The sequence below is a fragment of the Jatropha curcas genome, chromosome 2, assembly GCF_041381405.1.
Source record: "Jatropha curcas cultivar XTBG-Jc1 chromosome 2, XTBG_Jcur_1.0, whole genome shotgun sequence".
Classification (NCBI taxonomy): Eukaryota; Viridiplantae; Streptophyta; class Magnoliopsida; order Malpighiales; family Euphorbiaceae; genus Jatropha; species Jatropha curcas.
In genome coordinates, this window is record NC_143152.1 from 19870610 (window position 1) to 19933855 (window position 63246).

At 32.4% G+C, this 63246-nt stretch overlaps 3 protein-coding genes and 2 long non-coding RNA genes across 6 annotated transcripts; 3 read left to right on the forward strand and 2 right to left on the reverse strand.

Annotated features, from left to right (window-relative positions):
• Positions 1-1344: 1344 nt before the first annotated feature.
• LOC149498354 (uncharacterized) lies at positions 1345-3945 on the reverse strand. Its single transcript, XR_016319804.1, has 3 exons — positions 3405-3945; positions 2483-2548; positions 1345-1597 (listed from the first exon to the last, which is right to left on the reverse strand). It is a non-coding gene; the product is annotated as an uncharacterized LOC149498354 (long non-coding RNA).
• A 10677-nt stretch (positions 3946-14622) lies between these two features.
• On the forward strand, positions 14623-15695 carry LOC149498355 (protein CYSTEINE-RICH TRANSMEMBRANE MODULE 6-like). Its single transcript, XM_089717398.1, has 3 exons — positions 14623-14782; positions 15198-15330; positions 15406-15695. Exons 1-3 carry the CDS (start codon positions 14761-14763, stop codon positions 15449-15451), a joined length of 201 nt encoding a protein of 66 aa, XP_089573524.1. The 5' UTR covers positions 14623-14760; the 3' UTR covers positions 15452-15695.
• Positions 15696-38629: 22934 nt separating this feature from the next.
• On the forward strand, positions 38630-39304 carry LOC105648906 (large ribosomal subunit protein eL27x). The gene has a single exon (XM_012235406.4). The coding sequence runs from the start codon at positions 38712-38714 to the stop codon at positions 39117-39119; it is 408 nt and encodes a 135-aa protein (XP_012090796.1). The 5' UTR covers positions 38630-38711; the 3' UTR covers positions 39120-39304.
• Positions 39305-44239: 4935 nt separating this feature from the next.
• Positions 44240-49516, reverse strand: LOC105648907 (rhodanese-like domain-containing protein / PPIC-type PPIASE domain-containing protein). The gene is made up of 8 exons (XM_012235407.4): positions 49148-49516; positions 48941-49057; positions 48572-48663; positions 48332-48432; positions 48114-48224; positions 47241-47349; positions 45593-45643; positions 44240-44489 (listed from the first exon to the last, which is right to left on the reverse strand). Exons 1-8 carry the CDS (start codon positions 49377-49379, stop codon positions 44409-44411), a joined length of 894 nt encoding a protein of 297 aa, XP_012090797.1. The 5' UTR covers positions 49380-49516; the 3' UTR covers positions 44240-44408.
• A 1080-nt stretch (positions 49517-50596) lies between these two features.
• LOC149498356 (uncharacterized) lies at positions 50597-56440 on the forward strand. Of its 2 annotated transcripts, XR_016319790.1 has the most exons (3): positions 50597-51052; positions 51125-51153; positions 56196-56440. It is a non-coding gene; the product is annotated as an uncharacterized LOC149498356 (long non-coding RNA). The 2 variants fall into 2 exon arrangements; XR_016319791.1 differs by lacking the exon at positions 51125-51153.
• Positions 56441-63246: the final 6806 nt, after the last annotated feature.

Consider the following 63246-nt stretch of genomic DNA (forward strand, 5'->3'; position numbering starts at 1 on the left):
AAAGCTTCAACTTGAACTAAGCCAAGTGAGGTCTAAGGTTCCAAGGAGGATCTAGACCATGGAGGGCTTTAAATGGAGGCCTGGTGAGCCAAGTAAGCTTCAAGTCAAGGGAGGAAAACCTTTAAACTAGGCTAAATGAGATTAGGGAGAAAATAAGCTGGAGGAATATCACGCCGTCCACTTAGAATACTCTAGAGAGTGGAGGAGATAAGAAGAGAGCTAGGAAGCCAAAGGAATGTTTTAACTACGGCTTCTAAAATGTACTTTGCAAGGAGCAAAAGAGATTCGATGTGTTTAGGAGTGAAAGTTAGACTTGTATTTATAAAAATCGGACCTAGTGGTGGTCAACCGCCTAGACTAGGGTGATTGATCGCTCTAGGTCTGGAGGTCCACCGCTCTAAGCCTGGAGCCTGGAGGTCGATTGCTAGTCGTTGGCGGTCAACTTGAGGGTCGACCGCTCTAGGTTTGAGGGTCGACCGCTCTAGGTCTGGCGGTTTGACAACTCTACATCTGGTGACCGATCGAGGCTGACCATTAGTCAGCAGAGGTCAACCGCGTAGCTTAAGTCTAGCGGTTGACCGCCCTAGGCTTGGCAGTCAACGCTATTCTAGTTTTCGGTTTTGACTTGTTCAGACAGATTTGGCCCATTCAAGGCCCATTTGACCTTCAATTTAGACCCGTAAGGTACGGTTGGAAAGCTCTCAGAGTCTAGTTTTCAATGGTGTTGAGTTTATAAGGAAACCTGGCCCGAGAAAAAATTTATTTACAAAAGAGTGGATAAAGGTTACTTTAACTTACAGGTTAACATTTGATTTTTGATCGATTTGCTATCGGTTTGAACCGTATCTTTTGTAAATGCTTTGCCAAGATTTAAGGATGAAAAAACATGTGGTCATAATAACCAATCAAATTAAAGATTTATTGAGAATAATAATTAAATATATTATATTTTTACTATATTTAATATGTAGCTTATATGGTACAATTTCAACCAATTAAAATTAAAATCCTTAAAAATATTACATTTTTACTATATGTTTAATATATATCTTATTTATTATATAATTTAATTTATTAGTTATCCAATAGAATTTACATTTAAATAGGAAATTAATATAACCAATCAAAATTAAATTACTTTTATTTTTTTCAACCAATAAAATTAAAATCCTTAAATATATTATATTCTTACCATATTTAGTGTATACCTCATATACTATATAATATATGTCACGACCCATTTCCGTGGGCCGGACCGGCACTAGGGCCCAGGTAAGCTTAAGGCCCCCGAGGCCCGTAGTAAGCCTAAATCTCAATTAACACATAGTATCTAACCAGGGCCTATTCACAATAAATTATAATCACATTATGGGCTTACTGGCTCACCTGCAGCTAATTACATAATATTTAATTTATAGTGTAGTGCTAACAATAAATCCAATAGTAATACACAACCCTATAACTGCGGAGTTCAATAATAATCTGATAATAGAGTAACTTATACATCCAAAATTAGACAACAGAAATGTAAAGTTTACATTTATAACTCTGCGGAGAAGATTGCAGAGCTTCAGTCGAATCAGCTGCTTCCTAGTACCTGGGAGGTTTGGAGAGAAGGGGGTGAGTTTTACAACTCAGTGAATAATAATAAATAATACACACCACATACAGTCAAGCAAAATGCACCCTAGTATACTGAATGAACACACAACAGTCAATCATATGACATTACATCAGCACCTACAAACAATATCACCTTCAAATAATCACATCACGTGGAAATTAGTCAGTGGAGTCACCGAACCCCCGATGAGCCGTCCTCCCACATGGCTCATCCTCTCACATGTGCACCAGGGAGCCGATCCCCCATACTGGCCGACCGGTCTAATCCTCACTTGACCAGCCCTCTCATTGTTTTTCCATTATCTCTTTTCTTTTCCATACCAACAGGAGGCAACCCGGTCGTCTCCATCAAATCTAGATCATCAGGCGCTCACAACAGGAGGCCACCCTGCGGGCTGCGATCAAATCTAGATTATCCGGTGCGCCCAATAAAGAAGCCAACCTGTGGTTAACAGTAACGGTAACGGTAGGTGCACACGGGGACGCCGATCTCCCATTTACCCGGCTAACAGAAACAGAATCAGGATCCATATAACAGAATCAGAATATAACAGAAATCAGAATCAGGATCCGTATAACAGAAACAGTCTCACAAACCCATGGTGACCCACTTCATCCCAATTCCACACAAACAAGGCACAGTATATGCACAGCACAAGTAATCAAACAATTCTTTCAACGTATTACACCAATTTCATCCAAATGCACAATTATATATAAGTATAATTATAATGATCGTAACATAATATATATGATAAAATACTTGTAATATATTGTAAATATGTAAATAAAAATATAATGTTTATGAATAAATGTTATGCAAATGCAGTGTTGATATACATTATTTATTATTACTCACAGTGATGGAGAGCGAAATTCTAGCTTTGATGTTGTCCTGGAGGAGCACTAGATGGACCCGGGCGATCTAAGCAAAGTAAGAATGACACAAAAAGAATAACTCTATCAGACAAAATATTTCTTTACCCTTCTAATAATTTTATTTTATATTCTAAATTTTTCTACGTAATTTAATCTCGATATTTAATTTCTTTTCTGTAATAAATTTTTATTTCTCTATCTAACTCTATTTCATTTATTTTCTTCTAAAATCTATTTTATTTCCTACCGAAATCTATTTTAATTTCCACCGAAATTTATTTTATTTTTTTACTGAAATTTATTTTATTTTCTACCGAAATTTCGACAGCATCTCCCCTAAAAATTGGACTATCCACCTGTTAAAATATCAACAATTTATTTAATAATTCCAAACCACACAGCCCATCCGTCGGGCATTCAATCAATGCAATTTTTCCCGTCCTCCATCCAAATAGTAATATCAAAATTACATTCAACCTTAACATCAACCTACATCCATAATTTATAAATTAAAATTACATACAATATAATCTACCTTCAATCCACACTTAAATTCCATAAATTTTATTATTACCAAAATTTCCTAATAAATTATTTAATACTGAATTTAATTTTAACTAACTATTATTTTTATTAATCAATAATTACTTCATATTAATTAATCAATAACTATTTTGAATTCATTTTAAACTAACTAAACAACTAAAATTACTAACTAAATATTTTATTTATCAATAAATTAATACTATTTAAATTAATTTCTCAAGATTACTAAAATCAATTACTAAAATCAAGTTAATCAACTAAAATTGTTAGAATTAAACTAACTAAAGTGACTAAATTTAATTAACTATCATTAATAAAAATTAAATTAACGAAAATGTAGTTAAATTAATTTATACCCCAAATATAATTTTTTTTTTGTCGAATTTTTGCTAGATCGGAAATTTGCTCGTGTTGGATCGGAGCTACGCACGCCAGAAGTGGTCCGATCCGACTGACAGTGGCAAGGGAAGGCGAAGGTGGCACGATCTGGTGGTGTTTCTGCGACAGGGAGCTGCAGCGGTGGCTGGGTGATCTGGCAGAGGGCGGAGGTGCGGCTGGCGGTGAGGCTTGAAGCTGGTGCTGCTGCTGTAGGCGCGACAGACCTGGCAGAGGGCCGACTGTGGCGCGCGGAGGAGCTACGGGACGTGCTGGCGCGCGATGGAGGCGGTGCGACTGCAACTGGCGCGCGGTGGTGATCGGCCGACGTTGCTGGAGTTGCTGGCAGTGACGCAGACACAGTTGCAGGGAAGAAGAAAGGGAAAGAAAGAAAGAAAAAGGAAAGAAAGAAAGAAAGAAAGAAGAAGAAGAAGAAGAAGAAGAAGAAGAGAGGGAGGAGGAGGGGCGGTGGCTGTGTTGGTGGAGTGGAGGTGGGGCGCTGGTGAGGATGAGAAGTAGAGGTGCAGCGCTGGAGATAAAAAGAAAAGAAATAGATGTTTCTAGATGGTTTGGGTCGAACCGGTTCGATTCGGTTCGATTCGACCCAAATCTTTTGATTTTCAATTGGTTTTCGGCTTTTTCAATCGGTTTTCGATTCGATTTCTCACAGTGTTCGCAATAAAATATTAAAATAAATTTCCAAGCTGTCGGTTTATTAAATTTAATTGGAAAATCTTTGAAAATAAAAATTCGGGTTGTTTCAATATAATTTTTTATTTTATTCAATAGAATTTAAATTTAAATAGAAAATTAATATGACCATCAAAACTAAATTACCTTTATTTTGATGCCAATAAATTTAATCTTTAATGATATTTTTGTCAATCCATAAACTTAATAGCGAAACAATTATTAAAATATTCATAAATCTAAAAACTAATAAAATAATTCATCAAAATTTATAAAATTTAATTTTATTATAAAATAAGAAAATATTAACTCAAAAATAAAAATAAAAATGATGATTTTCTATTAAAAATAAAAAATAGTAATTAACAAAAAAAAGGTTAAACCAATTTATGCAAGTGGCAAAAGTTAATAATTAATTATATGAAACAATTATTAAATTTAAGGTTATAATATTTTATGCATAAACACAAAGAATTTGAAAATTCAATTACAAATAATATTGATAATACGTAGAATAATGTTGGATATCGAATTAAAATTAATAAAATTGAAATTAATGCATAAATAATCGACAATAATATAATCAATTGTAGGATGAACAAATGGTTCGGCCAATTTGGTTAAATTGGCCAATTCAATTAAAATTGATCAATTTTGGTCAATGAATTGATGATGGTCAATTTTTTTGTTCGATTAATAAATTTGGATTTATTTTATATAAGTTATTGTTCAATTAAAACTAAATTTTAATCATCAAAGAATAAAATGTGTTTAGAATTAGAAGGTAAATATTAGGATTAATTTATTTAAAATATATGAATTAATTTGTTTAATAACATATTTTGGCCAAATTGGTTGATTAATTTAGTTTTCATTTTCTTTTACTTTCGCGAGATTAACAAAAAAATTAATTCAACCAATTTGCTTCAGTTAAATATATAATTCGGTTAAATTTAGTAATTTAAACAACAATTCGATTAAAAATTTAACATAAATGGACCGAATCAATCAAATGGTCACCATAATAGAATGATGATTATTCCATGTACCCTTGATAACTAATTAAAGCGGTCTTTGATAATGAAAATAAATAAAACTTGCACAAACAAAAATAAATATAGTAGTGATATATAATATATAATTCTTAATTAAAATATAAAAAAACTATTTTAATAAAGTTACAGTTTATAATTAACATAATAAAGTTACGATTTATAATATTAAGATAAGACGAAACTTTTACAATATGGTAATTCTTAATTAAGATATAACAAAACTAAGAATTAAGATATAACAAAACTTTGTTCATTAGGGTTATAATAATCCTAAATTAGGATATGACTAAACTTCAACACCTAGTTGGATACAACTTTGAGTCAGGATAAAATCACACCTAGTTGGCTTTGATCAAAATTCTTCACTGACGTGGCTCGTATAGTGTAAACTCACTACGTCAAAAATATCTAGCTCTACCTACGTTACACTACCGTGACAAAAAGGTTTTGCCACGTGTCTCAAATAATTTGATATTGGCCGGAGGCTTTGGTCAAACTTCAAGGTTCTGTTTTAGTCCCAATCAACACGGTTTTCTAATTTTTAAAAAAACAAGTTGTATGAAATAAATATAAAAAATAAGCAATAAGACCGGTGGGCCACGTGTCGACATAATATTAGGTTGATGGACAACGACCGTTTGCCACTTGCATTTGACATTTTTAGGAGAAAGCCGCGTGTACATTGCGGCCCAGGACTTCAGGGAGAACATGTTAAGCAAACTAAGTTTAGCACGGCATAGATTATATTTGTCTAGATAGAATTTATGTCTCCAATTTTTTTAAAGGATAATTTATGTCTCTATTTAAGAATTAAGTTAATAAAAATAAAAATTATTAAAAATTATTTTTATTTTATTTTCTTTTTCTGATGTATGGTAAAATAATATATTTATTTTAATACAAAATTATTTTTTATAAAATTGATCTATGAATGAATTCATAAATTGATCTTAAGCAAATCAATTGATGCAACAAAAAATTGCATGAGGTGTAAGCTTGCTTCTATTGAAGTATTTATCTGCTTTTCATATATAAGTTAATTAGTAATGGAGCTAGAAATTAAAGTTAGAGATTAAAAAAATTTCATGAGTTTAAGGATGAAATTGAAAAAGTTTACTATTTTAAAAGATAAAAATAAAAATTTTAATATTTCATGGGTGTTTATTTAAAAAAATTTTGTTGGGGCGAATGCTCCTAGCCTCGTCATGGGTTAATTCATACACTAATGTAATAAAAATATCTAGTACAAATAAGAATATTATCGCCTTCTCATTATAGCAATTAATTATTGTTTAATTCCTATGAGGTGAAATGAGATGATAGAGATTTCTTCTCCTATAAGGTATGAAATCCTTTTAAATACTTGAAAAGAAATGCTTTCAACTTTTTGGGAATTTAGCCCGTGCAGATTCAAAATAGTCAGACCAATGGACCTTAGACACCATATGGTTATAAAAAAATTAATTATTGTTTAATGTATAAGTTAAGTATATTCCCTGTCTGCAGTGCATTCCACAAGTCCGTTGTGATCCCTCGTTATCACATTCACAAATTTTTGGATAACTCTAGTTTGAAGCACGGATCCTATATAAAACATTTAAACTTAGGCTAATTACTCTCAAATTTGAATCTCTTTTGCCACAAAATTTTCACAAATTTATAAGAGTAATTATCTTTAAAAAAAAAAAAGAGTGATTACAAAATAAATACCCTTTCTGTCTTGAAAAAAAAATTCATTATTTATCGTTTTACGTCTTAAAATACATGCACAGTTCTATAAAATCAAAAATTTTTCTGAGTATTTTTTTTATTTTGCAACTTATTACAATTCTTCAATTTAAATGGTGTATTTATTATGGTATGAAAAAAAAATTATAAGAAACATAAAAACAAAAACAAAAGTGATATACAAAATATGAATTAATATAATATGTAATGCCCCTCTTCTCATTTATATAGGCTAAATTTCTGTTTTGGACATTTCATTTACATAAATAAACTTATTAAAATGGATTTTGCCTAAAGTACAAAGTCCATTTTGCCATTTTTTTATTTTGTGAAATGCATTAATTGTATGCACGTTGAAGGCAAACTCATTTATTGTTATGTTGAGGATAAATAAAGAAAAAATAGAAAAAAATCTACTTCCTTAATCCTTGTGAAAAACAACTTCACCTGTATGAATGAAACTAGGTGGTCTCACGTGCTTTGTATGACTATATAGTGTTTCTTCTTTTTAGGTGTAAAAGATAAATGTATCAAGTAAATTGCTAAAAAAAATGAGGTGCATAAAATTATGATTTAAATGTCATGTAGAATTAAATTTTTTTTTATTCTAATTAAAGTAAAAAGTTAAACCATAAGAGAATATCAAGAGGCATTATGTTTAAAAGTTATAAACTAGAGAATAATTTTTTAAATAAAATCCATAAAAATTTCTCCCTCCGATTCATTTAAATAGACACAACTAATTTTGCATAAGAATTTATGAATTAGTGAAACTGTAATTTTGGTCAATTCTTTCCTATTTTGCCCCCAATATTGCATTAATTAAATGCTTATTTTGAAAGTCAAATATATCATGCCAATATATTTCCATAAAACACAATTAATGATCTTATCTATAATTAAATGATGAATTATACTTCCTCTGTCGCAAAATATAAGTCGTTTAAAGTTTTACACAAGAATTAAGAAAGAATTAATTTTCCTATATTAGAACAAATTTTAGGGTAATTTCACTAAATTATTATTTATCTCAAAACCAATACTTACTTGTGAAAGTATTTATTGTATCTAATATAAACAAGGGTAACATTGAAAAAACATCATTTATTAGTCCTTAAAATACTCAATAATGACTTATATTTTAGACAAAATAATCACCCAAAAATGACTTATATTTTGGAACGGAGGGAGTAGTAAAAATCCCACTCATTTCTCCTAATTAACACCAACCTTTACATCCTAATCAAAATTTTAAATTTGGGCCTCCCATTTTTAGTGTAACAATTTTGGTGGGAAATGAAAGTTTAATTTTTGTTTAAAAAATGTGGACACTTAGTAAAGAAAGTGTGTGCAAATTTGATTTTGGAGCCAAAATTTTTGATAGCATCAATTAATTATCTCTTCAAATTCTTTTCAAATACCCACTTATAAATAATGTCAGTTAATATTTAAGAACTTGCACACAAACTACAAGCAAAACATTCAAAAATTCACTTCCACAACCATGTCACATCCCTTTGATCTGAACATGCAATCTCCTTATTCTTGCATAACTTTAGAAATATGCTCACTCCGATTGTTGGTCCCTTAGACTTGACCGAGTTAAATGCAGAAGAAAGCACACATTCATCAAATCATGATACAAAGCTTGAATTTACACAACGCCCTTCTGGCACGATTGCTGGTATGAAGAAGGGAGCAAAAGAAAAAAGAATATGACAGAAGAAATAAAAAATTTAGTGAAAATATGTTTCTTTCAGATTGCAAGAAGGATTGTTAAGTTCACGCTCTATAGACAAAAGTTGCGCACGAAGAGAGAAAAATATGCTCTCCGAACATCAAAACAACATGCAATTTGGCACGAAGAGAGAAAAATAATACAATTATGTATTGGTAACTCAATCATATTTAATTCAATAGTTGAACTTTGTCTGCCACTTTCTTGTTTTTCTAAAAGGTTGATGCTCTGAACAAAGCAAATCAAGGATAATTTAGACTTTGTACTTTGGTCATAGTCCAAATTAAGTAACTTTGTCTATATAAATAGAACACCGAAAATAGAAACTTTGTCTATATAAATAAATCGGAAGAAGCATTAAATTAGAGAGAGAGAGGTAAGAGAGACATATTCCTGTCCAAAATCTTCAATTTTTTTAGTGAGGTTAAAATCAAATTTTCAATGTTTTTAGAGAGTTTCACCCTCCAAAGAGAGCGCCACATCAGCATCCATGATTCTCCTTCATATATATATATTATATAATGATGGAGGGAATAATATATTAAGAATTTCTCAAAACCAACCTTTTATTTTTATACATATAATATATGATATTGTTAATTGCAAAGCATTACATATCATATAAAAAGGATTTTGTTTCCACTCACTATGTGTCCATGTGTACACTAAATTAATCGACCAAAGATATATAAGATAATGGAGATTTTTTTTTTTCAAAGGAAGAAAAATAAGGGTATTACTAACTGATAGACTAACAAATAAATCAAAAGTATTAAATATAATTAATATAGACAATTATATCAAGCATTACAAATTAATAAAGAATTTATATACGCTCAGTCAAAGAAAGCATTTATGAGATACTCATTCAATATATAATAACTTTGTCTCCCACTCAGAATGGGACAGCGACTATTTTGTCTGCCTTATAAATATATGCCTTTATACTATTGAAATGGGAGAAAAAAATTCTATCAATACATTCTAATTATCTTCTCATTTATTTTTACTTCTATCAATTTGGTGTGGTGAGTGTGAAATACATCATCCACAACAAAAATTTAATAGAGTCATGCGCCAATTTTATAATGAAATTCATTAATTGGCATCATTATCGGGAAATGCAAGTTATTTTTCACCCATTAAGAGTTTACAAGGACATAAAAGAAAAAGTATCTAATCACCTCGCGAATAAAAGATTGCCATTAGCATCCCAAAATATGAAGAGATGATGACATCCAGAGAAGGAAAAAAAGATAAGTTTTTTCTCCTAGTGTTATATATATATTAATTTGTTCACATATACCTCTTTTGAAGATGAACTATGTTTAATTTAACATGTATATTAATTATTTTGTAATTAATAATTTATTCCTGATTATTGTCTAGATTGTCTTATAATAATTATATTATTTATGAAATAAATATTTATTTATTTGAGTCATATAACTATATTATTTATTAGAGAACCATTTAGCAACTCACTATTACAGAACTATATATATTTTATCTCTTTATCTCCAACAACTTATGTGTTTAGTATGGATTTAAATCATAAAATTGATTACGCATAACCAAGCCCAAAAAGAGTTAAGAGGTGATAAGCCAAATAAAAAGTATTCTAGATAAAAAAATAAGCAAAAATAATTCGTCATATCGAGCCCTAGAGGGGAAAAGTTTCATGCTGAAATAGTTCATCAATGATCGAGCTTAAGCAATTTCGAGCCTGAGTGTTCACCATTTATTAAGCTTAAATAGCTTCGAGCCCTAGCGCTTATTATTCAACTAACCCTGACTTTCATCATTTAAACCAAGTCTAAGCACACTCTCCATAATATTCTGAGCCTAAGAAGCTTATAATTAACTATTGAGGCTTAAGAAACTCAAAGTTAAAAATTCTAAAAGAAAAATTTCAAGCTCATAATATTTTGAGCCTAAGAAGCTCAGAATTAACTATTGTGGCTTAAGAAACTCAAAGTTAAAAATAATTCGGAGCTCATAATATCTAAGCCTAAGAATTTCAGCATTAACTATTAAGGCTTAAGAAGCTCAAAATTAAAAATTCAGGAAGAAAATTCTGAACTCATAATATTTGAGCCTAAAAAGCTCAAAATTAGCTATTGAGACTTAAGAAGCCTAAAGTTAAAAATTCAGAACGACTAAAAGAGCTCGAACATAAAGTATCAGAACTTATCGAGGAGCTTTTGATAGACTAACAAATAAAACAAAGGTATCAAATATTTTTAATATAGACAATTATGTCGGTCAAAGAAAGCATTTATGAGATACTTATTCAATAGTTAATAGTTTTGTCTCCCACTCGGAATGAGACAATAACTATTTTGTCTAACTTATAAATATATAACTTTATACTGTTAGAAAAGGGAAAAAAAAATTTATCAATACATTATAATTATCTTTTCATTCATTTTTACTTCTATCACTAACCATTCATTAAAAAAAAAAAAAAAAGAATGACAAAAGAGTCTTAAATGGTAAAAAAATTTTGAGCAGTTAACTATCGATTTGATATATGAATGATCCATACACAAAGGGTAGGGATGTAATTTCTTCATATGCAAAGATGGTTTGTCTACATAGTTAATCTTATATATATATATATATATATATATTTTTTGTCATAGATAAAAGAGAGGTGCTAAATGGCACAAGTTGTGCTAGAATAAAAGTAAATTATCCATAATGCCCTTAATACATTTAATTATTTCTTAGGTGGAGAGAAGTGAGAAAAATCCCCATTGGTCAAATTAAATTATCAAATCAAGATGTATCGTTATCGTTGTCGATGCCACTGCTTGTCGGACTGACGTCAGCCACCTTCCATGATAGTTGAAAAATCGAACCAACCCAACAACTTGCCCACTATATATCAAAATGATGAAAATTTCACGAGGGCCTTAATTTTGCTATCAATTTTTATGAATTTTATCAATTTCATCAAAAGCCCTAAACTCAAACTCAAATTTCAATTCACATAATCTTTCACCAAATCCTTAAGTGAATACAAAATCAAGTTTACTTTATAAAAAACTATGAATTCAAGGTTCTCTCAATAAGAAATGTAGCCAGAATTGCAAAACTCAACCGGAAAACTCAAAAATAATAAAAATTGAATTTCTTAGTCCACAAAAATAGAAACTTTATCAAACAAATGATGACTGAAAATGGACTTACTGTAACTAGAGGAGTACTTTGGAACCTTATTTGACAGGAGAAGGAGATACAGTAAGCTATCTAGCTATCTAGCCGATGTAGTTTTGATGTAGTAAGTTTAAATCAGTCCTTTACCAAACTTTGTCATGTTAACTATATTAATTATCATTCTCATTCTAATTGTATCACAATTACAGACATTCTAATTATAACTAGCATTATAATCAAACTTGATATTAACTTCTATTATATGATTATAACTATTATAATTATAGATTTTCTAATTATTACTAATTTATAATCAAACCTATTCATATTCTAATAATATTTTATACTAGTATAATTATAATTATAGTATTATAATCAAACTCAATACTAATTTTTACTATATGATTATAATTATTATAATTACCATTATCATTCTAATAGTACTATAATTATAAAATTTGTAAGTATTAATAATTTATAATCAAACTTATTCATATTCTAACAATATTGTATACTAGGATAATTATAACTATAGTATTCTAATCAAAATTTAATACTAACATATTATATGATTATAACTACTATAATTACCATTATCATTCTAATAATACTATAATCACAAAATTTCCAATTATTGCTAATTTATAATCAAACATATTCATATTCTGCAATATCATATACTCGTATAATTATTAATTGTGATTATAATTATAATTATAGCCAAATAAACTAAGTTAAAATAATTCTCTTTGATAATACTAGGCATTATATCTACTAGGTATTATAATGCTAAGTATAATTACAATGCTAAGAGCACTAATAACCTTATAGACAAATGAATCATCTAATCATACTAATATGTAATATTGTTAAATTACGAATAGATTTAATTATAAACTAGTAATTAGAAATTTTATAACTATAGCACTATTAGAATGATAATTATAATTAGAATGATAGTTATAGCACCATAGCATTAATAGATTTTATAATCGTATTAAGTTTGACCATAATACTAGTTATAATTAGAATGTTTATAATTATGATATACTTAGAATTTAAATGATAATTAACTTTTCCTTGTTGGTTTATTTAAACTTTCTACATCAGAACTATGTCGTTTTGATGATAAAATGATAATGATGATTACTATTACTATTACTATTACTATTACTATTGTTGCTATTATTATTGTTATTATTACTATTACTATTATTATTACTATTATTATAGAATAAGGCTAGTTTGTAATTAAAAAGACTATAATTATATTTTAATAATTTGAAATATCATGATATTAATTAATTACATATGCTAATTATTAATTAAGACATCAAATCTCAATTCCTAGAATTATGCCTTATGTTTAGATCATCATCATTCCAATGGATCTAGAAAGTTTTCTAACGATTGAGGAAAGTATGCAAAAAATAATCAATGCATTTATTTCTCAATTTAATCTAATTAATACTACAAGTTAAACCACTAGAAAATAAAAGAAACCAAGGCTTTTATCATTCAAATTGAACCACATTTAAATAGGATCAAATCGAACCATAAAAAGTTTGAGAGGGGAAAGAAAATTCTACTTTCTTCCCCCTCTCCTCCTTTGTTTGCATCTTACGATAGATGTTGGCTTACTGTTTCTCCTTCTCCAATCGAACTTCGGCGATTGTTTAACGAGAATAAAATGGCAAAGTACTCCTCCGGTTACGGGAAGCCTATATCATGTCAGTGTTTGGTCTATCAAATTTCTATTTTTAGGATTAAGAATTTTAAGTTTTATTGTTTTTGAGTTTTCCGATTGGATTTTATGATTTCGGCCACATAATCCTTGTTGAGATAAGCTTGAATGAATAGTTTTCTATGAATTAAATTTGATTTGTGTTAACTTGATTTGGTGGAAGGGTTTTATGAATTGAAATTTGGGTTTAAGTTTGGTAAATTTGGGGCTTTATTAAAATTGATAAAATTTCTAAGAAATTGATTGTCCAAAATTCTGATCATTTTAACATATAAAGAGCAAGTTTCTTAACTGGTTTCATTTCTGGCCACCATGTACAGTTGTCAGTAATGACCGTCCTCACAAAATCCGATCAGTTGAAATCCATAATATTCATCATACGAACAAAACAAACCGCTTAAATTCTCCAAGGACCTTATTGTCCTTTTACCACAGTTGCACTGTGGCTATACCAAGCACAACTTGTGTGAAAACGATTTATCGTGGATAAAATTAGCTAAAACAAAAAAAAGATATAAAACTTCTAAAAACTAAAAAGAAAACAAGAAAGTGGATATAAATTAGGTGAAGTGAAAATGACTCGTGCATAATATATTAGAAATTAAATTTTTATATTAGGAGTTTAGGATAATAATAGAAAGATGGTAATAGTTTCTTGTAAGTTATATCCTCTTTCTTTAAGCTAGATTATGTGAATAAATAAATTGTTTTTCAGATATTAAATATATATATAAAGAAATTAACCGTTTGACAGACATATAACCATGATTAATTCTTTATTATAAGTCATCAAATTGTTTGATCAAATTTATTAATTAAATACCAGGAAAAAAAATATTAATTAATTTAATTTTTAATTTCAATTACGTATAATAATGGAGCTTTAAATTCAAAAACATTATAAACACCATGTTTTTGTCGTGGTTAATTGTTAGAATTTAAACTCCTGGTCTTCGCAGCCTTAGTTTTTTTTTTTTAATAATAAACAAAACGATAAATCAAACCCTTTCCACGCGTTGTGACCGACTTTGATTAGACACCCTGCGAAGGAAACAACACCTCCACCTTCAACTCCCATATTATAAATATTGAAGGGTGTAGTCTTTAAATTTTATCTTTCTTATTTCTCATTTGCTAGAGCATATATACTTTTCCATAGCTCTCAACTCAAAAAGTTCTTCTTCTAAGTTTTCTGGTGACGAAGAGCAATTTATCCAAAGATGAGTCAGAATCAAGCTACAGGTAACTAATACTCCTTGCCATATATATGTTATTTCTTTGTTCGATGTCTACTCTCTGTTTTGGAGATGGGTATAAGATGAGATATTAGAATTTTTTTTTTTCTCCCTCACCTTTGATCGTTGGAATCTTTGGTTTTAATTGAACGAACAGATGGTTTTGGTTTTAATTTTGAATCGATGGGTTTTCAGTTGGGTTCTGTATTTGAAAAGAAAAGAATCGGAATATATTCCCTTCATTTTTGGCCTGGTGTGAAGTCAGAAAACCTGAGCTGATTCCAGTTTTAACTTTACTGAACTAAAACTGATATATCTATGAAAGCTAATTTCAATTTCAACTTCTCTTCTTTTTACGGAAAGAACAAAATGGAATATTACATAAAAGCTAATTAACCGGAAATGTTTTGAATTTGGAACAGCATATCCTCCACCGCCACCCTCAAATGCATACGTAGCGCCACCGCCAGCTGGCTACCCAACCAAAGACGGTGACACTCAAAATCAAGTTCCCGTGGAGACCAAATCCAGAGGTGATGGCTTCTGGAAAGGATGGTAAGCAAAATCCTGCTGCTCTTTTCGTTTCATTTTCCCCATTTTTGCTAATGTTCTCTTTTCCTTTTGGTACAGTTGTGCTGCCCTCTGTTGCTGCTGCGTATTGGATGCTTGCTTTTGAGGATTTGTTGAAAGAGTCATATTTGATTTGGATTTATGAGCATATTCTATTATATCATTTGTGTCTTTATTTGATTTTTGTGTAATTTTGTTTTTTTCCCCCTACAAGTTCCGTGTTTTAGTGGACAATGGGACCCGTAGGGCTAGATTATCATCCTTGATGTACTGTAATGAATTCTTTAATATTATAGTGATGTAATATATTATTTTCTATTCAATAATGATGGTTTTCTTTTATACAGTAATTCCATTTCTAGAATACCTAATTTTTCTTGATATTGTATTTTTTACGTATATATATTCGAACACTGAGATTGTACGCAGAGATGTTTATGTACATATTTAAATTTTGCTATTTTATTTTATATATTTTTATTTTTACTATTGGATTTAACCTATATTCATGGTTGGTACTCTTCTTTAGAGTTATAAGAGAGCGGATTAAAGTGTGTATTAATTTTTAGAATTTAAAAGAGCATATAAAGAAATGTTAACTCTTTAAAGGCTAGTAAAAGTCAATATCACAACTGTTCTGTAATATTTGTTTCATAATATTTATCATAATTATATTACGTCCGTTAAATAAATTATTAAATTTATTTAAGTTATAATAAATTATTGAGTAAATTGATTATATTATCTTTAATTTAATATTAATTTTAAAAAAAATATTAAATTGAAGTAATAATTATTGATTATATAGAAAGAGAATAAAGAAAAAAGAGATTTATTACTCCTTAAAATTAAAAATTTGACAAGTATTTTAAAATAAAATATTTTCTAAAATGTGATGATGATTATGAATCGGAGATAGTAATACTAATATATCTAATGTTAGATGTGTTTTTCTCATCTGAGAATGCTCCAACATATGTAGACCGATAGTTTTTTGTTTTTTTTCTTGATTTGTCTTTACTCATAAATTATTCAATCAGAGTGTGACTATTTTGTTTATTCAGCACATTACTATTCAACCAAGGAACCTTTAAGTGAATTCGATAAATTAAAGTGGGTCTAACAAATAATAATATTTAATTGTTTGATTTTGACCAAAATGAAATTGGGTATAATTTTAATAAAAAAAATGTAATTAGGTGTCTGATTTAAGTTCCTGTGTGTAATTATTACTGATAATATACAATAATAAAATATATAAAAGAATAACATAAAAAGATATTAGACTTCTCAATAAACTCTAACTAACAAATAATATATGATTCTTATAATCCTTATCCTAGTACAATTATATTACTCCAATATATATATTCTAAATTTACTCTAAAAAGGGACAAATTCATAATCCCAACTTTTTTCACCCTAAATACATTGACTAACAGGTCGGTCGAACCCCATAATCTGGAGGGTTAGGATGACAACCATACTGAAGCGGCTGGATAGGCCGTGATGCCTCTTCTACAAACAATCGACCCTCACGTGGCGGGCATCCTAGCTCAAGCATACTCGCAATTCACCATAGTGCTAAAACATCTTCTTAAAACCCCCCATCCATGTGGCCAACTAATGCCCCCAGGTGAACCAACGAACCTAAGCCATAAGGAACATGGAGCGTCTCTGCCATCACCTAAGCGACAAAGCCACCCAGTATCTAAACAACTCCATGAGGCGGGGTCAGAGGCGAACCTCGGTATAGCTGCTCCCTATAGTCCACAGCCGAGTCACACACGGCCAGTTATGGATAATGCCAATCTCCGAAATATTGTCAAAGAACTGGTCAGGGAGTGTAGAGAAACAGGAGAAGTGGGTAACTATAGCCTCAGGGAGGACTCTCCCTGTTGACCAATATCCTGGGTGTGACTTTTCGCCCAAAGTTCAAGATTTCGAACTTCCAACCCAATGATAGATCCACTAATCCCCGAAGTCACCTGTCAACTTTTCAAACCATGATGTACTTTTAAACTAATTCTGAAGATCTTATGTGCAAGGTCTTTCCAATCACACTCAAGGGGGCAGTCCAAGAACGGTATCAGACTCTCAAAACAGGATCCATCCAATCGGTCTCCCACCTGGCTACCGCATTCCAAGCTCTGTTCATCACAAGTGTGCCATCCAAGAAAATATCATATGATCTAATAGACCTAAAGAGAGAAGATGGCAAGACATTGAGACAGTATGTCTCCAGATTCCAAAGAACGACAATGCATATTGAGAACCTGAATGATGAAGTGGCCATTAGTGCCATGGCGAAGAATTGTAAATATAACAAGCTATTCAAGAGTTAGAGTATAAACCTTCTTTAACTTTTGCTGCACTCATGGCACGAGCATACAAATATACAAGCCTATGAAGCTCAACACCGAAGATCACATAAGGAAGAAAATCCCAAGTATAGAAGACACCCTTCTAAAATCAAGAGACGTTCACCTAGGAGAAGATTGCCTCTTCGGCATCCACGAGGGAACTACATTGTCAAAGCACCCTACTCAAAAGAAGATAGATCACAATAAGACCAATAGTTCACCCCCTTGAACGAGTAATGCTCGAAAGTATTATCCTGGGTCAGGGATCACTGAAATAAGGTTCAACTCATCAGGTACCTAACTCTAAAATTTACTTTGATAACAATAAGGTTGTTGTAGTAAGGGGAGATCAAAAGATGGCTCAGGTAGCATACACAGTTGCACTCAAAGGGATACCCCTCACCCCACCTATAATGTGGATGTCAGATGACAACAAGTATACAATGTCAGAAGAGCATCAACCTTTTGACATACCCAAAGAAAGCTCAGAGCTAAACCCAATGCCTGAGGGTGAACTCACCAAATGGGAGGTGGAGCTGGAAAGATATCTAACCTTGGGTGCCGAACTACCCTTAGAAGTACATACAAGGTGGAGCTAGAAAGATATCTGACCTTGGGTGCCGAACTACCCTTAGAAGTACATACAAGCTCAAGAAAATTCATGGAGCCGAACTACCCCGGACATGAAATTCAGACAATCTGAAGAAGCTTTATTGTATTTCTACTCAATAAGATATAAAAAATTAAGATAATAAAGAGACCTCTGGTTTTTTTACTTGATACACCATGCCTTATAAAGGTAAGAGAGGCATGATGTGTTAAGTTTTTTCCTTAAGGATCTTAGAAATTTTTTTTACTATTTTTTTACTTATGTTATAACCTAGTCCATAGGTTCGAACATACGCAGTTCTCCAGTTCGGACCTAAGTGGTCCATAACCAAGTCCATCAGCTCGGACATGCATAGTTCTCCAGTTCAGACCTAAGCGGTCCTTTAGTTAAGTCTATTAGTTCGGACATGCATAGTTCTCCCGTTCGGACCTAAGCAGTCCTTTAACTAAGTCCATCCTTTCAAACACACATAGTTCTCCAGTTCAGACTTAAATGGTCAATCACCAAGTTCATCAGTTCGGACATACTCAACCCTCCAGTTCGAACTTAAGCAGTCTATCAGTTCGAACTTAAGCAGTCCACTAGTTCAGACTTAAGCAGTCCATCAGTTCGAACTTAAGCAGTCCTCTAGATCGACTCGGACTTAAATAGTCCTCCAGTTCGACTTGGACTTAAGCAGTCCTCTGGCTTGGACTTAAGCGGTCCTTCAGTTAAAACGCTGCTCTTAGCCCACAAAATTTCAAGTTAAGGCAACTGAAATAAGTTTACGCTTAGGGATGATAAGGAGAACCTCGCTTTGACAATTTACATACACCACTCCGGTCCCAAAGGAAAACACTTTATTAAAAACATTTAGAAATTAAAATTATGCCAACATTCAAAATCATACAAAGAGGATAAATAAAAGAGTCCTTCATTAAATAAGCTGAAAGGAAGTGACTCTTGAGGTTCTTCTTAGGCAAACGAACCATCACCCCATTTCTCCTAAACAAAACCACTACTAAACTAATAAGAACAAGCAAGGAACTCCATGCTCAAAAATTAGCTATAATAATTAGTAATCACAGTATAAAAATAAAGTATACACATAATATAACACATGACAACATCTTTTGGACATAAATGACCAAATAACTAAGGGGGACTACTGATAATATACAATAATAAAATATATAAAAGAATAATATAAAAAGATATTAGACTTCAAAATAAACTCTAACTAACAGATAACATAGGATTCTTATAATCCTTATCGTAATACAATTAACTTTACTCCAGTATATATACTCCAAATTTACTCCAAAAAGGGAGGAATTTACAATTTACTCACTACTCAATTTTTGAGAGCTTAACAATTACAACCCACAAATTTAGGATAATATTTGATGGCAAGACCTAGATTCTCCATTGGCTTCTATGTTTCAATTTCCAAATGAGACATACATTGAATTGGCTATAAATTGTTTTCAGCGTAAGCTACTTTATTGTTTTTTCTTTTCCAAAACTGGATTTGATGTCAAATGATCAAATATGGAGTTGAAATTGGTTTGCTTTTTGGCATATCTCTTGGGCCTTTCAAATGTGTTCTTTTGGTTCAAAAATATAAATAATCTCACAATTGAAGATTTGTTAAGTAACTAGTCAATAATAAGTGTAACTTTCAGTAATTGGAAGAAAATGTTTAAACTTTCAATAATTGGATGAAAATGAGTTCTTCGGCCTTGTGAAGAGATTGATAAAAAGGGCAATTTTGTCTAAATAAAAATATTTCTTCTGAAAATATCGTCACCCTTAAATAATTTCATTTTGCTAAAAATTATTCAAAATATAACTAAAATATTTATATAAATTTACTAGAAAATTAAGAGCCAAAAATGGGTTGGGCTTAAAAGTGATACCATCTAATGTTTTTAACAATCCACTCCAAAGCTTTATTGGACAAGAGCGCTTTAGGAAGCATTTGGAGTTTTGTATGTTAAAACACTAATTTTATAGATTATGTCGTTTCGTGAGGTAGTATAAAAAATAGCTTTAATTGGATAAGATATTGTTTATTAAAGGTCTGTTCAACATTTTAGCTGTTCCAATAGCTGTTAGTTGTTTTAATAACTGTTAGCTTTTTTATTAGTGATTAGCTATTAGTGGTTAGCTGTTTATGTAGCGGTTTAGAATAAAAGTGTTCAGTACAAATAACTGTTTGATATAAAACGACAAAAAATGATATGAAAGCAGGGAACAAGGCAAAGACAAGTGATGTGTACAAATGTCATAAAAAAAATTATAGAATACTAAACGTTAATGAAGATTCCGTTTCATGAAACACTGTTTCAAATTATAAATGCTATGATAGATATTGTATTACCGAACACTATAATTAATTAAGAAAGTGTTTTAACCTAATCAAAACACTAAATACTAGTTCAAACGATGCTGCTGAACAGGGCCTAAAACGTCAACCTAGTAGCATTTAGCATTTCTATTCTTTGATTGAAAATTTTTTTACAATCCTGCCCTTAATTAACTAATATTAACAATTTAACATGAATTTAAAGTCTTCCTTTCTAATTATTGTTATGTTACTGCAAGTTTGCAATGATGTTAAAAAATTATGTTATTTTACACAAAAAATTAAACAAAAATAATCTAATAACGAATAAAAAGACAGACATGTGAGGAAATTGTATTATCATTTTAGAAATGATAATAATTTCAATTTATATAGTTTAACTACACACTAGAGATTGACAGAAAAACAATAACAAATTATATAAATCATCTGTTTTTTTATATGATGAGTTCTCTATAGTCATAAGTAAAAATTCTAATACAATATTCAAATGTCCTTTTTTGTCATTTTAAATTCAACAGCTAATCAAACAGCTATTTTTATCAAACACTCTTATTTTGAACAACTATATGAACAACTAAGAGCTAACAACTAATATTTAACCGCTAACAACTAATATTTAACCGCTAATAACTATTAAAATAGCTAACAGCTACTAAAACAACTAACAGCTACTAAAACAGTTAATATTGTTAAACAGACCCTAATTCATGAGATTACATTTATAGTGGGTTTGGTTTTGTTCTAAAATAATAAAATAATTCAAATCATATAATTAAAAATGTAAATGAAATATATAAAATAGATACAAAATAACAATATTCTAAAATAAATTAAAGTTGTTCAAATATAAAATTATTTAAAAAAATTTGGGTCTAATATATTAGAATACTCCGAACTTTAGGAGTTTTTGCAATTTCACTTCAATTTCGACCTTTTATAGCAATAGTACCACCCTCAACTATAATTAAGGATGAGATTGCAAATAAAAAAGTACTTCCATAGACTTTTAGACATCATATCACATTGAAAAGAGTTTGAAAAAAAAAAAAAAAAATTCGTTAGTGTACCCAATTGATTGCACAAATTAAATTTTTAATTTTTAAAATAAAAAATTACAAACTAATAATTTAATAAATAAATTTTTATAACTTGCTAAAAATTCCAAAGCATAGCATAATGTGGTCTCACCAAATGCTTCAAAACTTTTCTTTTTCTAGTCACTCGAGTGCGTTTGAGCGTCGGAATTAAATTATTAAAATATATATTTTTTTTCAATTCTATAATTTTGTTTTCATATTATTTTATATTAAGAATAAAAAATTCCTAATTGTTGTAACTTTTTGCATTGATAATATAGTCAAATTATTATTTATTTATTAAAATTAATAAATTCTTAATTATTTTATTTGCATATTTCAAATATCATATTTCTATTGCACGAGTATCTACAGGACCTAAATCATCAACAGGTTCTCTAAGCATGTTGAAAATGTTTTACGCTCTTGAAGATGGGAAGTCATTTTCCTTAAAAATGACCTAATTTTCCTTTGACAAGAAAAAATATTTTCAGTTGACTTATTTTTCTGAACATTTCCAAACAATGAAAAATTTTTAAAAATATTTTCCTGCAAATTATTTTACAAAACAAACAGAGCGAAAAGTAAATATTAAATTGTTGCTAATTTAATTACAAAGTGAAGAAATAAAAAGTCAGGGTTATGTGTTGTAGAATTTTAGGAAAATAATAATATAGGTGATGAAAAATATAATTTAAAGAAAACATGTGGTGAATATTTAAGAAAGAATAATAAATTAATTTAGAAAAATAAGTAATTATTTTTAGGCAAGACATTTTCAAGAATCTATCTTTAGGATAATAACTTTCCCGCTATATTTATACGCAGATAGTTAATTAGAAAACCATCCCTAGAGTACAATGTCTAAACAAGAAATTAAAAATTACATTTTTTTTTTTATTTATTCTACTTCAAGAACTCAACTCAAAAGGTAGAAAAATATGAAAAATTACAATTTTATCCCTAAAAATTATCAACATATCCTTATATTTAGAGAATATATTAATATATCCATAATTTTTATTTCTTTCAGACTATTTCATCCTTTTAAGCTCTGTTTATTTTTTGTGAATTTTATTGTCCATTAAATTACAAAAATTAAGTGAAAGATGAAAGATAGAAAGTTTATACATAAAATACCCTTGAAAACTTTATTCCTTCTTTGGATATAATCTCTTTTCTACTCCCATCGCAACTCTCAATCTCCACCAACTCCTATCACAATCTCTCTATACCCAACAAGAACTAAATTCTAGAGAAAAAACTGTCATTGATGACTCTATCAAATACCCATCTCTATTCAATTGATTAAAAGCAAGTTAAATTTGTATTACACACAAGTTCTTGTCCCACAACCGCGGGCACATTTAATATGGGCCTGCGCTCTATCTTATTTTAGTAAATACTCTACATTTTGACCATTAAATCCATAGAAAGCAGCCTCTAAATTTATACTTGCATGTGCAGTCTCATGAAGAATGTACATAACCGCTTTATCACTCCACTTTATGCATTAACATTTCTTGGATAATTCTTAATTGAATTTTTCTTGAACTCTTAATATTATATATATATATATATATATAGCAACCATTTTTACATGCGGCATAATCTTTTTATAAGGTTTACACTTGATATGTTTTTCCAAGAAATGTGAAATGATCAGAAATTTTATTTTCGAAATCGATCAAACTAAATTTAATTTTAAAAGCCACGTAAATATTGTTCCTCAAATCAAAATCATTTTAATCAGATTAATTCACATAAACCAAATGAAATCCAAGTGACCCAAACCCATTCTAGAAGAACCTAAACCAATTTCCTAAGCAAGTTCACAAAAACAAAGGAAATTATTTAAATAATAATAACAACAATAAAAAAGGGGCCTAAATCTACCCAAGATCCACAATAAACCCTTCCCCATTTCATTTATTCTTTCTTTCTTTCTTTAGTTGTTTTTCTTTATTTTTTTCCTTTTCATTTTATTTTATTTTCATGACCTCTCTCTCCCTTCTCTTTCAAATTCATTGCCTCTCATCGACCAACACCAAACACTCAATTCCGGCTAGCAAAACTAACCCTCTCTCCCACTTTGTCAACTTTAATTAGTAGTTCATTGAGCCTTTGCTTGCTTGAGTGGTGGTGTGTGACTATGGTCGCCTCTCCAGCCACCTCTAGCATTTCTAACTAATCCTTCCATCTATGTAGACTAATATTCCTCTCCTTGATGATTATTTAAAGGCCACTCCATTTGATTTGTGAATTAATTACGAGTTTAAGAAAGATTAAACTTAGGTTCTAAAGTAATTATAATTTGGGGTTTTAGGAATACTAATGTAAGCATAATTGAATTAGAAGATATGCTTGTTGTGAACGAATTTCTTGATGTCTTTACAGAAGAATTACTTGGATTACCTCCTGATAGAGAATCGAATTATTTGTCGATGTTGCTCTTAGAACAGAACCTATCTCCATGCCTCCTTATAGGATGACACTTGCAGAATTGATAGAACTCAAAACCCAATTGCAAAGAATTGCTCAATAAAGGTTTCATTAGGCCAAGAACATCACCTTGGGGTGCTTCAGTTCTTTTTGTAAAGAAAGACGACGGAACTTTGCATTTATGCATCGATTACAGACAACTCAATAAGGTGACTGTGAAGAAAAAGTATGCACTCCCCAGAATTGATGATCTATTTAATCAACTTTGAGGAGCCACTTGCTTCTCCAAGATTGATATGAGATCAGGCTATCATTAATTGAAGATTTGAGAGCAAGATATTCCTAAGACAGCTTTTAGAACTAGATACGACCATTGCGGGTTTCTACATGTCCTTTGGACTTACCAATGCTCCTGCAGCTTTCATGGATTTAATGAATCGAATATTCAAGCCATACTTAGATTGGTTCGTGATTGTCTTTATCCATGACATATTGATTTATTCTAAGGATAAAGTAGGAATTCTCAACATTTGAGACTGGTGTTGTGGACTTTACGAGAACATAAGCTTTATGCAAAGCTCTCCAAATGTGAATTTTGGTTAGAAAGTGTGAACTTTTTGGACACGTAGTTTCCAAGGATGGTTTAATGGTTGATCCCAAGAAGATCGAAGCGGCTACCAACTAGCATAGACTTACTACAGTTATAAAAATATGTAATTTTCTAGGTCTAGTAAGATATTATCGTCGGTTAATGCAAAACTTCTCTAGAATCACAGCTCCTCTGACCAAGTTAACACAGAAGAATGCAAAGTTCATTTGGATTGAAGCATATGAAGCAAGCTTTCAAAACCTTAAGGAATGCCTAACCACTACTCCAGTATTAGCCTTACCTTCAGGTTCAGAAGGCTATGTTGTATTTTATGATGCTTCCAGAATAGGATTAGGTCGCGTACTAATGCAATATGGTAGGGTAATTGCCTATTCTTTGAGGAAATTGAAGAAACATGAACAAAATTACCCTACTCGATTTGGAAATGGCAGCAATCATTTTTGCTCTTAAGATATGGAGGTATTATTTATATGGTGTCACTTGTAAGATTTCCACAGATCACAAGAGCTTAAAGTACATATTTGCCAATAAGATTTAAACTTGAGGCAAAGACGTTTGGATGCAGTATCTTAAAGATTATAATTACAAGATTCAGTATCATTCAGGGAAGGCCAATGTAGTGGCAGGTGCTTTGAGCTGAAAGTCTATGGGAAGTTTGAATAGTGTTGTAGAAAGAAGGCCATTAGTACGTGAGCTCGATGAAATATTTGATGAGGGCCTTAGGTTAGAGGTTTCCCTTTCTAATAATACTTATTTAGCTCATTTCAAAATTAAACCATTGTTGCTAGACAAGATCAAGGTTACACAGCCATGTGATCCTCAATTGCAAAAGATTATGCAAGAAGTGGCCATAGGTGGATTTAGTGACTTTATGATTGATAGTGATGGAATTCTTAGAAAGGGACTTAGATTATGTATACCAGATGTAGAAGAATTTAGGAAGGATATTATAAATGAAGCTCATTATGCCGCTTATAATGTACATCCAGGAACCAACTAAATGTATCAAGGATTAAAGAACAACTATTGGTGGCATGGAATGAAGAAGGATGTGACTGAATTTGTATCTAAATGTCTTACTTGTCAGCAAGTAAAGACCGAACATTAGAGACCCCTGGATCAACACAAGAATTGCCTTTGCCGGAATGAAAGTGGGAAAGGATCACTATGGATTTTATTATAGGTCTACCCAAAACCATGAAAGGATATGACTCTATATAGGTTATAGCATATCGATTCACTAAATTAGCTCACTTCCTACCAATTAAGACCAAGTACACGGCTAACAAATTAGCAAAACTCTATGTGTCGGAGATCGTAAAATCACAGGGTATTCCTGTCTCCATTTTCTCTAATAAAGGGACACATACTTGATTTTAGCACGATTTTTTATCCTCAAATGGATGGCAATCTGAATGAATTATATAGATCTTAGAAGACATGCTTAGGATGTGCACTTTAGACTTTGAGGAAAACTGGGATTCACATTTGTCACTAATTGAATTCGCTTACAATAATAGTTATCAAGCCAATATACGAATGGCACCTTATGAAGCACTATATGGCAGAAAATGTCAATCTCTTATATGTTAGGATGAAGTAGGAGACAAATAACTAGTAGGACTCGATTTAATTCAGATTACATCGGAAAGAGTACCAATCATTAGGGTGAGGATTAAAGCTACCCTTGATAGGAAAAAGAGCTACATCGATCTCAAATGCAGAGATGTGACTTTCCAAGTGGGTGATCAAGTATTTTTAAAGGTGTCACCTATAAAGGGCATTTTATGATTTGGCAAAAAGGGAAAGCTAGCCCCATGCTACATTGGTCCTTTCACTATTGTCAAACGAATTGGAAAAGTAGCGTATTAGTTAGATCTACCAAATGAATTCTCACACATGCATCTAGTTTTCCACGTGTCTATGTTGAGAAGATACATTTTCAATCCTTCTCACGTGATAGTGCCACAAGATATCCAAGTCTGCGAGGATCTAACTTATGAAGAGATACCAGTTGAGATTTTAGATTTTCAAACGCCTAAGCTTTGATCTAAGGAGATCCCTATGGTTAAAGTTCTTTGGGGAAATCATTCGATTGAGGAATGCACTTGGGAGGTAGAGGCAGAGATGAGACAGAAATACCCACATCTCTTTTCTATATTCGAATCCTAATCATGCTCTCATTGTTGATGTAATCAATTCTGTATTTGTTTCCTATTCATGGAGATGTTCTTTAACTTAACTTTGCTTTTAAGAGTATTAGGAGTTATCTCTATTCCTTGATTTAACCAAAATTCGAGGACGAATTTTTCTAGGGGGAAGATTGAAATGACCAAAAATTTTATTTTTGAAATCAATCAAAGTTAATTTAATTTTAAAAGCCACGTAATATTGTCCCTCGAATCAAAACCATTTTAACTGGGTCGATTCATACAAACCAAATGAAACCCAAGTGACCCAAACCCATTATAGAAGGACCTAAACCAACTTCCTAAGGAACTTCACAAAAATCAATGAAAATTTAAGCCTCAAGGCATAAATATTTTATCACGCTTAACATCTGTTTAACTAATACACGAAGGCTATATTTGGTTTGATGTAATGCTATAAAAAATATAATGTAATGGAATGTAATCAAGATTCCATTACTATGTTTGGTAATATAATTGAGAAAATTTATGGAATATAATCACCATTCCTTTTTTATGTTTATTTGTAAATATGCAATGTAATTAGTATACCCCCACCACCACTACCACCACCACCACCACCACTACAACCCCTACTCTACTACCATCACCACCACCATAACCACCACTCCACCACCACCACCTCAAACACCACTCCACCACCACCACATCATTGTTAATACAAAAGAAATATTTGAACTAGAGGTATAAATGAGCTGAGCTGGCTTGCGAGCTATTCGAGCTCGGCTTGAAAATAGTTCGAAAAGGTTCGGCTTGAATGGAGCTCGAGCTCAAGCTTGAATCGAGCTCAAGCTCAAGCTCGTGTCGACTCGATTAGCAAACGAGCCGAGCTCAAGCATAATGGTATTCAACTCGGAAGCTCAACGAGCTTGGTCGAACTTTTATATTTAAGACAAATTTATAGGGTTATTAAATTTTGTAACCCTTTTTTTTAGCCGCTCTGTATTTTCTTGTCCTATGTTGCTCTCTCTCTCTCTCTCTTGTCTCTATTCTCTACGCCTCTCTCTCCCTCTTTTCTTCCTCTCTCTCTAGGGTTTCTAAAAATCTTGTAATCGATCAATTTGCTAGGTTTCTTGCTCTGCATCTCTTTGCTAATTTATTAATTTGTTTATGGTTTGGTGATTTTGTTGTTTTTGTGGCTAAAATTTCTTATATGTTTTTTACTCTTTTTTATTTTTGATTTAATTCTTTTTGTCTTTGAATGTTACAATATATTTAAATTTATTTTCATTATTTACTTATGTATTGAAATTTGAAAATTTATGGTCCAATTCCTATGTTTTTTACGTCCACAAAGAGTAAAATCTACCTATATTATAGGAAATTAAATATTTATTCATTTTTTAATTTGCAGATTAGTAAAGAAGAAGAAGAAACACCCAAGGAGATTTATCTACATATTCCTTGATGTATATCATGCATCAAATGATGTATTTAAATGTTTTTGTTAACTTCTGTTGTATTAGATTGGTTGATTTTGGGATTATTTCATCATTTTTCTTTTTTCTTTTTTTTTTGTATTTATATTTAAGTTGCTATGAACTTATGATGTAGATTAGTGTTGTTTGAACATTGAACTTTATTATTGAGTATTTTGAACTATAATGAATTTAAATACATCAAACAAGTTGATATAAACAGGTTTTGGTTAAGTTTAATTCGAGCTGCAAGCCAAGCTCAAGCTTTCATCGAGTTGAGCTTGAGCTTAAAATTTTAAAGCTCATTGAGCTTCGAGCTGAGAAAAAATCTATCTAGCCGAGCTTCAAGCCTAGTGATTTTGAGCTTGGCATGACTCATTTACTGTAACATCCCTTCCCGGTCCACCCATTAACCCGAATGAACCGAGCCGAGACGCTACAATCTTGTTGAACTTATGTCCTGTCATGTTGGTATCATCCTGAATGCTAAATATGAATACAAAACACTCCCAATTAAACTCCAAACTTCCAACATCTCCAAATAATCATCATAACACAATAACACTTTATATATTTTCATAACCGCATAAATCCTCAATAACATTTAATACCCAGCAATTAATTGCATTCATTATATATATCGAGTCTTCATGAACTAATCATACCAACTATTATTCATTATATATATATATATATATATATATATATATATATATATATATATATATATATATATATATTCAATCATTTACTACGTATTATTCGTATCTCCAAATACTTACGCCAAAATAATTACATGCTTCAATTATATTTCCAATCACATAAGCTCTAAAAATATAATAATTATACATGCCATAATTAATTATATAACTCTCAATCTACTACTACCAAATTAGTCTCTTCTACTTTGATAGTCCTCTTCAAATCTTCAAGTAGCAACCACGATCTTCAACCTACGTGTGATAAAAATCAACGCGCTGAGTATAAAACTCAGTAGTGCTCATAAATCCCATACTTACCAAAGTTGCGATGGCAACTTACTTAAAATACAAATTTCATCAAATAATTAATAATCATAGAATCATTAAATTTCAACATAAATTTACCTTTATAGCAAAGAATAAACTTCTAATTCATAACATAAATAATTTAGTTCTAATTATGTCATATCTCCTTTACATAAACATTTAATCACACATATCATGATACTTTCATGATCTTACCTGTTGTTCATTATGCTGTATGAATTAAATAAATAAACATGTTGTGAACCCCTTCCCCAAACATCACTGGCATATGAATGCATGTGATGAATGAGAAGAAATGCACGTGAGTGTGTGAGTCGCCACCTTGTTTAATTATTTTAGGGTAAACTAGGAAAAAACCCTAAGTGACTCCAATTTTAATTAATCTAGTTACTAGATTAATTATCCCAATGTTTAAAGCACAGTCTGCGAACCCGAGATGGATCCCGAGACTATGTCATGCTGATGAACTAACCGATGGATGAATGCTTTGCAAGGTGAATGATGTAATTGGACCAAATGAAATGTTTATGTGATTTTGACTTGCCGCTCGGGGTTAAATCCCGAACGTGCCTACGTACTTCCGTTTGAATGGAAGATCACAGTCAACGTAGTTCGATAGGCCTTCTTTGAAGGGCTTTGAATGGGTATGCTTTATGCATGAGTGTGTATGCTTTGTGCATGATTTTGTGTATGCTTCGTGCATGTTTGTGTATGCTTTGTGCATGAGTGTGTGTATGCTTTGTGCATTTTGTTTAGGCATTTTGCCAAAGGATCGATTGATTCGATTAGGCGTTCGTCGCCAAATGTGTTGGTTTTAAGGCATTTGTGCCAAAAACGGTTGTCGGGCGATTTGTCGCCAAAGTCGTTGATTTTAAGGCTCTTAGCCAAAATGGTTGATTTAGGCAATCTGTTTGCCAAAATGATGTGATTGGGCGATTGTCGCCAAAATGATTGATTTTAAGGCCTTTGGCCAAAAAGTGTTGATTTAAGCAATTCGTTTGCTAAAATGTGTAATTTAGGCGATTTGTCGCTAAAATGGTTGATTTTAGGCCTTTGGCCAAAAATTGGTTCATTTTAAGGCATTTTGCCAAAAATATCGATTTTACGGCTCTGAGCCGAAAAAGGTTGATTTTAATGTAGGCAATTTGTTGCCAAAAACGTGATTGAACGAGGCCGTTAGCCACAATTATTGATTAATTGGACTTTTAGGCGAAGTGTTCGAAATAAAGGCAATTACACCGTAGTTATTGATTAACTAGGCATCTTAGCCGATATTGTCGTATTTAAACTTTAATACCACGATTATTAATTAATCGGGCGTTTAAGCTTAAATTCATTTACTTGAGGCAATTTATTTGCCAAATTAATGACGTGAATGCATTTATGCAGTTGTAGAATTATTAAGAGTAGAAGAGAAATATGCATGAAGTGCTAAAATTAAATAGGCAGAGTTTTGTTTACATACCAGATTTAATCGACGACCGCTTCTTAACTCCCGATTAAGCTCCTCGCTTAGAAAATATTAATTAATTTTAATTTGTTTAATTTTAATGTCCAAATATCACAATAAAAATGCAATAAAAATTAAATTAAATGCAAAAAGCGGTAAAGAAAACGCAAGGAGCGTGAGAGGGAGAAGGATTCGTCCGTCAACACAGACAGGGGTGTCAAAAATAGGCTGAAAATGGTCTATTTATAGGCCATTTTCGGGTCCAGGGCGGCAGGTGCCGCCTGGCTCGGCGGCAGCTGCCGCCCAAGAGGCTGGGCGGCAGGTGCCGCCTGGGAGGGCGGCAGGTGCCGCCCAGTCGGTGGGGCGGCAGGTGCCGCCCATGCTGGGCGGCTGCTGCCGCCCAGGCGGTGGGGCGGCAGCTGCCGCCGTGTCCGGCGGCCGGCGCCGCCGTAGCTGGTGGTGGCCACCATGTCTCGCTCCGGGAGCTTTTTTGGGAGTTTTCGACCTCCAAAAATCATTCCGGGACCGGTTTTGCGATCCTCGTGAAATTCCGGACGTTTCAAGTACCATATTGACATATTTCCAGTAAATGTCCAAAATGGCCTTCGGTCCGGCCGGACTGTTTGCAGTCCGGCATTGACACTGTAGAAAAGTCAAAATTTGAGTATTCACACATGTAAGCACATATGACATTATATTTTCATTATCTTACTTGCTGTTCATTATGTTGTATGACTTATGTACTTTTTAGTCAACATCGTATAAGTTATAAATAATAAAATCTCATAACTCTATGGCTCCATAAGAGCTAAATAAATAAACTTGTAAGCACACATAACATTATACTTTCATGCTCTTACCTGATGTTCCTTATGCTGTATGAATTCTACAACTTTTATTAAAACTCAGTGGATATCTCAACGAATAAAGAAACATGTAGCGCATACATATGTATAAATAAACATGTAATCACATATGGATAAATAAAATTGTAAGCACACATAACATTATACTTTCATGCTCTTACCTGATGTTCCTTATGCTGTATGAATTCTGTAACTTTTATTAAAACTCAGTGGATATCTCAACGAATAAAGAAACATGTAAGCACATACATATGTATAAATAAACATGTAATCACATATGGATAAATAAACATATAAGCAATTTTTAGTCAATTGTGAACCCCTACCCCAAATATCATGGCATATGAATGCATGTGACTAAGGGCAGAAATGCACGTGAATGTATGAGTCGCCAGCTTGTTTAATTATTTTAGGGTAAACTAGGAAAAACCCTAAGTGACTCCATTTTTAATTAACCTAATTACTAGATTAATTATCCCAATGTTTAAGGCATAGCCTACAAACCCGAGGCGGATCCCGAGACCATGTCATGTTGATAAACTAACCAATGAAATGGATGCTTTGCAAGGTGAATGATGTAATTGGACCAATTGAAAGTGATTTTGATGATTTCGACTTGCCGCTCGGGGTTAAATCCCAAACGTGCCTACGTACTTCCGTTTGAATGGAAGATCAAAGTCAACGTAGTTCGATGGGCCTTCTTTGAAGGGCTTTGAATGGGTATGCTTAATGTATGAGTGTGTGTATGCTTCGTGCATTTTTGTTTAGGCATTTTGCCAAAGAGTTGATTGATTTGTTGAGGCGTTTGTTGCCAAAAATGTTGTTGATTTAAGGCTTTTAGCCAAAAGATTGGTTGGGCGATTGTCGCCGAAATGATTAGGCAATTTGATTGCTAAAATGATTGATTTTAGGCGATTGCCGCCAAAATGATTGATTTTAAGGCTTTTAGCCAAAAAGAGTGATTTAGGCAATTTGATTGCCAAAATGATTGATTTTAGGCAATTGTCGCCAAAATGATTGATTTAGGCAATTTGATTGCCAAAATGATTGATTTTAGGCGATTGTCGCCAAAATGATTGATTTTAAGGCTTTTAGCCAAAAGATTGATTAATTTTAATGCATTTTGCCAAAGCTTTTGATTTAAGCGATTTGTCGCTAAAAAAGGATCAATCTCACTTATAGACAATTTGTTTGCCAGAAGTGATTAATTGATTTATAATGTAGGCAATTTATTGCCAAGAAAACGTGTTTAATTAAAGCTTTTTAGCCGCAATTATTTGATTAATTGGACTTAAGCCAGATTTGTTCGAAATAAAGGCGATTATACCATAGCTATTAATTAACTAGGTATTTTAAGCCAATATCGTCGGATTTAGACTGTAATACCACGATTATTTATTAACCGGGCATTTAGCCTAAACCTAATTATTTGAGGCAGTTTATTTGCCTAAAGATGTCATGAATGCATTTATGCAGTTATAGAATTATTAGGAGTAGAAGAGAAGAAAGTATGAAGTGCTAAAATTAAATAGGCAGAGTTTTGATTTACATACCTGATTTAATCGACGACCACTTCTCAACTCCAGGTTAAGCTCCTCGTTAAGGGAATTAATTTTAATTTAATTTTAAGTGACCAAGTATCACAACAATAAAATAAAACTAAAATTAAAAAAATAAATGCAAGAAAGCAGTAAAGAATCGCAAAGAGCGTAGGGAGAAGAGCGTCCGTCAACACAGACTGAGTCCGGAAAACAGAAGGCCCAGGGCTGCTTTTATAGGAAAAAACGGACTGTTTCGGCGGCCGGGTTCGGCGGCTGGGCCGCCGAATCTCGGCGGCCGGGCTGCCGGTGGCTGGCGGCTGGGCCGCCGGAGATCGGCGGACGGGCCGCTGGCAGTCGGCGGCCAGAGCCGCCGTGCCTGGTGGCCTGCGGCCGGGGCTCGGCGGCTGGGCCGCTGGCAGTCGGCAGCCAGAGCCGCCGTGCTTGGTGGTTTTGCTATTTCTCGCTCCGGAGGCTTTTCCGGGAGCTCCGGACCTCCGAAAAAAAATTCCGGGAACGATTCCGCGATCCTCGCGACGTCCCGGACGTTTCAAGTACCATATTGGCATACTTTCGGTGAACTTCCAAAATGGCCTTTGGTCCGGTCGGACTGTTTGCAGTCTAGGAAAATTGGCTCTTCGAGCCTCAAAATAATGGGTATTCACAGGCGACTGCAGCCGCTGTCGCCGGCGGCTGCAGCCGCTGTCGCCGACGGCTGCCGCCGCCGGCGATAGCTGCTCCGCCGCCTTTAAGGGCGGCCGCCACCGCCGCGGCCGGGAAAACTGGCTTTTTGAGCCTCAAAAATTGAGTATTCACATCAATATAATTGTATAGCTCCATAAGGTTATAGTGAAACCAAAGTGATAAGAAAAACTGTATGAAACTGGATGAATACTGTATGACTGGGCTGCTATGGCCCATATGTAATCATATCCACTCAACGGCCTGTAGCCGGAGTACCAAATTGTATGGGGCGCAGATCTGCTATCCTATGTCGCGACATAGCCTTATCTACGTGGTTTCTACCTAACCTCAATGGAGCATATTATCGGTATGTCAATAGTACAAAACAAAAGCATATTAAATGTGTCCTAACATTCATAAACCATACTGTTTACCTGTATGCTGATAGCCTCGCAAAGCGGGCAACTTGTGTGATGTTAGTTTCACATCATTTGCATGATTGCATGTCATTTTACATTTGCTCGTGTTGTCTTTTTGTTTTAAAGTGATTGTAGTAATAACATTTGAGCAAAGGAATACAATTTCATAGAAAAAGAGGTCCAAAAGGCATCAAAACACAAGTCGCGAGCGCGACATGAAAATTCGCGAGTGCGAGAAGCACACAAGAGAATCAGAGAGTTTACAGACATAATTCATGAGCACGACATGAAATTCGCGAGCGCGAGAAGCACACAAGAGAGTCAGAGAGTTTCCAGGCATAACTCGCGAGCGCGAGTCATATTTTCAGCTTGCGCAATCTGTACTATTTTGGTCATATCTCTCAATTTATAACTCCGATTTAGGTGATTCAAAAACTCATGGAAAAATAACACATAGAGGAACAAATAACTCTTCTAGAACACTTCCTAATTCCATCGTTAAACAGGGTCAAAATCAGAATGAAGTTACTGGTCAGTTTTCCAACAAATCTGTTCAGCATGAACTCAATATCTACTTCATTTCTTCATTACATCCCACGTTTTCTCACCATTTCCCAACCTCTTACTCAACATGCAACAACATATCTTCTCATTATCAACACACTACACAAGTTCTCATGCAAGGAAATTTGTTAAACTAAAAGAGATTAACCTTCACTTCAAAAGCTTGAAATCTTCTTCTTAGCTTCCTTTTTCTTCTAACTTTGAGCTCACCTCTCCTATACATCAGAACTCTTATGAATAATCTAAAATATCACTAAATTAGAGGTTGAATAAAATAGAACTTCAAGAAATTCTACTTACTTGGATAAAATAGAGGTTGAATTTAATGCTTGAATACCATTTAAAATTGATGAAGATCAAGATGAAGAAGGTGGAGAAAGAAGGTGAGTAAAGGAGATGAAGAAGATAAAGATGAAAATGGGAAAGTGAAATGGAAGTCTCGGGTAGGCTCCAAAATATCATTGATTGTGTATGTAAAATTACCAAATGGTACCTCAATTGTCAATAGGTTACAACTTAATACCTAAACTTGATCTTTTAGTGCAAGTAAGTCCTAATCCCTATACTTTGATCTTTTTGCTTCATTCAAGTAAGTCCACTTCTTTTCATTATTTCTGTTACATCCCATTCTACCCCATTCTGGACTCTAATGACTCGAACCGGGTTTTGGGTCAGCCCGACTCGACTCTATGCAACGACTCGATTCAGTAGGTTGTTACAGGTAACTTACTATTTCAGACACAGAAAAATGGGGCGTTACATTTACACCCCTAATTTGAACCAAAAGCTATTCGCTATTTATACTATTAAATACCATTTAGATTTATAAATTTATTTGAATTAAAAAAATAAAAGAAGGTAACCCGAGAAAATATAATATAACAAAATAAAAGTTAAAGTCATTAGCAATTGATTTTTCATATATTTTTGTTGAATAAATTAAATTACAATATAAAATTATGTACATTTGATATTTTCGTGCTTTTTCATTTTATTCTTTCCATTCCTACAATAAAACAAAAGCATAAAATATAATTTTTATTTCGTGTTTGCATATTAAACACTAAAATATAATTTTTATTAAGTGGTGGTGGTGGTGGTGGTGGCATGGTGATGGTGGTGGTAGAGTGGTTGAAGTTGTGGTGTTGGTGATGGTGATAGAGCTGTGGTGTTGATGGTGGTCGAGGCGGTGGTGAGGATGATGGGGTGGTGGTCGAGTGGTGGTAAATTTTATAAGTTGAATTGTTCAATGGATCAAAAGTAAAATTTGATGGTATCACAAAGTTACTCATTGAAAATAATAAAGTAAATTTATGCATTAGGCTATTTACAAAATTATTTATCATATTGTAATAATGCAAGATTTTATTAAAGTAGTTTTGTTTGTGTTATCGAATTTAAATAATTTTAAGTCTGGATTTAAATCATATGGAATCCAAACTCTTATATAAATATATATGGTTTTTAGTTTGATTTATAACCATAATTATTAAAAAATAATTGCTTTCATTCTGCTATAGTAAATTAAATAACAACAAAAAAAAATTAAATTTAAATAAAAAAATCAATATAACTAACCAAAATTAAATTACTTTTATTTTTTCAACTAATAAAATTAAAAATTTTAATGATATTGTTGCAATTCACAAACATGATAGGAGCATTTTTAGCAATCCTAATATTCTCAGTTTCACTTATATATATTATAACATGTATTCGTGTTGTTTATACTCGTTGTATATAACTCGTAATTTGATCTTTTTATATTTAATAAATTTTTATTAATTTTGAATTTGTAAGATTCCTAATTTCGGTTATTATATTGGGTATTGTGTATATATATTGTATATTAATAACATATTCTTCGTGTCATAAATAAAATATGCATTATACAAATTTTTGGAAGATATTTATAAAAGAAAATTGAAAGGCTAATAAAACTCTTGATTACGAAAATTGAAAGCCTAATAAAACTCTTCATGTCATAAAGAAAATGTTTAAGAGGAATCTTCCGCATGAAATAACATCAAACTCTTGTTTACGAAAGCAAATAAAACTTTTGATGGAATTTTCCTTAAAAAAAACTTTTAATGGAATTTTTTCTAAATAATATATATATATATATATATATATATATTTCATAAAAGAGAAATATAATTTTTATAATACAATAAATAATATTATATAATTTTAATATTAGTGTTATAATAAAAAATTACTTAAAAATTACTTATTTTTATAATATTATATAATATTAGTTGTGTATTACATAATTTTATAATAGTTTTAACTAATAAAAAATTACTTAAAAATTTAAAATTATAAAATAAAAATTATTTAAAAATATAATAAAAATTATAAAATTTTACAGTATTTGATTTTTTAAAAAATTATAGAATTAGAAAAATATTTGACTATATTGAAATACTTGGTTATAAAAATATTTATTATTTATTATTTTATTATTTTTTAATTATATTTAATTTAGATTAAAATTTTAATTAATTTTTTAATCATATTTGATTTATATCAAATAACTTATTTTTTGAGATAAAAATTGAGCGGTTTGTTCTTCGGTACAAATTTAAGTAGTAATTTATAGAAAAATTCAGAGGATAAATTGAGCCTTATTCCATAAAATTATATTCCTTAGAAGAATAAAATTCAAACTTAAACAGAAAATAATTAATTAAATTTAAATTAAAATTTCTTAGAAGAATAAAATTCAAACTTAAACAGAAAATCAATATAATTAATTAAATTTAAATTAAAATTTCTTATTTTTTAGCTAAAATAGAGATAAATTTTGTCATTATTAAATATTTTTTACTTTTTAATATTCTTTTATTTTATTTTTTAGCCAATATAGTTTAAATTTAAATAGAAAACTAATACAAGCAATCAATTAAATTCAAATGAAGATTCGAATTCGATCTCCCACCCCCAAGTAGCAAATATTTTGTTTAATTCATTGGAGGCATTTATATCAAAATAGCAATTGGAGTTACACAATAGGGATTAGTTCTCCCATTGGCTCATCAAATTAGTAAAAATATTGTGGTGTGTAAAAGACTCGAACTCGAGACCTTCCACTCGGATAAGTGAGAAGACTAACTAGACCACTATCCGATTGGCCCAAGAAGCAAACATTTTATAATTTATGAATAATTGAAAAAATATAAATTTTTTATTTTTACGTATCGGGGAAGTAGATTCAAACTGGATCTATTATCAGGTCGTATATGAATTTACTACTAGATTATTCCTTTGAGTGCATACCAAATTTTATTTATTATTAATATGTAAAAATAAAAAAAAATACATACATCTATTTTTTTTAAAGGTAAAAATTCAAACATCTGTAAATCATATAATCATGCATCAGAAAATCATCCAGCCGTCTTAAAATAAATAAATAAATAAACTCAGCTTGTGGATAATTAATAATTAACATATTTATTTTAAGCAATGAAGAGTAAGGCCCAATATTAATATTCTATTTAACCTATGCAGAATAAGGCCCAATATGAATGCGAAGAGTGAGGCCCATTAAATCCAAAAGAAACCCAACAGCAGCGCATATATTCCAAACCTGGCCCAAATAGACTCCAAACAAGCCAGTTAGGGTTTCATTTGACACCGCCTGTATATATACATCTCCTCGTTCTCTTTCAACTCTAGGGTTCAGATAGAGCGAGAGAGACCGCCACACACGAAGAAGGGACAAACGCCAGGAAAATGGTGAAGTTCTTGAAGCCAAATAAGGCGGTGATCGTCCTTCAAGGCCGCTACGCCGGTCGCAAGGCGGTAATCATCAAGTCCTTTGACGAAGGCACACGCGACCGCCCTTACGGTCATTGTTTGGTTGCAGGGATAAAAAAGTACCCGAGCAAGGTTATCAAGAAGGACTCAGCAAAGAAGACTGCCAAGAAATCCCGCGTCAAGTGCTTCATCAAGCTTGTCAACTACCAGCATTTGATGCCCACTCGCTACACTCTTGACGTCGACCTTAAGGACGTTGTCACCGTCGACTCTCTGCAGAGCAAGGAGAAGAAGGTGGCGGCTGCTAAGGAGACTAAGGCGAGGTTCGAGGAGCGGTTCAAGACTGGAAAGAATAGGTGGTTCTTTACCAAGCTCAGGTTTTGAGGATTCATTTCTTAAGAGTTTTGTTTGGTTTCTTTATCTTTTATAAGAAAGGAGTATGATCTTGTTATTGTAAGACTTGTTAAGTAGTAATCGTTAATTTTGGATTTTAAGATTTGTGTTTTGATGAACTTACTCAGATCTGATCGGATGAGTTGTTTCTAAGTTTATACAATGCATTTTGAATCTTTCCTTGTGCTGTTTTTTTTTTTTTTTTTTTTTTTTTTTGTTTGGTTTGGTCTTGTGCTCTTTACTGTAGGCTTTGGGCTTTATGTGTTATTCATTAATTTGATTAAATGTGCTGTTTACTTGCAATTTGTTAATTTCTTAATCCATAATGTGTAATTGCCCTTTTCTATTTCCAGGTGGAATTGCTGTTGTTGGTTTCCTTGTTGCCAATTTCAAGTTTAGGTTCATATGAAATTAGTATGCACATAACCTGAATCTTTTGCGTCCTCAATTATTTTATTGCATGCTTTAGTATTTGCTCGCATCTTGGTTTATTATGGATTTGTTAAATTCTATGTTGATTATCAGTGTTGTGTCTTCGGGTTCATTTCTTGATTAAATGCTATATTTTGCTCATATTCGATTCCTCTACATGTTTGTGTTTATGTTTCCTTAAGGTCTTGGGTTGATTTTTGATATAATGATCCCTAAGCTGAGTTTACTTTAGGTATGGCTGAAATACTGCTTCTTTTAGAATGTCTTGAGTGTGGCAGATTTTTCTTTTGTATTTTCTTTTCACTTTTCTTGAATGTTTCTTGGGAGCGCGCATGGTAAGCTTGTATATATTGTGAGATCTCAATTAGAGGGAACTTGTTAATAAGATCTCAATTGAACAGAATGGACAGGTCTATCGTTGTCTTTCTTAACATTGTCGAATGATATTACAGTGTGTGGTAGTGGATGCCTTATGAATTGTCTGTTTTAAATTCTTTCATTGATATATATCATGCATTGTGTTCATTTGAGTTCACTTGAAAAACTTGCTAGTCGAATATTGGATATATCTTGAGTTGGACTAAAAGGAGAAATCATAAATGCAATCTGAAGCTACAGTGACCTCTATTTTATACCAGTTCAGGAGAAGCTGAATGTAGTTTTCTTGCCCTCTCTTAGTATTAGATGTCCAGATTTATTTTTCTTTTTGCTATTTGATTGCAATGATTTGTATAATACATGGGAAATATATTTCTTTGTTTGATGTCTTGTATATCTGAAATTGGTTTAGAATTGAACATGAATATCAATATGTGATGTGATCCCTAATGTTGTTGAATCATGAAGTATTTTTTGTTTGCATTGAAATTTTATTGTTGCTCGTCTTTTGTTTTGGTTTCAGCTGATTGTGTTCAATTTGATTACATGTGCATTATAGATTGCTTTTGTCCTAATGCACCGCGCAATGACATTAAAGTCTCAAGAATTCTGATTTGCTTTGTTGATGCTTTGTTTCAATTCATCAGGACTAGATCCACATATTCACCATGCCCAAGCCATAAATCTCCTTGCAAAGCTTTCCCTTTTGAATTATTAACCATCGCTTCTCTCTTCAAACTCTTGCACTTTAATTAATTTGGTACAATTCTACAAAATTGAAATACTTCTGTAGAAAAGATTTTTGAAAGAGTTCATTAGCATCCCTAAAATGACCATGTATTATTTTATGGGTAGTTTGTTATTTCCTCTTTATCCCCTTTCCCTAAACTGCCTTTTGTTTTACTATTTGCAGTTTTTCTATACATGTTTTATATAATTAGTAAATTAGCTGTGGGCTTTTGCCTAAGAAAACAATAATGCATTTATCAAGTCCCAAAGGCTTAAGAGAAAAATGAAATGGGTCAAAATCCACCCTGACGAAACATGGGACGATAACCATGTAAAGATTGAATTTCTTGTAGGGAGCCCAATCATTTAACTGAAGTCTAGATAAGAAAGACTGAAGTCTAGATAAGAAAGCCGTCGTTGATTTTAATTTTTAAGCCTGAATACTAATAGATTACTAATAAAACTCGTTTTGTAAACGTTTTTAATTTTGAAAAATCAAAAAGACCATTTTTCATATTGATATGGCATATTCACAATTTGCATAAGATAAATTACATCCATAACAAATAATTAAACATATAAAGGAGAGATGAGAAAATAATTACATTTTCAATAAAAATTACATGGAAATAAATAAACCTATAACTCATTAATTAAAATTCCTTTCAAGAAACCTACAACCAATTAATTACATTGCAGCATTGGAAGTTTATAAATGAATAGTAAAATAATAATTTAAACATACACTTTTAACATCCATCTAATTAAAAAAAAAAACCATACGACTAAATATATAAATTTACCTCTACATTTTAAACAAAAAAACCTTGTAGTTTCCTTTATTTTTAGAATAGCTTTGTGGGCACATTAAAGCACAAAATTACTAATATTACAATCTTGTTACAATCTGAAAAAGTGACCTCTCTTTACTTTTTTCATCAATACCTCAAGCTATAAATCAAATTTTGTAAGTGATTCAAGTTGGATTAAAAACTAGACATCTAGGAATTGGAGGTAACTCTATAAGTCAAGGGTAGAAACCCTTCATTTGAGTTCTTGAGAGCTCCTCGAGTTGAAAATTTTGAATCGATCTTAGCGTTTGAAATTGAAGTTTCGAGACGGAGAAATCATAGCATCGCCAATTTGACGAGTCACGCTTCATGAGGTAGGCTTCTTCCCTTTTCTTTTTAATGCTTAATTAGGTTAAATTTCAGTTAATTAGGTTAAATTTAATTAATGCCTAATAGCTTAGCCTTTCATTAAATTATGCCATGCTTAGATCTTAATTAATTCCTGCCATATTTAAGTTAGCTTTTAAAACACTAAATGCCTAAGATGGTCCGTAGCAAGCAAGGAAGATTGAAGCAGAGTTTACATCTATAATAACCAAATTAAATTTAGGAACTTAATCACATATATAGAATTACATTTTCAATCACTTATGATTAGGGCTAGAAGCTAAACTAGCTTTAGTACTTAAATCCTATATTTTAGGTCTCAATACACATCTTATGCTTTTATTGTGTTTGCTATTCTACCTCTTTCACATGTAGGCCCTCAAAGTAAGACTCTTGGCTTTTGATAAGACATGAATGTGTCTTGATGATGAAATACATGTTGTTGAGACTTACATATTTCTTTGCTCCTACCTATTTCTCGTCAAACTTTTGTTGACTAAAGTCAAATGATTTTTAACTTCAACTTGCGACTAAAATCAAAATACTTTTATTTTCAAAACATGGCAACTGAAGCCAAGAAACACTTTGAGTCAAGGCATGACAATTAGTATCAAAATCAAACCCCGTCTAATAGATGTGTGATTAGAGGACAAATCATATGAAAGCTGATGGACCTGTGACATCCTCACCCGACAAAGTTATTCAAAGAGGGCGGGTAAAGAAAAACTCCTAACAGGCTTCTAATATGACAAGGCTAACTAGAATAGTGGAATGCGAGACACATGAATAAATAGAATCATGCATTCAAACGAGGAAAATTAATGATCAGACGCCTTTTGACAGAATGACCCGGAAAATTGAAAGAATTCTAGAATTAAACATGCTCGTTTTAGGAAAATCTTACGATGGATGACCTTCAAATTAAAAATAATAAGGAAGTACTGCTTTTGCTTAATTGAGAAAAAGGAAGAAAAGTTGTCATCAAATTTGGAAATAAAATTAAAAAAAAAAAATTATAACAATCAACTAATGAAGTGAAAATATTTTTTTAAAAATGTCTCTCTCTTTACTTTGTTTTTCCTTCAATATAGTATTGAAATTCGTACTGCTTTATTCCATCTTCTCTCTCTTAATTGATTTTCTGAAATTCAACGTTCGAGGTACGATGGAAATCGTTGAAAAGTGAAAAGATTGAATAGGGAAGTGGGTGTTCTAAAATGCAAAATAGAGAATTCAACAGCATGTCCACATAACAAGAGATTTGAAACTACATCTTTTGCTACATGTGAAAAAATGGGTCGCACGTATGTAGTAATATTTCCGGTAAGCCAAATTAGACTGACGTACTAAAATACAAATGTTAAAAGTTTCGCACACTTAATTCATACATTCAGATACCAAAATAAAAAGTTCAGTCACTAAAGTTATAACTGTCCCAAATATTTTTTAGGATTTTTAGGTTTTTATATTGAAAATATTGATTGGATGTACAGTTACAATAACTTTTAGTTTTCATAATTGGTTTAACCATATAATAGTTATTTAATTGATATATTTTGCAAGTTAAAGTATTTAATGATCGTAATTTTATAAATTTTTATGGGTCAAAATAAAAGGTTAAGAGTATCATGAATTTAAAGTAATAAAGCTCGAGATTAAGTGAATTATTATATAGTCCAATTTATTATTCTATTTTTATTTTTTAGATACTTCAAAATTTCTCTTTATTTTTTACATTTTAATTTAGCACTTAAGTCATTTTTTTAACAAATATTAATATTGAATGATAATAATAGTAAAAAACACACTCGGTTGAGAAAATTACTTTTTTTATTCAATTTATATATAAATGGAAAAATTACTATTAGGTCTTATATTATGCTAAAATTATTATCTTCTAAAATTACTTTTTTAGAAATACACTACCTTACTCCTAATGTTTGCTTCCGTCAGCAAAAAAGTGTTTCATAACATGACTACCAAAATCTTAAGTGAAGGATTGCATTCTAGTTGCGGTTGATAGATATGGGAATTTTTTAAGCGTAAAAGCATCCTTAATACTAAAAAAAAAAAAAAAAAAAAAAAAAAAAAAAAAAAAAAAAAAAAAAAAAAAGCCCATATTTCAAATCAACAAATTCAAAATAAAATAAAAATAAAAAAGAAAAAGAGTAATGCCTATCTGACAACTAGACATAAGGACATAGTGAATACTCATTTTTTTAATGGTGAGTGGTTCCTATAAGCTCATAAGGAAAATTCTCTCTTACCATAGTCAACACAAGTGCACAAGAGGATTCATGTTTCTAAATGTTATCTTTCACTTCTCTACAAATTCAAATCAACCAGTAAAGCAAACATTGAACATTCTTTTCTTGGATCATTGACATAGAAACATAACAAACTCATTCCTTTATTTTCCCGGGAAGAAAATCCGTAAAAAATCGTCAGTAACTTATCACAGGAGGTACATTATCATCCAATTTTCTTTTTCTAGGAACACATATGCAGTTGAATAACAGTTCCAATTAGAACTGTATGAGAATTAATGCAATGGCAAACTCTATCAATACATAGGAACCGACGGATCAGCCTTGACAGCATATGAATGTATTCCTCCAGCCAAATTAAATACTCTCTTGAAACCCTGAACAATCAGAACCCAATAGAGAAGGTAACAAATTAGTATCACAACCACCAAGCAACTATACTTGTAAATTCAAAGTACTATCAATAAAATAAATTAATAATTAAATAAACAAATAAAATCATTAAGATGCATGAGTATGAGCAAAGACAGTAGCATGATACTACTACCTTAAACATGGTGTATACATGAAAAGAGGAGAAAATATGGGAGAAAATAGAAACTCCTAATGAAATTTTGGCAAGAAACTTAGAACTGCTTCAATTTTCAGCTTGCAATATGTACCGAAACTGTGGTAGACGACCAACTAAGTGATAGCCATGCTTGCAAAATAAGGTTATAGATAATGTGGGCCATTTGTTGCTTGAATTCATTTCATGTATTAGGTAAAAGAATATTAGTAATTTATCTTTATTGGCTGAAATGAACAAAAATAGATGCATAATGGACTGTAACAGGAGCAAAATTTTGACAATTTTTTGTTTAAATCGTAATTGGCACATGTGAAGGCATAACCAGATCTAGAAGTTTGTTAGTAATGGTGGTAATTAAGCTTAGGTATGGCTTAGAGTATTGGGTAGTTGGTAGTTTAGTTGTTGGATAAGAAAGCTTCTCTCCCTATAAAAGGGAGGCTGCTGGAACAAGAAAATGTAGACAAAGAAGAGAGGCGGAGGATTCTTGTGAGAAAATCATCATTGAAAATGAAGAAGAAGAATAAGAGGAAAGATTCTGTTCTTTGAGCATTTTATTCTTGTTTTTCTTTTGTTTATCTCCTCTCCAACTCAGAGAACATGATTAGAAATCAATCACTAGCAACAGATGAAGATTGATAAGTGAAACAAAAAACAATTAGGGGAGAACAGGAAAAGCAAAACTATGAATAATCCCAAGCCCAAGGATACATCAACCCAAACATAGCAATATAATCACGCAGTAACATGAATTTCTGGTAATAATTAAATGTTGAACTAAACATCACATACCGATATAAATTGAGTAGAAAAATCATGCAATAACGGATATTTGCCCCCTTTAATGTCCAATATGCACTAAAACAAACTATTTTGGGGAAAAAAGAAAGGTTACAATGGAAAGGGCTTTACCTGTGTCTGTAACCACTTTGCAACCTGTAATGATCGCACCCCATGGTGACACTGGAAAAAAAAAAAAACAGTTCTATGAGGAATCTAGAAAAAGAAATTTAATTTTTTCAATTGTTCCAATGATTCTCTTTTTTAAAAAATAATCTTCAAGAATCTGTCGCAAAGAAAGCACCATGCAATTAAGATGGAAAAAACAATTATGGAATGAAAAATTAAAATCCAAAACACCTTTAGATGACTCCAAGGATCAATAGATCACCCACATGGAAAGTCAATCATCATAAGGATTTTATGGTCGAATCATATTTCAAATCTATTAAAGTTAGAAAAGCTTATTTGAAATTGTCTCAGACCAAAATTATCATTCCTTTTTTGTTTCTCTGTAAATTATACAAACAGGAAAAGCTTCAATATGAACTAGTTGAATCAGGTTACTTGTGACTTGTAAGTCAATAAACTGGCTCCTTGGCAATTGCCACTGATATCTGTAAAACATTTGCATCTTTACCAGCCAATATACTGAGACATGCACCATCCCTAGCTGAGTTAAGTCAATCTACATTTCAGCAGCAATGTCTGTTGGATTATATCTCATATCATAAAAAATCTGATTAACTTTTTCTAGCTGTAATGAAGCCACTTACAGGCATCGGCAACTAGATATACATAGGAATTTTGTTACCTCACTTTCCCAGTTGGTTGGTCTTCCTTCTCTTAGCACCTCCATGTTCCTTTCAAACTGGAAAACCGACTTACATTCTTCCAGGTTGTCTATTTATTCTGACTCGAGCTTTTGCATGCATGGTTAACATGAAACTTTCATTCTGTTAAATCTTAGGGGGTATCTATAATTTACAGTTCACCCCTGTACTGCATAAGTTTCAGTTGAAGGCAATCCAAAGGATAATGCTATTAGCAGTTTCAATAAACCTCCTAGCATCACCAATATAGTGCATAAGGCTTCCACTCATCAGCCGTACTTTTCTTCCCCAAATCAGTACTTGAGTTCACTAAACAACTTCATTTACAGTTTTACCCTGTATAAGTTTGAGTTGAAGAAAATCCAAAGGATAATGCTGATAGCAATTTCAATAAACTTTCTAGCATCAGCATAATAGTGCATAAACTCACCAGTCAACAACTCCTCATAACTAGGACCAGCAGTAATTGAGTTTTGTCCCCCTTCTCCAAAGGGGTAATTGAGTCCACTAAACAGCTCCATTAATTACTCTATCCGATAATGTAAGTTTTTCCAGGAACAGGCACACGATTATTGTCAAGCATCATCCAAAACTCAAGTCAGTTAATAAGAGCTTCAAAGTTTTATATAAATAAATACTGAGAAATTTCTAATCAAACAGCAGAAAGATCCATAAATAGATAGCTAGGCCATAAGAACAATAAGAATAAAGAAAATAGGAAACTGCAGCATGAATAACACAGAAGAGACCATCTTGGTGCAGACTACCAGTTATAGAAAATGCTAGATTTCAGAACATCCACTTAACAGCAGAAATTCTTAGAAATATAGGAAAATATAAATTGAGATATTTCAATTCAATAAGACCTTATTATCTTTTAGAATAAAAAAATAACAGCAAAAAAGAAAATCTTGTAAAACAGAAAAAAGGAGAATAAATCTACACACCATGACATAGGTATCTTTCTGAGGATCAAACTTGGCGGTTATTTCAGGCCCCCAGTTTCCAAATTGGCTGAGGGGAAGAACCTCAAAACCTGGCAGAGAAGCTCTTGCCCTATTACAGAATAAAGATCAGCACAGTCAGACAAAAAATGAACATCATTGACAAATAATGCAAGAAGAGTAAGAAAAAGAAAACTCATAGCAACAGCAAGTAGGCAACTATTTCCAGGAAGACTAAAAAGCACACGCCAAAAGAGGAAAAAGAGGGGACGAGTGAAGTTTCATGGACGGAGAGAGAGTGTTATTTCTGTCTCCCTTGATTAAACTTCATGTCAGCTAAAGCAATACTCCAATCTTGCCTTATGACCAACTGTAAGAAAAATCTAGTCAGTTCTTATTCATAGGTAATCTGTCAGTCAACCTCTCTATGATTTCTTTGGCATCAAGCTTCATGAGTGGACTAGATTAATAAGCATTGTTGTTATACCGAGAAACAGTACCAGTACAGTATCTAATCAACCATTTTAGTCAATGCATGAAAGAAGTCTTCATTGAGCAGACTCAAACCTCAGTCAATTAAGATGCACAAAGTATCCAAAGTAGTGCAGACACTTCTCTTAGTTATGCATGGTTATATATATATATATATATATATATATATATATATATATATATATATATATATATTTCAATTCACAAAATGCTTCAATTAATTCCTGAATACAAATTTCCATCTAAAGAATAAGAATAATGTTATAAGAATTATTCCGCCCAACAACTTAACTTTTGAATCTCTGAAGCACATCGCAGACTTTTTCAATACATATCATCAGATAATAATAATTAGAAAAAAATAAAAGAATAAAATGAGCATACACTTCATTAGGTTCTCGAACATCAATCAATTGACCCAGTTCAACAAACTTGGGATCTTGCATTTTAACATGAAACTCATCTGGTTGAATGTCTTGAAGTAAAGATCCTTCTCTGGTAGCACAAAATACAGATCCATAAGGAGAAAGAGAAAATAAGAGTTGGCACTGACATTTCTTTCTTAGAGCAATAATCAAGTGTAATCATGTTCTCACGCATACCTCTCAGAAAGAACTTGCAACAAATGCCACCCAAATTTAGTTTTACATCTTACAACTTTGTTCAAAGTGGCACTAAATGCAGCTTCCTCAAACTCTGGTACCTTGGAAAATTAAACATTCAGCATCAAGAAATTAGCAATAACAAGTTGAACTATATGCGAACAGCTCTACAAGAACAATGAAACAAATTTGTTTTCCAATGAAGACTGGATCAACTGAATTTTAATGTGATCAACGTACCATATCTCCTTTTCTGACCCACCCAAGCATTCCTCCCTCTGCTTTGGATGGGCATATTGAATATTCCAAAGCAAGGTCACTCAAATCCTCTCCTGCATGAAAGAAACACAAGATAACTTTGTTTTAGATAAAGGGTAATAAAAATTCAATCTTTCGCTCATATTTCTTGCCATAGTATCAATTGAAATAGAAAAACTTATTTCCATAAAAAGATCTTCTAAATAAATGAACAAATAAATCTTAACAAGAAAAATAGTATTAGTTCAATAAACATATGTTAGTCGGCCTAGTAGGGACATTAATCCACACCAAAAAGATAGAGGGATCCCACCTAAAAAAACCATATTAATCATCATCTAAAATAGTTACCTCCTGAAATTCTCTGTTGAAGCTCCAACAACAACTTCTGGTCATCTTCTTTAACAAGCAAATGCTGCACCAATATCTCTCTTGCATCTGCTGAGCCACTTCCAGAACTAAAAGAAGCTGAAAAAGCACACAAATTGAAAAAAAACATACAAAGAGTATAATCATGAACCGCAATAACAAAAATGAACAAGCAATACCCATGTATACCTTTGCGATATGTAGGGCCTAGCATGGGAAGGGACCGGTTAAAGAACCGAGAAGATGAATTGTGTATGAAGATTTTGGGGAGAAAGCTAATGAGTGGAGCAAAAGTAGAGAGTTTATGGAGGTGAGAAGGCGATGAAGAAAGAGAAGAGAGGGAAAGCGTGGGACTTACTGAGAGTTTAAGAGCGAAGAGGGCAGGTGAAGCTACTGATGGGAGATGATATGGTTTTAACATTGCTGCTTTTGATTTTCGGAATTCGAGAAGCGAAAGCTGTTAGAGACGTGAACTAGTCAAGCACACCGCCGTAAGAGCGTAGCTACTAGCTGGAGGTAGAGGCGCCCATGCCTTGGCTCGGGTTAAAGTGGTGAATCCTGGGGAGGGATCGGGTTCGGTGCGGGTCAGGATAGAGGTCGGGTTTAAATTACCAATTAAAATATATTTAATTTTTTTAGTAGGGATTCACTTATAATTTTTTTCCTATTTTAGCTTGTGAATGAAAAATATTATTAATTAAATGTTTAGATTTTTAATTTTTTTTAATTTAGTGACTTTGATAAAGTTGACACTGAAAAATACATGAAGACTAAGACTATGTGAGAAAATAACAACCAACGTTAGTCTATCTATGATACGATCGATGCTATAACATATTTTGTTTGGGCGGCGAAATTGCCGAGATTGTTAGTGCTAGAGCCAAGATTTTTATTTTGATAAATCTAACCTTCTTTACAATTGTCTCTGTATTCTATCTCATTTCCTCTGCAGCAATTCTCCTCTCTACATAACAACCGCCCAATGGCTGCATCCAATCCATTTTGTCAATTTTGTGATTGTGCATAACATCTTTCTTCCTAGGGTTGGTCTTAAACAAGAAGCTAAGGGCACCAAAATTGAAATTTATATTTGAAAAAATAAAATGGCTATTTTTCATTATTTCATAAGGTATTTATAAAAAAAATGTAAAAAATGGTCGGAAAAACCTTACAATCTAACGAAAGTAAATTATAAGGATGTTTTAGTATATTTTAAAAAAGACAGAATGAAATAATTGTATTTTGCAAACCACAGTGATCATAATGTATGTTTCCCTTTATATCTTTTCTATTAGTTGGAAGTGCATATTTTTAAGCGAAAATTATTATGTAGTCCTTGATATTTGATCAAATTAACTAAATCATCCTTGTATTTTTATAATATTCATTAGTAGTCCTTGAGATTTAATTTTGTTAGAATAGTTAGTCCTTGCATTCCAATTTTTTTGAGTTTTGTCCTTAAATATTACTAAAATGCAAAAAGATGAGAGATAAATATTTTATAAAGACAAATTTACCCTTAATAGGATATGACAAAAATGATATTTGTTAAAAAGACAAAATTATCCCTCGTAAAAAATTAACAATAGGATCGAAGGAGTCCTTAACTCCTAAATCTCCTCTCATGGATCAAAAGAGTAGCTCACTGCCATCATCAACAATCGGATCTGGGCCACCACAGGGCTCCAATCAAGAACATGCCCATCACCAGCACTCCAAGAGAGTCTTGTCGGTCCAAGCAAAGACATACAAAGACAGAAGCGAAGTCAAGGGCAATAACGGGGCAGCAGCGACGATGTTGCAAGAGCACCAATGGATCTCAGCACCTAAGGCAATAAGGGTTTAACTACTGCCTTGTGGTTGTGGTGTCTGTCAACTCAACCTAGATCAACTCTAATGCTCTTGACACTCTTTCTTCTCCCTTATTTCATCTTCTACAGGTGCTCTTCCTTCGTTCACTACTAATTTCTTGCTTCTGTGCAAAAAGATAGAAACTTTTTTTGACTTATGAAACCCTCTTTTAATTTTTAGGAAGAGGTGAGCTCCCATCACTCCCTCTTTCCTTTTAAGATTCTACCTTCTGGGTTTAACAGGGTAAGTGATTCAAATTTTGATTTTTCAATCTTCAATAGGTTCAAGTTTTATTAATAAAAGTATTTCTTGCAGGAGTACAGGACAAATAATTTACTTAGCAGGTGTTAAATTGAGTTCTCCAACTTTTTCTTCTGTTATGGCCAATCTTATACCCATTTTCAATTTCTTGCTTGCAATAATCACTGAAAGTATTTGAGTTCCAATTGATTTCTGAAGATACCCATATATACATTATATACAGGAGTGTCATATTATAACTATACTACTAATTATACATATCAGAAATAACAAATAACAAATTGACAGATTGTCATTATCTCTATCACACCCCCTCAGTCGAAGGGGCAGCAGAGCGAACACTTAGACTGTTTCTGAAATCATCAAACAAAACGCGCGGAAGACCTTTTGTAAAGATGTCTGCAATTTGATAACGAGAAGGAACATGATGAACTCGAACCTCTCTTTTTTGAACTTTTTCACGCACAAAATGAATATCCATCTCTATATGTTTAGTGCGTTGATGCTCAACTGGATTCTCTGACAAATAGATCGCACTAACATTATCACAATATACCATTGTAGCTTTTGATATCGGAAAATGTAGTTCCAGCAAAAGATTCCTCAACCAACAAGATTCAGAAACAACATTAGTGACTCCTCTGTATTCAACTTCTGCGCTTGATTTTGAGATTATACGTTGCCGCTTTGAAGACCAAGAAATAAGATTATTCCCAAGAAATATACAGTAACCAGAAGTAGAGCGGCGGGTGTCAGGACAACCACCCCAATTGGCATCCGTGTAAGCCACCAGAGAATGTGCCGATGATTTATATAACTGTAAACCATAATGAATTATTCCTTTAATGTACTGCAGTATTCGCTTTAAAGCCTTCATGTGCTGTTCAGTTGGAGCATGCATAAAGAGACAGATTTGCTGGACTGCATAACAAATGTCAGGTCTAGTAAAAGTTAAATACTGTAATGCTCCAGCCACTTGCCTGTATAACTTAGGATTAGAACACGGTTCACCACTTTGAGCACTTAATTTGCCTGTTGTATCCACAGGTGTGAGACTCGATTTACACTCAGTCATGCCGGCACAATCTAACAGTTCAGCAGCATATTTTTATTGCGTCAAAAACATACCTGCGTTATTGCGTTGAACTTTAATGCCGAGAAAATAATTAAGTGGTCCTAAGTCCTTCATTGCAAACTCAGCGCTTAATTTAGTAATGATGTCCTTTCTTAAAGCAGCTGATGAAGTTACAAGAACTATATCATCAACGTACAGTAATATGTATGCCATTTTTGCATGGTTATGATAAATGAATAAAGAATGATCACATGTTCTATGAATAAAACCAATTGTTGCCGTAAAATCAGTAAACCTTTAGTACCAAGCACGAGGGGCTTGCTTCCAGCCATATAAAGACTTCTTTAACAGGCATACATGATCAAGCCGGGAGGAGTCTCGAAATCCCAAAGGCTGATACATATAACCTGTCTCATTGAGATTACCGTGCAAGAATGCATTCTTGACGTCAAGTTCATGAATGGACCAATTCTTCGAAACTACCAGGCTAAGCACCATTCTGATTGTCGCAGGTTTAACAACCGGACTAAAGGTATCCTCACAATCAATTCCTTCCCGTTGAGACCTGCCATCACCTACAAGACGGGCTTTATGCCTCTCAAATGAACCATCAGAATTCTTTTTATGACAAAAACCCACATTGATCTAATAATATTGACATTTGCTGTACGAGTAACTAAATCCCAAGTCGTATTCTTAATGAGAGCCTCAAATTCATCAAGCATAGAACTTTTCCAATTCGGGTCTTTTAGAGCTGACACAGGATTTGTTGGTATAGGGGAAATAGACGAAGAAGTAGCAACATAAGACTGATATTTTGGGTTAGGCTTAAATATTCCTGATTTACTACGGGTTGTCATATTATGAGAAGGTGCAGGTGGATTTAAAGCTTGGGAATTATTGACAGGTGCATGGTGTTGTGTCATATTATTGGAAGGTGCAGGGGAATGTTGTTGTGAAGTTGGTATAATGGGAGCAGGTGATGACACATGTAAATGCTCATCATTGGTAGTTGGAGAAATAGATGAATTATGTAGCCTATGTATCTGTAGTGGTGTTAAACTACCATCTAGAAAATCATATTCAGAAGTGTTAGCAGCAGGTAATTTGGAAAAAGGATACCGATTCTCATCAAATTTAACATGTCGACAAATGATGATTTTATTTGAAGACAGATCAAGACACTTATACCCTCTATGATTTGAAGGATATCCTAAAAATACACAAGGTTTAGATCTTGGCTCTAACTTATGAATGGTGGTAGATGGAATTAAAGGGAAACATAAACACCCAAATATTCGTAAATGAGAATACGACGGATATTTAAGGTAGAGCATTTGAGTGGGTGACCTGTAATTCAATAATTTGCTAGGAAGTATATTAAGAAGATAGGTGGCAGTTGATAAAGCATGATGCCAAAAACGTGCAGGTATAGAAGCATGAAGCAAAAAAGTTCGAACCATGTTATTGATGGTTTTAATTTTACGTTCAACTTTACCATTTTGAGAAGAGGAATAGGGACAAGAAAATTGAAAAACTATGCCATTTTGTATACAATAATCATGAAATTTGACATTGTTATATTCGCCACCATTATCACATTGTAAATGCTTAATTGTCTTACCAAATTGTGTTTGAACATATTTAGAGAAAGAAATAAAGACACTAAGCACTTGAGATTTATGTGATATTGGAAATGTCCACAAGAATTTGGTAAAATCATCAAGAAACAAGACATAATATCGATGACCAGCTGAACTTGGAACAGGTGATGACCATAAATCAGTATGAATAATATCAAATGACATATTTTTAGTGGAACTATAAGCATGAAACGGCAGTCTTATAGATTTCCCTAATGGACAAGAATTACAAAATGGAAACTTGTCGTTATTACAAGAAATAGAATTATTGTTCCTAAGAGAAACTAGCACATCTTTCCCAGGATGACCTAAACGAGAATGCCATGTGGAAGAAGAAAGAACAAAAAACGCAGACTGAACAGAAGATGGTATAACGCAATTGAATGCAGAATCAGTAAATGGTTATAAATCACCCGTGCTATTGCACCTCAGAAGGTGGCTCCCCGTCAGAAAATCCTTCACAGTAAATCCAAAAGGATCAAATTCAACAGAAACTTTGTTATCAACTGTAAACTTTCGAACAGATACAAGATTTTTAATTAAATGTGGAGTATGTAAAACATTGTTGAGATGCAAAGGGGGTTTAGTAAATGGTAATAATGCATGACCAAGACCATGAATTGGAATAGTGCTACCATTACCAACAATTATTCCATTATTTCGGCTCAAATTAGAATAAAAAGTGAGATTACCAGAATTTGCAGTCATATGAGAAGTGGCAGCACTGTCCATGAACCAATGTTCCTCAGGCAGTTTTAACGACAAAGTATGCATAGCCTGATCAATGTCTGTGGGAGCATAACTACTAGAGGCAGCAGTATAGAAAGCCTGCGACGGAGCAGAAGACTGTGGCTGTGATGGTGAATGACCCAAAATTCCTTGTTGCCGTGCTGGGATAGGAGGCCTATAATTCCATAAGGGATAAGGACATGGAGGTGCAGCCCACTGCTGCAGCTGTGATTGCTGATCATAATACGAAGGCTGCCATACTCCGAGAAACGGATATTGCCATGGATGAGAAAAACCACCCCCTCGTGGAAATGTTCGACCACCAGAATTATTGCCACGTCCTCCAGAATAATTTCCACGGCCACGATGCCTATTATTTCCACATCATCCTCGATTAGTAGGTCTGGCAGAATAAGAAGACTGATTCCATGATTGTTGACTAGATGATAATGTTTCAACAGGAGGAGATTTTGCCATCATAGCCGTAGGAATTGATGCTACTGCAGCATCGACTTTAGCTCGCTCAGCTTTAGTAGTTTCTTCAAGAAAAAGCATAGACCGAACCTGTGCAAAGGTGGGAAAAAGTACCTTATTCTGGACTAATGTGACCAAACTGTCATAAGAATCCGTTAGCCCAGTTAGAAGTCGCATCACCAATCGTTGATCAGAAACCTTGGCACCAACATTGGCCAGCTGATCAGCAAGTACCTTAAGACGGCGAGTATATGCCTTCGCATCTGGGAAATCGCGCAAACTAGTGTTTGCAAATTCAGTTTCAAGATGAATAGCCCGAGCAGTTTTATTGTCTTGAAATAATTCTGCCAAACTATTCCAGGCATCCAAAGCAGTATCCTGGGGATTAATAATTATGTTAAGAAGGTCATTAGAGATTGTTCCATAGATCCATTGACGAACAATTCTATCGATTCGATCCCACTGCGCTTGTTCAGCAGCAGTTCTGACGGTGGCAAGAGAGTCACCACTCGAAGGACTTATGTGATCATATGTAAGGGTTGCTTTAGCATGAATGGTGAAAAGGGTAGCCCAATTAGAATACTGAGGGTTTTCATAATCTAGAATTATTGGAATATGAGTTTTGATGTTGGTAATTGTTGTGGCAGGATGAATCTTCTCGGCCATTATAAAATAAACAAGGAAGAAGAAGAAATAAGAAAGGAGAAGTTAGGATTTTTGCTCTGATACCGCTGATAGGTGATCTTGGGCCTTCTTAACCCCAAAAGCTAGCTCAAGAGGTGAGGCTTTCCCTTACACTTATAACTTGATCACCAGCCCCTTCTACAACCGATGTGGTATAACCCAACAATCTCCCCCTCACACATCAGGCCATGGGTCAGAGGAGCAACAACCCGTACTCTCCCGGAAACTGGGCTGAGATTGTTGTAACCTGGGCTCTGATACCATGAAAGTATTTGAGTTCTAATTGATTTCTGAAGATACGTATCCATCTGTACATTATATATAGGAGTGTCCTATTATAACTATACTACTAATTATACATATCAGAAATAACAAATAACAAATTGACAGATTGTCATTATCTCTATCAATCACAAGGTCAATCTTCATTTTTCTTTTTTTTTTTTTTGGAAATCTTTTTTTTTTCTTGTCTTTGAATGGAAGTGACTTTTTTTCCAATTTTTTTTGGAAAAATTAACAGGATGGAAACTCTAGATTTAAGAAGATCAAGCAGTCTAGCTAAACTTTTGGGTGCTCAAACCTGATTTCTACACCCAATTATGTGAAGGAGAATCAAAAGGTATAATATGGAAGAATGCAAGAAAGCTAATAGCCAAGATTGCTTCTGCAAAATTTTGTCAACTCCACTTTGAGGCCCACAACATATACCCAGTTTTGAGTTTTATTCATAGCGATTGCAATTTATTCTAAAATTTATCATGGTTACTTTTGTTTTGCTTTGGTGTTATTGTTGAGAAATCGGTGGTCTATTGATGACTGAAATGGTTTAATGGAGATGAAGATTGAATTTTTTAAGAATGCATGGTTTATTAAGATAGAATTGGAGGGTGGTGATGTGGTGGCAGTGAAGAGAACCAGAGAGAAAGTTCATATCAAAGCAAGGCAAAGAGATAGGAGTAGTTAGGCGGGGTTACTTTGGTCTTTTACATTTTAAAAGTTAGGGTATTCTTTTACAATGGGATTAACGGTAAAAACCAAAGAAATTTGATGGAAGAATCGGCTAGTCTAATAGAGTTAAAGCGGGACTATTAATTAATATTATAAAAATGCAAGAATGACTTAGTTAATTTGGTCAAATGTCAGGAACTACATAATAATTTTCTCTATTTTTAATTTCATATTATATACTTAACATTTCGAGTATAGAATAATTCAAATTAAATAAATAAAAAATACTAAAAGAATGACATATCCCTTTTATAGTGCTCCTCGAAATTTTTTTAAATATTTAAATTCTTCGATGATGGAATCCAAATCAAAAAGTTCAGCAATTTATTGCTTGGTATTAAAATATAAGCTTTTCCACAAAAATTACCTATTTGGTATTTTACTGCCTGCTTTTCTGTGATTTAAACATGACCTATTACCTAATTAGTTTAGATGATATCACAATAAAAAATTAAATAATTGTATAAATTAATTTAGAAACAAAGAGTAATGAACATCAAAATAAGGATTCCTAATTTTCAATTACATTATCTTCCTCAGTAATTCGGGGATACACAAACATAAAATTTATTTTCAAATACAAACTTAAAATAACAATCTCTATTCAATTTAATGAAATTAAAAAAACATTAGTATAAAATTAAAAGGGATTGGATTTTCAATAAGAGCTCTATGGCAATTTGAGGTAGAGAGGAGTAATAGAAAGAGGCTACGGAAACTTTTTTTAAGAGCAATAGAAAGAGAGGTTTAACTTGCTTAGAAATGGTGTATTGTTTTTATTATTTTTTAATATTTATATTTATATTTAGTATGTTATATATAATTTTTTAAAAAGAATTTGGGAGCCATGGTCTCCCCATGCCCCTTCTATGTTCCGCTAGTGTTTCTCCCCACATTTGAATCTCCAATTTTGCATTTTCAAGCTTCTAAGTTGTTAATTTATAGTTGAAGCCACTACTTAATTTGTCGTTAATTCGTTGATAATTTATCTTTAAATTTCATCATTTGCTGCCCATTTTTTCATCTAAAATTTTAAAATTTTTTAAAAATTTGTTAATTATTTTGTTGGTAAAAATAAATGCATATCTATGCGTGCTTTTTAATGATAAAATTCATATTTGTAGCTAAATTTTGTTGGTAATTTATTATTGATTTGTCAAAGAATTAGGCGCCAACATTAGGCACTCTTATTAATGAAAAAACACAAATTTATCAGTAAATCTAGTAAGTAATTTGAAGGTAATTTGTTGCTATTTATTAGTAAATACTAATTTTCTTGTAATAAGAGAATGCATGTAAACTGCATAATAAAATGCATGAAAGAAAAACTTAGAATTGGTTAAAGATGGAGGTGGATCAAAATTGGAGATAGAGAGGGACCGATATGGTAAAAAAGAGAGTAAATAAGAGAAACAAAGGGTTAAAATGTTCAAATTTAGAAGCTTGATGAGAGATAGAGCCCCAGAAAATATGAATTGGGGTTTGAATCTTTCTCGATATCTTTCTTCTTGTAGATTTTTTTGATAAGTTATAACAATTCTAAAACAATCATCTCTAATTATTTAATGTGGTTTCTATTAAATAAATAACCAACAAAAAGAAATATATTTCAAATATGGTTTCTTCATTTTCTAAAAGAAGTAAGAATTGGATAAACAAAGAGGAGTTGAAGCCTTCTATAGAGTACATAGAACAAAGGGCAAGACTGAGGGGTAGTTTTGTCAAAATAAAAATCTTATTTTTGTCATTCACAATGATAACTAATCATTGTCACCACCTCTAGTGGCATATAAATATATGTTAAATAAAATTTAGGAAACATTCTGTTCTATTCAAAATATATTTATACCTCTAATTTTGGCGAATATCATGGCCCTCCTTTTAACATAGCTACTTACTAATACTTGCGCGTGAGAAAACTCTAACGCACTAAACTATAAGTTTAGTAGAAATACAAATCTCAAGCAAAAACATATAGATAGCGAAATAACATTTATACAATTCTCATGAGCATCAAATGATTTTCATATCATTACTAAAGGAAAACGTTAAAAAAGAATGGTATGTAAGTTTCCATAATTATTCTCTTACTCCATAAATGTCATAATAATAAATAAACAATTGATTTGTACAATTTAATTTCAATTTTTTAATTAATGAGTTATCATATGAATATAAATAGATGGTAATAAACAATTGATAGTACCCAATTAGGTTCATTAGTTTTCCCAAATAATCAGTGATTGAGATCATTTATTATGCCACAAAGATCCATTTAAACATTTTAATTTGCTACCAATCTATCTATTTGGAATAATCCGAAAATGTAATTTTAAATATTTTTCATTTAAAAATTTAAATTTAAATTTTAACTAGTGAAATTTAATGGAAAATAATTTTCTGAGCTAAGAAATGGACCCGTAAACCAGTGTGAATCTTCAAAACCCAAGTGGAAAACTTGTAAACCGAGTGAACTCGAACCAAATCTTTGATTTGGATCAGATGCGGTTCAAATCGAACCAGAATGACCAAAAAGGCCCTCGAATTTTCTTTTCCTCTTTCCCTCTTCTTCTTTCTTCTTCTCGTTTAAGTGGTAGTTCGCCTTTCTCCTTCTCTCCTTTGTTTTTTCGGCCAAACTCCATGTGAAGGGGTGATTTAGAGCCTCAAGACCATCTACACATCACAAGAAGTTGGATTCAAGTTTTGGTTTGTGTGATTTGAGCTCGAATCGAGACTGAAACGCTACACAGGGTGGATTTCAGTCTTTAGCAATTTCACGCTGTTTCCGGCGGTTCTAGTATTGAGGATGGATACCGATCGATTTCTTTCCTCCATGTGAGCATTTACCATCTGAAAATCGTGAGGTTCATGGCCGATTTGTGAAACCACCATGAACAACGACTTTAAGCTTCTGTCGGGCTCGTTCCAACAGTTAGAGGGATGATCTTGCCCAACCAACACAAAAAATGGACTCCTCGATGAAATCTGAGCCATATGGTGTGAAGAGCGCACGATTTCGAGTAGCTGTACTTTTTGGCCACTGTCGAGGGCAATGTCGGGGGCGACTCGGCGGCCGGCCGGCGAGACCCTGGAAGGCAGAAATTTTGGATTTATGCATTGAACCCGAATCTAAAATTCGATTTTTTCAATCGGTATAATTTAATACTTAGTTTGTGAAATTTAATGTATAATTTCAAGTTTAAAAATTATTGCTATTGGATTAAAATAATTAAGGATTAAGAATGAAATAAGAATTATTAATAAATATAATTAATGCCATAAACTGAGAATTTTGACATATATGAATTTGTAGAATGGGTTTTAGATAAATTAGGTAAAACGTATAGTATAGATGTTTGATCTTGAGAAGTATATAATTAAACGAAGAAGAATTGGAAGTGTAATTGAATTAATTTGAAAATTTGAGTTGCAAAATGATAAGCTAAAAGAAGTATTAGTTTTACTAACTAGTCTCGAATTTCATTAAAGGATATTATGTTTCACATAAATATAATTAAATAAAGAATTATTATATATTTGCAGATATAAAATATTTATTGTTTGGTGACTAGTTAAAGAAGTAAATCATATTAAGTTAAAGCAGAGATGTACAAGGATTTATGGGAATTACATTAAAGATTATTTTATTCCATAAACTAAAAGTTGATTATAAATTTACTATTGGATGTTGGGATTATTGATTGCCCAATGAATAGGTATGTGAGAAATAATCAATAAGTATAGTCGTTAATATTCGGATAAGTGGAAAGGTCCTATCTTAGGAGGAATGCTGCTAGAAATGTCAATAAGATTTAGATTAATTCTTTAATTTCTTATTTAAGGAAAGTCATCTATTTAATGCAGTATTTCCTTTATATTTATGTTTTATCTAGATCATTTGAATTCGTCTACCGCTCCTGCTAGTCAAGATCCAAGATAAAGCTTACTCTTTCTTTAATCGGTGAGTAATAATAAATGGTGTATTACCATTATATGTAAACATGCATCATTCACCCTATACTATCTAAATATATTCAGTACTCAACTCTTATCTTCATATATTAATATAATATCATTGAAATATAATTATTATTATCGTTCTTTACCATATAAGTATAATATTATAACAATACAAATGTTATATAATCATATACCCATGATTACACTTATGTGCTGTATATTAATTATCGATATAATTTATTATATTGAATGAACTGTTTGAATTACTTGTGATGTGATAACATTGTGCTTTGTTTACGTGTGGAATTAGAATGAAATGGGTCGTGATACAAAACCACAGAGTGACCTCCTAATGGTAATGGGAAAGAAAAAGAGAATGGAAAACAATGTAAGTAATGGTTAAGTAAGGATTAGATAGGTTGGCCGTATGGGGGATCGGCTCCTCGGCTCATGTGTAGGGGATGAATTCCCCGGTCCATAATGGGGGATGGACTCCTCGTGCCCCGATAGAGGGATGGGCTCCCTTATTGTGAAACATGATTAACAGATTTCTTGTGAAATGAGAAAATAATGACGTCACTTACCAATCTCTATTTGATGTGATTGTTTGAAGGTGATATCATTTGAGTTGCTGATGATGTGTCATGCACTTGTTTGAACAAATACTCACTATATAAAGTTGAAAAGCACTTTGTGTGACTGTTTGGGTTATGAATTATTTATTATTATTCACTAAGTTTGTGAAATTCATTATCTCCCTTAAATTTTTTTCAGAAGGTAGACATCTTGTTGGTTCAGACAGGCTCTACTCTCTTCTTCGCAGAGTTATAGTAGTTAAATATACAGTAACATGCATAAAAAATGTATTTGCATCTAGTTACTGAGCTCCGCAGTTAGGGAGTCATGTATTACAATTTCTCATGTAAAGCTATTAGTGTGTTTGTGAACCCCTCCCCAAAATATCATAGGCATGTGATGCATATGATGAATGAGAAGAAATACACGTGATGTGTGTGAGTCGCCACCTTGTTTAATTATTTAAGGGTAAACTAGGAAAAAACCCTAAGTGACTCCATTTTTAATTAACCTAGTTACTAGATTAATTATCCCAATGATTAAGGCACAATCTACGAACCCGAGATGGATCCCGAGACTATGTCATGCCGATAAACTAACCGATGAATGAATGCTTTGCAAGGTAAATGATGGATTAATGAAATGTTTGAGTGATTTTGACTTGCCACCCGGGGTGAAATCCCGAACGTGCCTACGTACTTCCGTTTGAATGGAAGATCAAAGTCAACGTAGTTCGATAGGCCTTCTTTGAAGGGCTTTGAATGGGTATGCTTTATGCATGAGTGTGTATGCTTTGTGCATAAGTGTGTATGCTTTATGCATAAGTGTGTATGCTTTGTGCGTGTGTATGCTTTGTGCATAAGTGTGTATGCTTTGTGCATGATTTTGTGTATGCTTTGTGCATTTTTGTGTGTATGCTTTATGCATGATTGTGTGTATGCTTCGTGCATGAGTGTGTGTATGCTTTGTGCATTTTGTTTAGGCATTTCGCCAAAGATTGATTGATTTTTAGGCATGTTGCCAAAAATGTTGATTTTAATGGCTTTTAGCCAAAATGATTTGATTTAGGCAATTAATTTACCAAAATGTTCGATTTAAGCGATTTGTCGCTAAAATGGTTGATTTTAGGCCTTTGGCCGAAAATTGGTTCATTTTAAGGCATTTTGCCAAAAATGTCGATTTTACGGCTTTGAGCCGAAAATGGTTGATTTTAAAGGCATTTTGCCAAAAATGTCGATTTTACGTGATTTGACGCTAAAATGGTTGATTTTACGGTTTTAAGCCGAAAATGTTGATTTTAAGGCATTTTGCCAAAAGATTGATTTTAAGCGATTTGTTGCTAAAAATGGTTGATTTTAGGCCTTTGGCCAAAAGGTGTTGTTTTAGGCAATTAGTTTGCCAAAATGTGCGATTTAGGCTTTAATACCACGATTATCAATTAATCGGGCGTTCGAGCTTAATCACAATTTATTGTCGAAACGTGATTGATTAAGGCTTTTAGCCACAATTATTGATTAATTGGACTTAAGCCGGATTTGCTCGAAATAAGGCAATTGAACCGTAGTTATTAATTAACTAGGCTCTTTTAGCCAATATTGTCGGATTTAAACTTTAATACCACGATTATTGATTAACCGGGCATTTAAGCTTAATCAAATTAATTAAGGCAGTTTATTTACCAAAAATAATGACGTGGATGCATTTATGCAATTGTAGAATTATTAAGAGTAGAAGAGAAATATGCATGAAGTGCTAAAATTAAATAGGCAGAGTTTTGTTTACATACCTGATTTAATCGACGACCGCTTCTTAACTCCAGATTAAGCTCCTTGCTTAGGAAATATTAATTAATTTTAATTTGTTTAATTTTAATGTCCAAATATCACAATAAAAATGCAATAAAAATTAAATTAAATGCAAAAAGCGGTAAAGAAAACGCAAGGAGCGTGAGAGGGAGAAGGATTCGTCCGTCAACACAGACAGGGGTACCATTTTCGGGTCCCGGGCGGCAGGTGCCGCCGGGAGGG

Excerpts from the sequence above, each read along its gene's own strand:
- LOC149498355 (XM_089717398.1), top strand. The coding sequence starts at position 14,761 with ATGAGTCAGAATCAAGCTACAG. Across the intron at positions 14,783-15,197 it reads GAGTCAGAATCAAGCTACAG|CATATCCTCCACCGCCACCC; the intron begins GTAACTAATACT and ends AATTTGGAACAG. Across the intron at positions 15,331-15,405 it reads GATGGCTTCTGGAAAGGATG|TTGTGCTGCCCTCTGTTGCT; the intron begins GTAAGCAAAATC and ends CTTTTGGTACAG.
- LOC105648906 (XM_012235406.4), top strand. The coding sequence starts at position 38,712 with ATGGTGAAGTTCTTGAAGCCAAATAAGGCGGTGATCGTCCTTCAAGGC.
- LOC105648907 (XM_012235407.4), bottom strand. The coding sequence starts at position 49,379 with ATGTTAAAACCATATCATCTCCCATCAGTAGCTTCACCTGCCCTCTTC. Across the intron at positions 48,225-48,331 it reads TTGCAAGTTCTTTCTGAGAG|AGAAGGATCTTTACTTCAAG; the intron begins GTATGCGTGAGA and ends TTGTGCTACCAG. Across the intron at positions 45,644-47,240 it reads AGAAAGATACCTATGTCATG|TGTCACCATGGGGTGCGATC; the intron begins GTGTGTAGATTT and ends TTTTTTTTCCAG.